At 37.9% G+C, this 72,089-nt stretch overlaps 3 protein-coding genes across 3 annotated transcripts in view; all 3 read right to left on the reverse strand.

Annotated features, from left to right (window-relative positions):
* Positions 1-5,833: 5,833 nt before the first annotated feature.
* Positions 5,834-19,526, reverse strand: LOC100887929 (2-phosphoxylose phosphatase 1). The gene is made up of 5 exons (XM_030979564.1): positions 19,450-19,526; positions 11,503-11,730; positions 10,851-11,081; positions 8,561-8,731; positions 5,834-7,582 (listed from the first exon to the last, which is right to left on the reverse strand). The coding sequence occupies exons 2-5, from the start codon at positions 11,612-11,614 to the stop codon at positions 6,354-6,356; spliced, it is 1,743 nt and encodes a 580-aa protein (XP_030835424.1). The 5' UTR covers positions 11,615-11,730; positions 19,450-19,526; the 3' UTR covers positions 5,834-6,353.
* A 914-nt stretch (positions 19,527-20,440) lies between these two features.
* Positions 20,441-36,314, reverse strand: LOC100893731 (solute carrier family 25 member 36). Its single transcript, XM_003726387.3, has 7 exons — positions 36,042-36,314; positions 34,009-34,191; positions 33,341-33,418; positions 26,346-26,446; positions 25,860-25,926; positions 24,859-25,127; positions 20,441-24,436 (listed from the first exon to the last, which is right to left on the reverse strand). The coding sequence occupies exons 1-7, from the start codon at positions 36,107-36,109 to the stop codon at positions 24,240-24,242; spliced, it is 963 nt and encodes a 320-aa protein (XP_003726435.1). The 5' UTR covers positions 36,110-36,314; the 3' UTR covers positions 20,441-24,239.
* Positions 36,315-44,622: 8,308 nt separating this feature from the next.
* The window catches only part of LOC115921684 (EF-hand domain-containing protein D2-like), a 30,286-nt gene continuing 2,819 nt past the window's right edge, over positions 44,623-72,089 (reverse strand). Inside the window, exons 2-4 of the mRNA XM_030979579.1 lie at positions 46,992-47,139; positions 46,291-46,425; positions 44,623-45,169 (exon numbers count right to left, since the gene is read on the reverse strand). Coding sequence (XP_030835439.1) covers positions 45,032-45,169; positions 46,291-46,425; positions 46,992-47,139 — 421 coding nt within the window. The 3' untranslated portion in view covers positions 44,623-45,031. The remainder of the gene's footprint in view (positions 45,170-46,290; positions 46,426-46,991; positions 47,140-72,089) is intronic.

Consider the following 72,089-nt stretch of genomic DNA (forward strand, 5'->3'; position numbering starts at 1 on the left):
GAATTGTCAGAATACAAATTGCAAAGATAAGTTGTTGCTAAGTTATACAAATATTATGGCTTGTCTGACCTCGCAACACATGAATGCAATCTGCACTGTGACTGAAATACATAGCAGGCTCATAACAGGTGAGTGAAATAGTTTGTCATTAGATACTTGACAAAGAGGTATGCGTTTAACTCATCACGGAAAAGGCCTTTTCGATGGCACCCCTTTAAGCCCTCTTTTTTTAGTGACCCTTCATTTGATTAAATCAGTCACAAAATATACGGAAATGATTACTAGACCAGGGAGGTGAAAGAAAGGAGTGGAAACTCTTTATTCAAACGCATTCGTGAGATTCTAAAGCATAACAATGGGATGTGTAACATTCCTCTTGGCTTTGAAATTCCATGCTCCGAGCCGCGCTTCCACTGCAATTTTTCAAATTGAGTACTCCGCCCTTCCAATAATTTGTGTGCCAGAGTTGGTAAAAGAAAAGAAAAATTAGATCCTGACAAAACCCAATATTTTAGGATAATGCGCTAAATTATGCACGTTTTAATGTCCCTTTATTTAATCCATGATTTACAATCTTCGATAACTTTAAGTTTGCTATTGTATTTTTGCAGTTGGAAAAAAAGGATGAAATTACACAAGTTTGTGTTCGCTTGTTCTACTCATTACACATTCAACAATTGATAAGAAATCATTGAAAGGAACACCGAACAGTTGCTGGGATACCATTTTCTGATGTAGGAATTCTAAATCCTGAAATTTCATGCGCTCTTTTATCTCACCACCTGGTCAACAGTTGCAGATTAGCGCATAACTTTTCGGCGGCTTGGAGCATGGGGTCAAAGGAAAGCGGCTTGATTCCCTTCTTTCTTTCACCTCCCTGACTAGACCTAGTATTTTCTGGCTCTGAATCGAGAACATTCTCCTTCTTCTTCTCCTCCTCCCCCCCCCCCTCCCCCTCCTCCTTCTTCTTCTCCTCCCCCTCCTCCTCCTCCTTCTTCTTCTCCTTCCCCTCCTCCTCCTTCTTCTTCTCCTCCTTCTTCTTCATTTTCTCCTCTTCTCCTTCCCCTCCTCCTCCTTCTTCTTCTTCTCCTCCTTCTTCTTCATTTTCTCCTCTTCTTCATTTCTCCTCCTTCTTCCTCTTCTCCTTCTTTCCCACTTTCATTTCCTTCTTTTTCTTCTCCTTTTTCTCTCCCTCTCTATCAACATCATTACCATCATTTCCTTTGAAATATGCTATATGATTTTAACAAAAATGTTAACAAAAAAGAGTTTACATATCAGTTTAACTTATGAACAAAACGAAATACGAAGTACAATTGAATTGCAATTAAAATATATTTTGATTGACAGTGCAAGTAACATTATGCAAACATATATAATACCGGTAGTGGTAATAATTTTAGCATTTCATAAGCATCATAAATGCAATGCCCGTGTACAGTACAACATTGTACATAACACATTAAAGTACTTACTGAACTTATAAACAGTATTGATAAGTGATAGAAAGATTAATTACTGAACAAATAAATTAAGCTAAAACGAAATAACATCATAAACGATGATGAACTTTCTTCTAACAACTAAAAATCACTATCTCCATATATTTATTTCTTGTTTTTAAGGAATGTTCACTGTTTTGTATCAAAATTAAACATAAATGTGTGGTCTTACACAAAATCCTAAATATGGCATAAAATATATCATGCAATTAAAAGAAAATTAGGAGGGACAAAAAAATAATTACTGGCTTACTGCATTTTTTCAGTGAAGACGCTATTGTTGAGACAATGCTGTATTAGTCAAAATCCTCTTTTGGCCCCAACAACATTGTTTGGCATTTATCGTCAATGCTGTGATCCCCCAAATAAAATCCCTAAGATTTGATCAAAATGCAATCTGAAGTGCAATCCCCCCTAAAATGAGATCTTCGAAATAAGATTCCCAGAATGCAATCCGGAATGCCATCCCCAAAATGTGATCTAAAATGCCACCCTCTAAATGCAATCAAAATGCAATCTAAAATGCAATCAAAATGTGATCTAAAATCCTATCAAAATGTGATCTAAAATGCAATCTGAAGTTCCATCCCCAAAATGATATCCCTGAAATACCATCCCCAAAATGCCATCCTAAAAATGTGATCCCCAACTCTAGATGGACAAAAAGGCAAGATTTTATAGTATTCATAGGAGTATCAATAAAATATATACACGTATTGATGCAATACAATGCATGACTAATCCCTACAAGGACCTTAAAATACATCTGAGTCAATCATTTATACATTTGAAGTGATGTTTTCATTGTATACCTAGTACCTTTAGAATGCAGGTTAAATGATGACAGCAATATACAGCAACAAATTTTGATCATTGAAGCAATGCTTTCAATACATTGCACTTTGTAAATATGGATTATTCTGATAAAAATGGCATTTTTAAGGCTAAGAAATCAAAATAGTGTGATGACAGGAATAAAAATAATAATAATAATAATAATAATATTTCTGCTTAAACAGTGTTTAATACATCTGCAATGTACAAGTTTTTAAGCTCTTTACAGATACCCCGGTCATCGGATTCTGGCTTGCCCGCACACAATGTATGCACTTGCTCCACTCCATGGGGAGCATTCCAGCACAAGCTACTAGGCTCCAATTGCTATTGGCTTTTGCATCCTACGGGGTACCCATTCAACACCTGGGTGGAGAGTGGCAAATGTAGATCAATGTCTTGCCAAAGGACATTAGTGCTGCAGTGGGATTCTAACCGCAGACCTTGTGATCGACAGTTCAGTGATGTATCCACCCGACCATGACACCTCTACAAAATACATGGTGTGGGAACAAATTCGTCACATGACCTAAAACATATTGATTGTTAATATCACAATTATGAGCAAGAATGTAAATATTGCATGGTGGCATAAATAATCGCAAGAACTTTTAATGCAAGTTTTAAAACAAGCATTCTTTTTTCCAAAAGGGCAAGTGCTATTTTAACATGAAGATGAAGACGACTTTGATACAAATGGAAATGAAAATGGTTACAGCAGTCACCCAAAGAAAGTTCACAACAACTGATAATCATGGACAAATTATATATGGATGGAAAGATTTTCTCTTAAAAACACAAATAATTTGCTGAAACTACAGATATCATGGAAAGGCATAAAATGCAATTTTGAGGCTAGCTGTGTCTCGCATGTGACTTCACGAATCTTGACGCTCTACAGAGGACCGCTGAAGGCAGAAAATCTGGATCTCAAAATTAACATTTTTGAGAGATGATTACTGCGGGCCCCAAACATATTTTGAAGAGGGAAGTTCTTACATTTGATCAGTAAGGCTTGCCCTTCGCAATGATATGAATTTTGCATCAATTCAAAACCCTTTTGATACTTTGGGTGACTACTTTTACATGACAAAACAGGGTGACAAAATCAGAGGGTACAGACACTTCATGTGTCATTGATAAATAATAGCACAACAATATAATTCATGAGTACTGTACACTTACATAGGTGAAGTAATGATTTTAAAAACATATATACATATCCTTACAAAGTGTCATCTACGTCAATATCTTTTAATAGCAAGTCAGATTGCTAAATTTCACGAGTAGAAAAGAAAAAAGGAAATCGAAAATACTGATAAAACAGTATTCTTATTTCTTTAATTCTACAATTGAGAGTAGAAAAGAATATCAATATATCTACAGATGTTCAAGTAATTAAAACAACATTTCAGTGATTATTACAAACAATGCAAATTTGTAACGATAAATTCTAACCTAGACCACGTATATTGAAGTCTATGATTTGCGACAATACACAATGAAGTGAACCTTAAATTAACCATACAGCTAAAATAAGGTGTAAAATTATTTTTTTTAGATTTTCACTAATGAGCTGTAATTAGGGCATACAATAGACACTTTATGTAGAGAATGCAACAAAAGTGATTTCCTTTACGAAACACATTACATATTCCAGCCTCCTTAGCTAGTAACGCCCAAATGAAGAACATGCAGATGAAAAAAAGAAAAATTAATTTGTTAGTATACAACAAACCATGGAAGAGTTGACAGTAAATATGCCACTATCCAGTGCCTACCAGTACATTGCCAATTTGAGATTAGGATTAGTGATTTCATGTTTTGACAATTCAGACGTAGCTATTTATTTGTTAAATTTATTTCAGACTTATGCCAATTTTTTCTCTTTTTTTTCCAGCTTACAAACATATTAACTTATTACAGAGGATAGATTGTCCAATTTTGGCAAGTAAAATGCTGAGATAATGCAGTTACAATGTTGAGCAAGTAAAAAATGAGCAAGTAAAATAATGAGGATTCTGGTGAGTCCTAAAAAAGACCTAGTTTTGGCAAGTATTAAAATAATGTAACAATAGTTTTCCTCCTCTCACACAAAACATTTTCATGTTGCTTACATATTCATGAGACGTTTTAATGTGCACCGTGCGGATATCAATTTCTAAAACTGTATCCCTTCTGTATACAGTGGAAACTCTATAAAGAACTCTAATATATAAACAAGCTACCTGATACAGGTATCTTTTGCTGGTCCCATCTCTTTGCATTTTTTAATTTGTAAACCCGAAAAAAGAAGGCAATTTTTAACCATGCCCCTAAGACCCCGTTCTCATTCACTTCGTTGGAGCGGTCTAACTAAGACCCGTTCCTCAGGAGCAGTTCTTAGGTGAGTGAGAACGGTCAAAGTGGTCCAGGAAGTGGACTTCCGGACCGCTCCAGAAGACCACCTCGGGAGGTGGTCTTGAGGAACGGGTCTTATTAAGAGCGGTTTGGACCGCTCTAACGTGCAATGTGAACGGAAGCGTACTTTGACAGGAAGTGAGCTAGTGACGTTCCGTGCGAAACATGTAATACGGTACATACGGTTTGTATTCCGCGCGCGAAAAAATTGACCTGCTGACCTGAGCTGCCATAGCAACAAGACCACTTTGACACGTGGAGCGGTTTGAGCCATAAAAAACTGCTCGGAATGTGAACGCTCGCAAACCGTTCCTCAAGACCCGTTCCTCTGGAGCGGTCTAACTAAGACCACTTTCAAAGTGAGTGAGAACGGGGTCTTAAAGAGATCCGGTAACTTTGTTTCAGATTCTGAAACAAAAGTCTGGATTTAGCCCATGCTGCAATGATAATTATAAACCTTAGGTCAGTCAGGAACCCCATGACTTTTACAAGCCGATCGCCTGTCTGATTATCAAGATATTTATGATTGGAATTACAAATTTTGAAAACCGTTTACCAAACGGTTTTCATAACACTACAGTCTATTGTGGAAAACGAGTATGGTAAAACCGGTCACTCAAAGATATTTATTTTTTTGAGGCACTTCTTGATCATTTTGAAGCGCACTTTTTTTTAGGGCTTCAATATTACATCATAAGACATATCACAAACACTGATAACACGTAGAGCCACGTATCTCAGATTTAACATTGTTAAACGATCCCTTTAAAGAGAAGGTTGAGTTCTAGGAAGAGGTGAAAAAATAATTTTGAGCATTATCATTGTATTATGCAAGTGTGGAAGAACATCAGATAAAAAATGTTCCCTGAAAAGCATGGCTCTTCAAATGCTTTAATATTCTAAATATGGCATGTAACATCATAAAATTTGGGACAAATTTCTTATCATTTTGATGAATCTTGGGAACAAATATTGATTGTAAGTCGATCCTCTAAGTTTGACTTAAATATTATGGAGACCCATTTGTAGCCTAAAATGAAATATATTCAAAAGCGGAAATTCAAGTATTTTAGACTTTTTATAAATTCCACATTAAGAGCATGAAATCTCCTTGATAATAGAAAATATGAATGATTAGAATCAACATTTTATGTCTTTCAAAATAACTTTTACAAAATAGTTTCAAAGATGCGGCTATCAGCTTCGTAATTTTTTTAGTCCAACTTAGAGTTAAGTTTGACTTAGGATCTTTGTCAAACACCCCCCAGGACTCTGTCCTCAGGTAAGAAGGTTTGTAAGTTTGAGTACTATTTCTTGAAATGACTATGAATCAAAATACTCTGATGTTCTCTGTCTCTCCAATTAAAAATGGACCATAAAGTTTTTTTTATTGCTGGTTTGGTCAAAAAGTTCTAGTACATGTTTCTCCAAAGCATTCTAGAAATAGAAATACATGTATGCCATGTTCTTTATCCGGTAAATTGAAACAGGGGCTGAGAAGTTGATTTTATGGTCACTTTGGTCAGTAACTTCTCATACAAGCATCTTGAAATGATTCTGAAAAGAAATAGTCTGTGACATAAAGGGTTGTACCGTTGGTTCCTTTCGCTAGTTTGGTCAGTAAGTTCTGGTACAAGCATCTCGATAAGATTCTGAATAGAAATATTCCATGTTCTCTTTCTCTACGAAGGACACAAGCGCTGAGAAAGGACAAAGGCCATCTGCCGTCATTTTACCCTTACAGAATTGAACCTGGTCTGTTTGATCCTTGCCGTACGCCAAGACGCGAAGGAAATGTTCCTTCGACGTTGCTCTCCCCCACAGCTCAAAGACGACCCGGGATGCGTAGTGTGGCCATCCAGGACTGGAGAGCTTGAGACCATCGACGATAGGTCGTATCGTGATGTCGTGACCCGAGTTGAAGACGAATCGGGGCTTGCTGACACCTTGGGTGATCTTGTACATGGTTCGGAGCATGTCGGTGAGCAGCGGTTGGATGAACATGCGCCCGACCTTCTCGTACGTGCCATCCTTGACATGGGACTGTGAAACCCATGTTTCCTCCAGGAGTTTATGGTAGACGGCATGCTGTATGGGAGTAATGGTACCCGATGATCCGTAAGGATATGGCATGTTATGGCAGACCAGTGTCGTAAGAATCTCCGCTACCTGGTTGATCCCGGGCAGTGTCGTTATCTGCGTCGTCCCATACAGGGTTTGCGCTACGCTTCTCATCACATTCATGAACTTGGGGTTGCCTCGCATCAACTTGGCATGCTGCGCTTCCTTGTCCTTGATCAAGTGGTCCAAAGCCGGACAGGCGCACATATCCAACGGGCAGAAGTTGACGTTCGGTACCGTCTTAATCCGTATCGTATCATTCAAGGTGGCTTTCTCAAAGAAACCATACATGAACGCAAACGCGCTCTGCTGCGTCCGCAGGTTCATGGTGCTTTGAAAATTACTGACATCCCGAAGCAACTCCTGGTTCTGGACCAAAGTTCTCCCGTAGGCCTTCCTGAAGAACGTCCCCAGCTCCAAGTGCTGTAGCCATCCGATTGGCGTGAGTTGTGATTTCTTACATATGCCGTTATGATTGACCGGCAAGTTCTTGAAGGTACCTAATGCCCCTGTCATATCACCTCTGATGATTTCAGCCTGCATTTGATCGACAAATCGCTTGAGAGTATCGGAGGTGATCGTCTTGGAGGCCTGTTTAAGATCACAGTTCCACTGTGGATGCCAGTTGCTGTTGGGAATGTCTGCAAACTCCTGCATCGGTGTCCTGTCGCCATGGCGAGCTACCACGTAAGCAGCTTTCAAGTTGAACCCTGGCTTGAATTTACCTACAAGGACAAAAAACATTAAGATAAGTACATAACGTCTCTGGTTTTCTTCTAGTTTACAACAGTGGCAGTCGCATAGGTCAGACATTCAGGATTTTGTTCACCCAATATCTAAAGTTAGGGCCATACTGCATAGCAACATCCCAAGTGGTCAGACAAACACTTTGGCTTTCCCTACCTAACAACATGTAACATGTGCATTTTGCGATACAACTATTGAAATAAAATTAATTTGTGACAGGTGAATAAAGTCAATTGTATCAAGGCAAAAAAAAATTCCATTTTCGGTTTAACTTCATAAAATTTGGAGTGGACTTTAAAAGATTATTATTATTATTATTACTTTACAAAGATGTCATGCATTCAATTTTATTACATTACGGAAACCGCCCGTTACCAGAACTCTGCGAATACTTCGTTGGTGGGGAAAGGACTAAACTTTGATCATCGTCAGGAACTGAAATATATAAATAAAAGTACTGCCTTTATATAATTAGCAGGCTCTCTTTTGTAATATACTTTAATGTCGTTTAAAATGTTGCTTGAGTTGACTTGATGTCAAACCTCCACATTATATAATAATAATAATAATCTGTTTTTTTTTATATAGTGCTCAATACACCGATCCAACGATGTGCCTAAGCGCTTTACAGATATATATATAAACAGGGGTGCCAGTTAGAATTGATCAGAGGGTCTGAAAATCACCTAGAATGAGCTATTTTGTACACAAAAAAGTCTAAACTATGGTCTGAAAATAACTTGCCAGAGCCTTAATTCAGGCTATTGCCTGAAAACTGGCATCCCTGTATAAAGACATTGCATTTAGTCATATATTTCAGTTCCTGACGATGATCATGAAATAAAATGATAAAAAATTTGAGAACTCGCAAACATGACTCTTTACAGAGTTGACTGTTTATTCCTGTATCTACGCATCATCAGTTGAAATATTAGATTGGGGGACAGTTTTCTAACCTTCTTCTCCAGTTATCTCTCTATCTGGTGGATTACAATATCCTGTTTTGATATTCTCCTTGATCCATCGCTCCGCTTCCTCCTCTTTCATTCCGAGATCATTTAGCTCTACCTCCTCGTATTTTGCTTTTTCTTTGTTCTTCTTCTTCGACTTATTAGGCTTGGAATCACCTGAGGGGAATTTAAATGAAAGAAGTATTAAAAATATGAAATATTCAAATATGAAGTCTGAATCATATACCCTTATTCTAGTTCCACAATAAAAGTTAATAAAAATATAATACAGGGGAGATAGTGAGCATTATATACCTCACTTAAGAAATCCAGCCATCTGATTGGTCGAATTGCATTCATAAACTTCAACTGTTCCTGTAAAATTCCCGGTAACCATGCTTAAAACATTTCAATATTTTTAATAACCATGGTTATTAAAAAAATAGGTCAGTCTCCATGGTTACCCCATAGGTTTACATGTTAAAAAATGGTTTGAGCGATGGAGGATACCATACGTGTGCGAAAAATTGGTCGGCAATTTCAATACAATTGAATCTCGATCGATCTTACCGACAATTTTATCTTGCATTGTTGACATGAAGACGAAAATTAACTCTCAAAAACAAAAAAACAACATCTGCCGATAGATCTTGATCTAAGTTCGTGCCAATATGCATTGCAAAAGTAAAAGAAGGGTCCGTTTCATGGAGCTTTTGCGAAGCATCCCTCACGCGGAGCCGTTTTCAATCCATTTTAATGTATATTGGAGAAAACTGCCAAGCATGTTAACGGCGCGCGATAGCCGAGTGGTCTAAGCGTTGGTTTTCGATACACCTCTTGTTGTACGCAAGAGTTCGAATCCCGTCTTCGACAAAAATGTAAATTATTTTTTATTTTTTATTTTTTAGTCTATTTTTTTTCGGCATATAAAAGTATTAATGACTGCTTTAATATTCGAGAAATAGTTGTTTTCATACGCTCTCGGGAAGGTTAGAATTGTGCTATTCCCCTCGGCAAGCCTCGGGGAATAGCACAATTCTAACCTTCCCTTGAGCGTAATAAAACAACTATTTCTCTCAAAGCAGTCATTAATACTATACTATTTCCCTCAACCATGCCGCCCTTGAGTAAAAAAAGAAAAAGAGGATTTGGGGGAAGAAAATGGCATCTAACAACATTACCCCCTTTTGAATAAGTAAATTTGGGGAAAATATGGAAAAATAGGGAAGAATAGAGAAAATAAGTGTAAAAATCAGGAAAAACGGTATAAAAAACAAAAAACAACAAAAACAAAATCGGGAAAAAAAAATTAAAAATCGGGGAACTAATTTAAATCAGGTTTTTATCAGGCCTGATAATGATATTAATAATTTTTTATTCTGGAGAGCCTCATTAGCTTCAGTACTGTTCTTCCTGAGGGCCTTGCAATTATTTTCAATTTTGATTTCAATTCCAACTATATCCCACAAACGCAAATCATATACATGCAAACCATAAGAAAACAAATTTATATTTGCAATAAAATGCGTACAAAAAAATATCTGGAGTGATAGAATTAAGTTTATTTAAATGTATTTAAAGAACACAAGCAATTGCCAGGTATTCGGTATCCATTTCACTTTCAGTTTGTTTTTAATTTTCATTTCCAACAGAACAGTAATTCTGACAAGAAATCAGATATACAATTCAACATTCAAGAATAAAATACATTTTACATGGTTTAAAGTTGTGAAATTGAAAGTCTACATAAATATCCAGTATAGTGGGTTTATACATTTTTTTTTAAAGATAAACCTGTGGAAATGGAGGGATCCACGGAACAGCAGAGCTTGTCAAATGTGGATCCCTCAAAATAATGACAAACATAATTTTTGTAACATGTAAATATGTCAGCTTAAAAAAAATAAATAAACATAGATTACCGAAAAGTGGCAGAATAATATTAATAACATTATAAATCCATAATTTGAAAACTTGTTACAATAAAGTATAGTGAGCACTGGAAAGGTCAAAAGAGACAATAACAACTATAAGATATAAAAAATAATTAAAAAAGAATATATAAGACAACAGAAAATAAAGCAAGGAAAGAGAGAAATGGAAGAAAAGAAAATGTTGCTGCATATGTGATGAGTAAAGAAAAAGAGAGGAGAGGTGGAGAAGAGAAGAACGGAGAGGGGGAGAGAGAGAGAGAGAGAGAGAGAGACAGAGAGACAGACAGACAGACAGGTGTCAGCCTACTAAGATGGAGCAATGAGCTCCTAATGCCTAAGAACTACGCTTTCATTCATCTTACCTGTTTTCTTTCCTCTTCCATCCCCTCCTCCCGCTCCGTGTCCAGGGTAGTGTTTCCCCTTCCCCTCCTCCTCTCCGTCCTGCATCACCAAGACCCCACCAGAGTGATGCTGAACTCCACCAGAGTGATGATGCTGAGCATTCGTCTCAACGTCGGGGATGATCTTGGCGTGGAACCATCTTGCCTCCGGATTCTCGTTGCTTGGAGTCCTGCCTTGTTCAAGGGTCAGCCCTTCATGGGTGAATTTGAAGGATATGGAGAAAAATAAAGGAATTAAACTGTTTAAAATGTTCAAAATTATTGAACTGTTTCCAGTGCAAGATTGATCTATACCGTTGTTAACGAGGTTGTCATGGATAAAACGGGTGATTCTATAAAAGTAAAAAACCATAGTGCTGCACAAAGCAATCCTTTTTTTTTTTGGCCAAGTTAGAACTGAAAATCCATAATTTCACCTTTTTAATCAATAGATGGCTACATGTACTTTTCTCTGAGTTCAAATCATATGATGCATTTTTTAACTCTTTGCCTCAATATAATGCAATAATGGTACAGGAGATATATAATTTACATAATCACTCTCAAAAAGTTTGACCCAAACACATTTCTTACCAATTTTCACCTAGCACTCCCCCCTTTTTTTGATACTCACACAGGATGATGGCGACACAACAGCACACCAGCACGAGGCAGACGCGTGTCCTTGGTAACGATCTCATCACACCGGAGGGCTGCCTTGATTGGCTACGATTCTGAGAAGGCATGTCACCTGACTGTGTCACCTGACCATGTCACCTGACCATCCTTTGTATATTGCTTGGCTTCTGCGTTTTTCTTCTAGGAGAGGTCTATCTTGACACGCTCTACCTCATTTCATGCCCTGCATGAACAAACAAATAGAACGTTACATTAAAGGGAAAAAATGCAATACATTGAGGAAACTATTGCTCGAGATAAAGGGGTTTGGTGCCCTCAAAAACTTTTTGTCACATTTCTTTGCATTTAGATGGTAAACACCCGGGCAGCGTCTCACGAAACCGCCATAAGTACAAGTTCACCGACATCCCATTGATACGCATGTATTAAGTTAAACACACGTTTCAATGGGATGTCAGTGAACTTGTACTTGAGACGGTTTCATGAAACCCTGCCCAAGGTACTAGCAACACTAACTAAGATGATGTGAAGTTTTTTTCTTTTTCAAATGAAATATTAAACAAGTGAGAGGCAAAAGACAATATAAACTTGGCCCAAAACATAAATCCCAACGTCAAGTTAAACTACACATGTGTGAAACCCATGAGGATTGTGTGGACATGTATGCAACATACCCCGAATCTCCCAATGAAGCTCTGACATTGTTGTGTGGGGACTGGGGAGCTTATAGGTTATTACGGTATATAGCTGTGCCAAGCCTATTTTTTCACATATTTACACTAAGATTCATCGGAAATCGTGGATGGAATATAAAATGATTCTTCACATTTATATTTTTTTACAAGGAGAACAATCATGTCAATTTTGTTCTGCTTCTACCAAAACTACGCATGAGCTGAATGATGCACACAGCACAAAATAAAGCCCTTTTAACTTTGCAGGCAAAAATTACGGGCATGGCATCATTTATTTCACATACTATTATTTTCGTGGTTATTGGATTGTTAGATTTAATTATGCTTCTCATTCAATTTTAAAACTTAAGATATAATATTGCTAGTGGCCAAAAGGTTTCAATGCATTTCAGTCACATAAATATGGACATATGGACACAAAAAGCAGGCCTATCATTTGCTCTTCCATTCTCATAAAGGATTGAAAAATCATGGTAGGGTCCAGTCCATACTACCTGAAACAAACTGAAATAAAACTTGAACTTGAACTTGAACAAACAACAGCATTGGGAAAGTTGCACATGATTGATCTAAACAGTCTTTTAAAGCATCACATGGTTGCTTTACTCTAATCAGAAAATCGACCACAAGAGAACAACCACAGGAAATGCTGTTTACAAGATTCTTTGAAATTATTAAGCTATTCATTATGAATTTAAGACTCAAAAGGATGACTAATACTGAACAATAACTATGTAAATGAAAAGGTGGTCTACACGTTCAAGAGATCCCGATCCTGAGCAGGGGAGGGGGGGGGGTATTTATTGTATTATGTTCCTTTGGATATGACGTTAAACCATACATCAAATTCTTGGTACCTACAAAACTTGCTTTATTACTACCACACACAAGATTGCCATAAGGCAGGGGGCAGCCACATTTTAGAGGAATTTGAATTTCTGCAATAATGCATTAATATTCCTTTTTATTACACCCAAAATTGTATTATGTTCCTTTGGATATGACGTTAAACCATACATCAAATTCTTGGTACCCTACAAAACTTGCTTTATACTACCACACACAAGATTGCCATAAGGCAGGGGGCAGCCACATTTTAGAGGGATTTGAATTTCTGCAATGCATTAATATTCCTTTTTATTACACCCAAATGTTTCAAGGTCCTTACAATCAGAGAGGAGCCAGCCAGCCCTCCCCCCCCCCCCCCCCCCCATCACCCTCATCATCCACCATCCATTTGTTTACTCAACTCCCTTGTGAAGTGCCCCTCATTTTTATGATTTGTCATTGTAAACACTTTTATATGATATATCGCATTTACAAGGTCGATAATTATAAAAACCAGTTTGATCATAAAAAGCTCTATTACAAGGGAAAACATATTCTAAGAGCAGTTACGTGTAATTTAAACATGAAATAGAACCACTTCATGAATGTCTTAGAAACCCTAGTGTGGACAAAATTCATCGTTAGGAACAAAAAGGCTTCAAAAAGAAGGAAACAAATTTTGACACAGAGAGGTGAAGAATCATAAGATGGGACAAAATTTCACATTTTTCATTAAATCAGGTCAATGGTAGTTTTTTAAAACTTTAAACACCAAAATTATAGTCTTACTTCAAATGAATATCCTGGATATAGTACAAACAGGACCATGAAATTCAACTTTTGACAAACATGCAATATCAATAAACATGTTTACGAGGTCAAACTTCACAAATTAGCAGCTTAGGTGATCGATACATAACAAAAAATGTGCCCCGTCCACATGAAGTATTTGTACTCCTTTACTAAATTGTAAATGTTAAAGGCACCTTAAAACTTTGATTTCCTTTCTTTCTTTCTTTCTTTTTAGGAGAAGGTGGGGGGGGGGGGCAGGTTTGCTTACACCCTTATTTGACCCAGAAATTATCTAAAATTTGTTCCACTCCATCCCCTCCCCCCCCCCCCCCCCCCCCAACTTTGATCAGAATCCTGCTTCCGCCCCTTGGTTGAAATAGGACATGAACGTCATGAAGCCACACAACAATTTAATTAAAGGTCAGTGCAAATGTACCAATTCCATTATCGTTTTTACTGACAGCATAAATGGGTTGGGCTAGTTTGCTTGATTGTTTGTCAGGGATTTTCAGGATTTGTCTGGAATTTTTCCCAATTTTGCTTCCAATCCCCCCCCCCCCTTTTTTTTCTTCTTCTTTCTTCTAGTATCCTGGATCTACCCCTGGGTGGCATTAGGACATGAAGCCACACACCTACTAGACAGAAGGTCAATGCAAACTGCGTCACTAGGCCTGTCTTCATCAGCTCAGGATTGCCAAATATCCTGATTGCAGAATATCCACTTAATTTGCGTCCTTATTAGCCCAAAGTTGCAATTAGCGGGATATTTGGTCAAGATAATTATCCCAAGATATCTTGGGCTAGTATCCCGCTATTTGTCCGATGGGTCTCCACCAGCCCGTAGACTTGCACTATGCGCGAACGCTGAGTAAAATATCTCTAGCTAATTTTCTGAGGTCGTGTTTCAAGTTGTGAGGTCAAGTCTCGAGCTAATGAAGACACATAATGTAACTTTGGGATTATTCCCCAAATCAGAAATAGCGGGCTATTCGGCAATCTCGAGCTGATGGAAACATGCATACTGTCATTATCATTTACGTCACATCGATCCTCCCACATTGACCGCATACCTATCAGTAATTAAGCTCACTCTAGCTCTCACGTGTCTCTGGACTCACATGGCAACATGGGTCATGTGACCATGTGCGCTAGTTGCTGCCAAGTTTTCCCAATGTAAATAAGACCTTACCCCTGCTGCCCTACATGTACTTGAACTATAATATTGCCTTAGACTAGTTGATTTGTTATGTACGCTTTATCTTGCTGACATTGCCATGTACTTTGGATTGAAGAGCAATTGAGAAATATTTTTTATCAAATACCAAGCAATTTCCAGGTTAAGTAAATGAGATTCATGTGTTTGTTAGTTTGTTTGATTTACCTGCCTGATAAGAAAGCATGTATGATGCTTGTAACTGTAAGTAAGCAACCAGAGGACGGGCGGCTTTAGTCCTCTCCGAGGGACTTGGTAATGAGGATTAATGCCTTATCTAAGGGCATGAGCACGTCGACTATGTTTCAAACCTGGAACCTCCCGTTTACGAGGCAACTGCTCTACCACTGAGCCATTGCGTGTTGGTAAAAGTCACAGGGGTGACAAATTGGTCTCTGCTAAATTTCTTGGTGCTACAGCTGAATCACTTAATTGGGAATATATCATGGATAGAACTCCTTCCATTAACTTACAATGATTCAAAAGTTTTTAAGTTCAAAGAAAGCTTATGATCAATTTGTAAAATTTGTATCTACGATGAACCCTGCATATAAGGACCACTCAAGGGAGACAAGAAAAGAGATCTTGTGTGAGGGTTCCTTTAATACATTTGTATGTATCTTTTAATAACAGAGACTCCCTCGACAGAACCTTACAGTTTTATTTGCAGTTTCCCCAATTCATTTCTATTGATTAACTTTGTATAATTCCAGTATATTTGTAGACATGTTTCCATTTTGTTTGTTCTCTGCTTTCTATATCGTATGTACTTTGTATTTTATACTCTCATAAAATATGTTTTTTATGGATTGAATTGAAATAAAACTTGAAACATGTTTCAATGTGTAACACTACCAGATATTCAAAGGAAACAAGAAATTTGTTCTTTTTAGACGGTTGGTAGGTAAATTAACTTTGACTATATACCGGTAAGTTTGACTGTGGAGAAATCAAGAAAAACACCTTTTCACACACACAAATTTGCTTGCAGTTGTAATAAGAAGGTAGTTGAAGATACTGGTATCACAGGAGATGACCTGGAGCTGCATATTAACCTTGCGGCCTATGCCTGTATTTGCAATTCAGAAACTCTGTAGAGGGTCCAAGATTCATACTACGGTAACCAACAGACAGAAAGGCCATGGACATTGTAGCATTTGGTACATGATCTGCTTGAATGTATAGAGGTGTAGTTTTCATAGGATGGAGCCTATACATTTACACTCTCCCGTTTGTTTCAACGCCTGATGGACTTTCAACAAAACACAAAATGTCCTTGATCATAATATTTTATTTCATTTATGACAAATAAATGCATTGCACCACGATTCTAAATTCAGAGGAGTGCACAATCAAATCAAGCATACCTTAAATACACAACAACAACAAAAATGCACAAGAGTTTTTATTTGCAGGCTCTTTTATTCTAACATTTTCAGTCATACCCCCCCCCCCCCCCCCCCCCCACATAAAAAAAGTTCTAGGTCCACCACTATCTGCACATGACTGAACCATCTGATCAGAGTATTACAAGTTTTTTTCTAATGACATCCATCTGAAAAAGACCAATATACACAAAAGTGTAGGGTCATACATGTAGGTCAATCTACGCATTGTTTGCAAACAGGCATTGTTCCATGAATACAGATTGTCAATGTCATTGTCAAATAGAGAACTTATTAACATGTGATGTGGAAAAAAAAGTGAAAACCAGGACAAAATATTGGTAACACCAAAGTGGTATATATTTACACCTGCTTGGGACCATAACAGCATTCGCTCTGTGTTGATGAATTTACCTTGTGGCTGCAGAGTTGCAGACCATATATGGAAGATAATTGATACAAGATCACATTGCAGAAATAGGCCTCACACAGAGAGATCATTCACACACATAGCTGCATCACTATCCTGGCTGTGTATTAAAAGCTGTGCTATTGATTCTCAACATTTCAAACACCACTGAAAAATACTCAACTGATTTCAATAAATATTGGTACTTTAGTGACAATTGATGACACCTAAAAAGCAGTGAAATACAGTTTGTTTTAGCTTACCGATGTAAGAAAGAATAATTTTAAAAATTCAAATCATGAGTCTACTGTCAAACTTGCCAATCAGCCACATCGTCTTTATTGCGTGCATTTGTGTATAATGTGTGTATGGACTATTTTTGTGAGCAATTCTGCCTATTAACACATAGTGCAGTGCTAGAGGTCAATGCGCATTAGCATAGACTCTCTATGCTTTGCTGGAGTGGATCATTCACAGGTTTATTCAAAATGCGGTTTTCAATCATAATAAGGCACGAGACCTGCAATATTTCTGGTCTGAGAGAATATATAGATTATGAAGATTATATTGCTACCAGTACAAAGAACAGAATTTATTTTAAAGAGCTTGTTGTGCTCAGATATTATAGGTGTTACAAGGTTTCAGTATGAGCGTAAGATGCTTTGCTTAAGCCCTCAACATCATAGTTCTTTCTAGGTACATGAACATTGTTTTAATCCCTTAATTAGTAATTAAATTAGATAGAAACATTGAAATTAAAAACTTGAACAGTAATATTGTACAGGTCATTAGCTTGACTTAAAATCAAGAGGTTGAAATTATAATATTTTTCCCATTTTAGTTGCATTGATCTCCTGGACCAAAGTGTATGGACCAAAGTAAAATGGCTACATGATAGATCAGATTCCTTGCATGTGCAATGCAATGCATATTGTTAACATTTTTACAAGATATGCCTCACAACAAAGCGAAATGTTATTATCAACAAAAGTTTAAGGAACTTTACCAAACAAAGGGGGGGGGGACTAAAACTACTAACTAACATTTGTACATGAAGATATTGATTGTTAATTTTATATAAAAGACATGCCTCAAAACAAAGCCAAATGTTATCATCTACAAAACTAAGAGTTTAAGGAACTTTACCAAACGGGGGATTATATCATGTGTATAGCTAATCTCTCATAGTCAAACAATGCATACATGTTCATTGATTCTGTTATCTTTAATATTTTTTGGACTTTTGATATGCAACGACATAGATAATAAATGATAGAACCCTTATCTAACTGAAGTAGCTCTAGTTCGTGATTGCCATGATGCAACAGCCACAACAACAAAATGAAGCAGAGACCTGTTTACTAACATATTTCAATTACGCATGTTTTTTGGCTTACTTCGAATGATCGGGCCCTCGCGTCCGGTTGGGTAATCGCGTTACACAACCTTTCATGGAACAAAAGTGGAAGATGATGCAATCTTTTGTAGATTTGCCATAAAATGTTCACAAAGTGTCAGGTAAATTGGACCAGACCATTTGTAGATGAGGTATTTTTTCACTAACATTACCCCCGACATTTGTAAATACAGGGGCATGTTTTCACAAAATATTAGGTAATACAACCATCTGATCCGACCCTGTATCACATGTACGTAGCACCTATTAATGCATTTGTATTCTATCATTTCTATCATAGATCAAAATATCCTGACCTACTCACACCACACCCTCTAGGGTTCTTCATCATTGGCCTATAGCTCTAGGGGATTACCACGCATTAGTTGCACTTTTAACCCTCAAATCCCCAAAGAAATTAACAAGGGAGCACTGCACTCACGCAGTATAGAGTTAAGCAGGTTTTCATTAATATCTTCCTCTAATGGGGAGCAAATTTAATGAATTTTGATAAGTAAGGCGATTGTAAGTTAAGATCTATGTTTTATCCTATATTCAGATGCAATATTTGGACATGAGATGACTCTTACGCAACTTATTATAAACAGTGAGCCAAGTAAATTAAGGAACAAGAATTAGTTTTCTTTCTTTGTTTAAATTTGTAACCCATTAAACACACCATTTGTAAACTAGATTCTGTATCTTATATAGGAGTGTGAAATAACGAGATCCTGAAACAACACAAATGAAAATGACCAAATAGTCAGCTTGTTGATTGCCATCATAGACTCTACTCATTCTTTCTCCCTTTTCTTTCCCTTTTTGGCATTTTTTTTGTTGGGGGGACCTTCTGTTTTGCGTATAAACTTAAAGCGCCCCCTTCAAAGTTTAGTCCCGCTCATGATACATTCCATTCTCCCCTAGTAGATACCTCACTGCTCTTTAGCTCTACATTGTAGCCACAATCAAACAGAAACACTCCCAATTCACGTCATATTAACTCATACATAGATTCATTCAGAACTTTTATTAAAGACTGCTTACATTACGTGATTATGAACACATGGGACTGCACTTTATCAAATAAATTTTTAAAAAATAGAATATTTAACAGTTATCCATTAAGGCTGTGGCTACTCTCTTCAGAAAATTACACACAAAAATTGTACTTTCATTATTCTTAGTTGCACAGCAAGGAAATTAGTTTACGATTTAATTACTCACTCTCAAATTGATGACAAAGCTTTTTATCGCTGAAAATAGAACAGTCTACACGTCAGCTTACAGTGTATGTATTATTAGCAGACAAAGAATGATTCCCCATTTCGGTTTGGTATAGCGCCATCTCTCATCATATCATATCGCTGTACTATGTTGTTCGTTTTCCATTCCCCCAATACATTCAAAGAGCTCTCCAAATTTGAAATGGGAAATGGCCAATATGAAAACAATTTTTAGAAGGAAATCCATCGTATTTTGTGTATCATATATAATCCAGACATTGTTTATGGTATATCAGATTATAACATGATAATTTTACGTAATTCACATCCTCATAAAAGTTAATTAATACCGAGAAAGAAGAGTGTCCTTGATGTCCTAAGTGTAAACAGATAAATGCCCTTTTACATTTTATTCCGTTCAGCAAAACTACAAGGGCTAAAAAGGCTGTAGCTCTCACTTAAAAATACCCTTTCCTCTGTGTTTACATCAAGTAAGATTTGAGGCCTTTAATTTCTTCTTTATAATTTTGTTTGAATAAGTCACTGTAAATGATTTGGCTAGTATGCTAATATTGTAAAAGTAGACTGCGCTTGCCAATGATTGCGAAAGGTATGTAACAAATTTTTGTGAAATGGGTCATATCTCAATTTCCCTTTCATACTTTTTATTGTTCTACCAATTTAAACCTTTGTGTTCAATGTCATTTCCTCTCTTTCTTCCTCTCTTCTCTATCTCTCTTTAAAGATATATATATATTACTCTCACTATAACCTCTCAGACTTCCCTCTCTCTTTCTCTCCCACTTCTCTCCCTCTCTCCATCACAACATCCTTTCATTCTCTGTACAGAATTAACATGTACATAATCCTTTCATTAAAATTAATTTCACCACAGTATATCGTCTCCTGCAAAGAACACCCCTGTACTACTGTAACCGAGACATGATGAGAAAGTGACTAAAATTTGATATATCAAAACGCAAAGACAAATATTTCAATTTTCACATGTTTTCCATTATTCCTTTATTGCCATAAAAACACATTCTCTTCTCCTGAAGAAATATTCTTCTTTCTTCATACTCTTCATACAATAGAACAAATGTACAACTTGTTATAATACAAACATGCATTGCATTGACAAGCAGAAGATCACTCACTGGGGCAACACCCGAGACAAAATGCTGATAATACAACCCCAGTTTGAAAGTTTTATCCACGAAACATCCAAGCACAATTTAATTTGTATTTCTTTCATAAAAACAGACAATTCCAGTATGTTTACTGGAACTATCTAATATGGAAGCTCAAACAGTAATCTTTTCTTGTCAAAAATAAACAAACGATAGTTGATAATCAGAAAAATATTTTTTCGCTTGATTTGGGAATTTCAATGATCATTATTTACTGTACATGTCGGGGGATCAAACATATGTTCTTATAGGGTAAACATGCAAGAAAAAGTTATTGTCTACTAAATGCTTTACAAAAGGTCTTACTATATCAACACATATGTACATATGTCTTTAAGTTATGTGGCTCTTACGATGTGTTTATTATGGGGTAAACAGTGTGAAATAAACAAATGGTACAGCTATGCCTTCCATATACCTAGACTTAAAATTTATCATCAGTAAAAATACGATTGCAAGGATATTTAAAGGTTAAAGCATGATACCCCGTCACCTTCATGAAGTGAATGCACCAAAATCATGAGGTATCACACGTTTGTAAAAAAAATGAAGATTTAACAAGAGTGAATAATTACATGCCTGTAAATATATAACCCGACATTCCCTATCTTTGAATACTGGAATACGAAATCATTGATATTTCCATGGTTCATTGAAAAACAATTAAGGAAAATCAAAAGGCACTTAGTATGGACATGTACTTTAACAAATTCTCATTTAAAACTTCCATTAGATTTATATTATCATCCCTCATTTACGTCCTGAAAATCTGAAATGGCATCGCTTAAAACTTGGCATGATCTTTCAAAACAATTGTTGTTGTAGCTTGACTAGTTGTAGCGTTTCAACCTTCAACCTAAAGATTTATGTCTTCCATCTAGACTCGTTTCTAAAATAAAAAGATCTGCAGTGATATCATAATTGGAGCAGAACAGTGAACGATCCTAAATATGTATTGCGGAGAAACAGGCCATAACAGCCCAAGGCAGTATAACAATGCAGACTGTTAAAATACCCAACACTACATGTATAGCCCTTCGACTGACCTTGCATTTTGGACACCCCCCCCCCCCCCCCTGAATGGTCACCATTTCCTTTTAACCACATCAGCTGATCAATTTCCTATGTGGTGATTAAAGGTTGTTTTGGCAGTAAGCAATTAGTCAGCCAGGTAGCCAAATTAATGCCAAAACAAGCAAGGCCGTTATTATAAATGATGGGCAGAGTATTGTGCAGAGTTTGTGATACCCTTTCACCGATACCCAAGTACATTGTAAACTGAATGTATGGAATATATACACTGTCATTGATGCTGAATACATGTATAATGATCTTACGTGCCAACTTTCATAATGCCACTTGTAAACTTCCACCAAAATGTACAAATACAGTATACTATGGACAATATTAAGTAAACAAACTGTTACATCTTAGCTTGCAACCAAATAATACATCTCTGTTCAATTTCATGCAAAGCCGTATGGCCATGCACAACAGCAAAATGTAGAAAAATAAACTTATTTCAGAAAAATTACAGATGCAATGTTATATACATGTAAAGGACCCAAGGAAAAAAGCTGATATGAAAGTTGAAACTCATTCATGTTATGTTACATTTGAAATTTTGAATGCACTTAATACTGACAATATTTGTAACCTCCAATGGTCTATTCATCTCACTTACAAGGGTACATGTTGGCCGTTTTCCTTACTCCTGTGGTTAAGTTTCTCCTAACAGTTTAGTTTTGCCAGGTTTCGAAAGTCAAAACTAAAGAGCTATCAACTCTACAGTACACTTTGTTTTCTTCCTCTCTCTCTTTCTCTCTTTCTTATTTCTTTCTTTTTTGCTACCTGAAGAGGTAGACATGTATAAAGAAAGAAAGCAGTCTTGGATTTCAATAATCTTTAGAAATAGGAAAGGGACGAAACTACATGACCCCAAATGATAAACATGGTGCAAATATATGTTGAAATGTTTGATAAAATCAACAATAATGATGCATGCATTGCACGCACATAAACGTGTATCTCATTCCAGCATAGTTTTCTGATAATGAACAAGCAGACGACACAGTTTGTTCCTTTGGATGTCACAAGCACTGATTCCCACCAGTTCTTACAAGAAACTGCCAGGAAAGAACGATTTCGAAATAAACAAACCCAGGACTTTCATAAAATATGAATGGGAGCAATTGAAAGAAATTTTGAAGAAAAAAACAACCATCAACAAAAACATACATCTTGTACGCTGTAGTTTGTCTAAAACTGGAGGAACGGACCGTTCTACGAACTTACAAAAATTGCCGGCATATATTTTCTGGCATTTACTACCTTTGGTATGAATAAATTTGTATAATTGTAAAGAGAGGAAAAGTAAAATCGGGCAACAAATGGAAATTTTGTTTAAACATTACAAAATTTCATTTATTAAAAAGTACACTCCTAACAGGATAGTTTCTTGGGAAGGGGGGAAAGCTGCATTGATTTCAATTCATAGTACTGATGGAAAATATCCCAAAGTCTGTGAAAAAACTATCAAGTTTGCTTTGAGGTGTGACACATTTCAAGCTGATGACATATTTCCTGTTTAGAATCCAACATTTTGAGAAAGATTTGCTAGTCCCAACATTGTAATCTCTTTGGATAAACAGCCAGATATCTGTCGGTTGTCAATGGCCGAGGTCAACGCTTAATTAAAAAGTGGAAAACAAACTGTCAAATACTGTTTTAATCATGTTTCTCCTTATCTGCAGCACTTGCATTATAATACACCGGTATACCCAACATATAAATGTGAATGGAAGGCTCAAATGAAGCAATGAGTTGCCTTTATATAACATGCTTATGCCCTATATATAAATTTGAAATAGAGTACAATAATGCCATGTTGGACGTAACCAGATAAGACTCCCTCACCAATCCATGTTTAGTCCATTTTGTATAATATTCACATCAAGGCATCGTATGAAAAGGATGATAAAATCTCTTCAAACTATAGTTCTTTCAAGTCTTATTTCATTGTTCTTTTCTCAGTTTCTGATGTTTGGGAAAGCTCTTATTCCACTCTTGAGCCAGCCATGGATCCGAAATGATAACTTGGTGGTGCAAGGGCATTCCTTGACTTCAAAGACACCAGATCTACATGTAAATCCAATCCATGCCCACTTGGGGGCACTTCTACATGTATGTATCTCTCCATGCTGTCCAAGATCTTTCAGTGTAGAGAGCGATACTCGAGAGCACATCTTGGATTTGAACAAAGGTCGACTGAACTCGGCCACGATAGTTACCAGGATGCTATTAGCTTGTAGCCAGATTGTTCGGCTGAATAGCTCTCCAATTCTCTACTCTCAACTTTCGCCGATTTATGCAGTCCGCCACTGTACGCGATGATATCCATGATGATCTCCATGATGATATCCACGAAGCAGCAGCGATCCTGCAATGTTCATCTTCCTTGCTCCATTCTTTCTTGCGGTTCCAGCCTTGTTCATTTCTGTCACTCAGAAAAATGCTGCAGAACCGGCAGAAACACGAGGAGAGATGCAGGGCCTCTATTGCACATGAATCCCTTGTTACGATGCTCGCGTCTGTTTTCCGCTCAACATCGGTTGAAAAGGTAGACGACGAACTCGTAAGTGGCCATGATGATGGCGGTGTTGGGGATCTGTCGGACGAGGTGCGTGCCGAGACCCCCGTAGAGCCCCCTGTACCTTTCTTCCTTGAAGATTGTGATTAAGGTCTGGAAGAATGTCCTGTACTTGTTCCCTTCTTGCCTTAACCTTGTCCTAGCGACCTCTGTGAGAAAACAAAACCAATACAAGAGAAGATGATAGTAATGACTTAAGAGAGAGAGAGAGAGAGCACCTATGTCTGTTGTAAACACTAAAAAAGAAGGTCGCAACTACACCATATCTGCTTTGTGACACAACAATTAAAGCACCAATGAAAATGTTGTTTACCTGGAGCCAAAAGAGCAATAATTCTTTAACAATATACATCGAGTTAATGCCTTTGTGGCTCCACACGATAAAAGGAAAGCATATTATTTTCAATAAGGTTCCAATACATAAAGTGTTGTATTTATAACCTATGAAATCGGAATCTATAGATCTTCCATCCCTTGAAACAATGACTTCATGACACTTCTACCCAATGGATATAACCCAACCTGCTAGATACCATCATAATCAAAGAGCCTCAAGACCTAAGGTGCTTACCGTGAGGATAGGCCAACGTTGAGGCAATCGTCTTGGACGTAGCTGCCGCCCCCATGAAGCAGACAAAGTCCCAGGGTCTGCGGTCGCTGGAAGTACTGTAGTTTTGGGCCTGGATGAGCTGCTTGATCTTCTCGTATATCACAAAGTGGATCATCGTTTCTGAAAGCCCGGCATAAGAGGCGGTGACACCCCGGTAGAATCCTCGCAGACCTTCCGTTTGGTAGACGTGCTTTGCGCACTTGAGCATGTTGTTGTAGGCAGGCCCCTTCCTGTTACATAGAAAAACAAAGGAATATTGATAAAACTAGAATGGAATACAGTATAATCCTGTTACTTTTTGTGTGGTTTCTTGACATATCTGCAATTCTGTAATATTCATAATCCTCAGGGTATATCATATTCAACAATGAGCAACTATTTTCAGGCATTTCTTTTAAAACCAATGACTTGTATGCCCTACTTGTATTAATCAACTACCAGTCATTGTGTGAACCGAATGTTCATCATTCTCAGACAATTTGATCAGCATCTCTTAATTGAAAAAAAAAAAAAACGCAATAGTGTGAGGATTAAGTCGATAAAATGACCTCAATCAGCTGATCAACAGAATAAATTTGACCTTAATCGGTTGATCGAGTGAATAAAATGTCAAGGAAGTAAATGATGCTTGCGAGTGCTCTCAACCACGTTAAAGCCTTAAATCGCCAGATGTTTTCCAGTATCACAACATATATTGCAATCATCCTCCATGCAGCTCTACCACCCTGCTATTTGCCCCCTCAAACCTAGAGTGCGTAAACAGACTCTTATTCTAACACTTAAAACTCTCCATTACATTTTAATACTGACAAGGGATTTTGGCTGCTGAAACCAACAACAGATTTAACAAAAATTACATTTCTACTAATGCCCAAGTTATCGTTTGGTTTGTAGTCAGTTTGGGGGCCACTTGGTCATTGCCCTGGTTGGGAGATCACAAAGACGATAAGTAATGTGCGTACCTTTCATCCAACTGCATCCTGGTTTTCACCATCCAGATGGGGTTTGTTAACGAACACGAGATGAAACCTGGAAGAGGAAAAAGAAAATATAAATATATTATAGTACTCTTCTCAATGATTGACTATTACAACAAAAAATAATCTGTTTAGAGCCAGAAGGGCATTTATGTGTAAACTGATCAGTTAACGTCCTCACTCCAAACAGGCAGCCTGTGTACCTAAAAATAATTCCATGTACAATCCCTATCCTCTAAGTTTCAAAAAGCTGGCCATCACTATAGACTATAGATACAAAGAATTATTGATTTTCTGCTCCCATTTAAGCTCTCCTTCTCATTAATGATTTTCAGTCATACACTTGATACAAGCCTTTGTAGATTCTAGTTTTATCATTCAACCATTGCCACAAACACAATGCTCCTAAGCCTTTCTGCTACTAAGAAGAGATTGAAGGGTATTGGTGGAAGAAAGACTTGATAGGCTTACCTGCTGAACCTGCAGATAAGAGATGTACCAGGGATGATTCTGGAGTCAAACGAGAGTTGAGGAAGCTCTTTGTGTTGGCGTAAGCACCAAAGTAGATGGCCCTGCATAAAGATACAACCAAAAGAACATGGATGATATTCAGTCTGTATTTTTTTTTAATTTGTATTATTATCAGGAAGTAGTTCCGTTATATTGACATCACTAGAGAGGGTAGAGATCTAGTTGATCAATAAAACTCATGTTATTTCAAAAGTGACTAATCCAAGATCAGAAAACATATGGTAAAATCTTACACATAAATCTAAAGGTCTTTAATTCATCACACTGTATTTGTTGTAATTATTGTTGCTGGTGTGTATGAAACATATATACTGATGCTTATGAATCTCAATTTAAAGGTTTTTTTAATCACATTTGGAATTCATTTCACAATGATTGAGAATGTGGAGTAAATCAATTCAACATTCTTTTTAATGTTTATGGAGCTGTTATACATGAACTTCATTCAATGCCTCATGAGAAAAAAGTTCATAGAGCAAGCTATAGGCCTTTAGTAATTTATTGCACCCCTTCATGTTGTAATGCAATTACAGAGTGTTTTGTTTTTAAAGCGATTATATAAGTCTTAAAGGGATCCGGTAACTTTGTCTCAGATTCTGAAACAAAATTCTGGATTCAGCTCATGATGCAATGATAATTATAAACCTTTAGGTCAGTCAGGAACCCAATGACTTTTACAAGCCGATCGCCTGTCTGATTATCAAGATATTTATGATTGGAATTACAAATTTTGAAAACCGTTCGCCTGACGGTTTTCATAACACTACAGTCTATTGGGGAAAACGAGTATGGTAAAACCGGTCACTCAAAGATTTTTACTTTTTTGAGGCACTTCTTGATCATTTTGAAGCGCAATTTTTTTAGGGCTTCAATATAACACCATATCACAGACACTGATAACCCGTAGGGTCGTGTATCTCAGATTTAACATTGTTAAACGATCCCTTTAATAGTTTATATATTTGTATACAAAGTTTTTTTATTGACCTACATTACTTCACATGACAGATTCTACAAGTTTGAAAAAGTTTGAAAAGTTCAATCTTTCCAAATCTAAGTTTGGAAAATTTCAAGGTATAACTATTGATAACAACAATGTAGGCCTACAGTGGACTCTCGCCTCTTATCTTATTTACACACAGCGTAAACACAACCCTGAATATTGAAGACAATCAAGTCAAAGATATCAAGGTAAAGTACATTTTAGTTTAATTAAAACTCTATAATTCTCTATCAGCGTGTATCTGAAAATAATACAGATAGCATCGAGTTGTTTGTTGACAATGTAGGTACATGTAGTTTGCAGGCACAAACCCTCTGTCACTAGCAGTGCATAAGTGTCTGCACTGTGTGACTATGCTGAGAGCATACTGATTTGGCTCTGTACTTTAGCTGACACAGTCAGAGACTGAGAGAGCTACATGTAGTCTAGAGAGAGTATGACCCTACTTTAGGCTTTGGATTGGTGGCAAGTATCAAATTAGAGTCTGTGCCACAGCAGACTACAGTAGTTCTCGGCTTTAGGAATCGTGGTCAAGCATCAAATTGGAGTCTGTGCCTTGAAGACTAGGCTATAGGCCTCCACCCACAGATACTCCCCAGTGCGTAATGGAAGAAAAGTCGCATGCCCGCCTGCACACTGGCAAGGTGATATTCATGCACGCTAGCAAACACACTGAAGGACAGAGCTAGCTCACACACACACCCCTCAGCACCCTCTCCATTGGATAACCTTGTCCATGCATAGCCTGCATGCCAGGGCTGGCTGTATAGATACCAGGGCCTTGCGCATGAGTGCACCGATTCAAAAACACTAATCAATAGCCAACTATTTATAAGAATTACATTGTGTGGGATGGCCGATGGAACGGAGGGTTATGTCACGTGGGCCTGCGTAGGGGGCCTCATGAATGGAATAATAAGCAATGAAATATGCAATGAGTCAAATGTACATATGAATTATACAGAGGATGCTTTCATGTGTAAGAGATTGCGCATAATTCCATGATCACTCATAGTAATGATTAGTCAATAACAATCATGGCAATCATGATGGAATATTACACTGTACTGCTGACATGTGTTGTGAATCATAGGAAGAGAAAGGAAAAGGATGCATAAAGATATATAGAGAGAATTAGAGAGAGAGAGATAGAGAGAGATAGAGAGAGAGAGAGTAGGAGAGAGATAGAGAGAGGGAGAGAGAGAGCGAAAGAGAGAGCAAAAGAGAGAGAGAGAGAGAAAGAGAGAGAGAGAGAGAAAGAGAGAGAGAGAAGGGGGAGGGGACAACAAGGACAGTAAGGGAAAGGGAAAGAGAAAGGGAGTGGAAGGGGGTGTGATGGAATATTACAGTGCACTGCTGCCAAAGGTGTTACAGATCCATGGAAGAAAGAAAGAGAAAGAGAAAGGATGGATACTGAGAGTGGAGAGAGAGGGAGAGAAAGAGACAGAGAGAAATGGAGAGTGATAGAATATTACATTGGACATGTTTGCTGTCATTGTATAAATCACAGCAAGCTTTCTCAGAATGATAAGAATGGAAAAGGATGGCGATAGATAAAGAGAGTGGGAGGTCAAACTAGAAGAATGGTGTCCACTCGCGAGAAGAAAAGAAAAAAACTTTCCAGGAAGACCTTTACAGTTGCCTAGTCAGAGTCGGATGTTATTCTTATAAACTAGAGCCTAATGGCTGAAAACAGTTGGGACCCTGATGCCTGGTAAATCTCTACACATTGGAAAACTATGATAACTTTGCATCAACTTTGTCCAAACCTAAAACTTGTATACATGTAGTCATATTTTTAAAAAAAAACATGTACATGTATGTAATGTATCTGTGCTTCCAAAGGACTATGAACAAAAAAACTTTGTTCAGGTAGATCAAAAATGGGGGCTAGTATTTCAAAAGAGTGAATTCTCAGTGGTTTTCTTCTCAAACATTTACTTTTTATGTTTACGAGATCGCCAACAGTCATTTTTTTCTTTCTCCAAAGAGTCCTCCTTTATCCACTATTTATATTTGTGCCTTAACTGCGCAGGTTTTGACACTGCAAAGAAACCAGAGGGATCCAGTTTGTCAGTTACAATACTCAAACAATAATAACACCACCAAAACTTCCCCTGCTAGTACGATTCAGCACAATATTCATTGTTAAAATATAGTCCTGTTGTAGCTGTATGTAGACCTTGATATTGTATTCACAATTGTGCTCTGACTCTGAACACACTGCCAGCACACTGTATTGTAGGCATACATGTAACATACTGCAAGGCAGCATCCAGTTACATGATATTTTAAGAGCCATAGAGTTATGGACCCGCATGGCTACACCAGGTATGCAAGATCAACTGCTTGCCAAGTTTTCCCTCCTTAAGTACTTGTACTGTGCACTTTGCACTTTACTAGTCTGTAAGTGCAAACTCAATATGGGATGCTTTATTGAAATAATTAGGTATAAGCCTAACCCAATCCCAATTGGTTATATCAGGGCCCTGTTTTACAAAGATTTGATATTAATCGCAACTTATTTTACGATTGATATCAATCGCAACTATGTACATAAGAGATGGTAGAATGCAAACTTGCGATTGATTTGAGGACTTGCAATTGATTTGGTTCTATCGCAACACTTTGTAAGACAGGGCCCAGAACTCCAGAACAGGGCATGGGAACTGCAGTCTCTGTCTTTGTAGTCTACGAGCTCGGACCTTCTGTAATGCATTACGACTGGCAAGAGTTTGTGCCTGCAAACTAGTGCGGTACACTGCACTGTAGTGATATCATGACATCATTAAGGTCAATGGCTAGTTCAGGTCAGCTTACAACAAGCAGCGGCCTGGAATCCTAGGCAAACAACTTCAGAAGTGGCATCTCTTTGTCAAGAAGTCAATGCTAAAAGGCTGTAACGAGAGCCTATTTCAATTTAAACAAGCAAGATAGGCTAAATACATGTGCTGTTTGAGTAACCTTCCCCTACTTCAGAAATTCACCCAACATAATCGGGTGTACACAAGCATCAACTCCATTACAGTGGTGTTAATCATCATTACCGCAATCATCAGGTGATTCTTGTAAGTCTAGGCCCCGGTGTAAAAGTCCAGGGCAGTAGCTGTTTGTTCTACTCTTTCGAGAGGAATAAAAGCCTAGAAAATCAATACTTTGATATGGGGCACAGAGTATCTGGGCTAAATGCCAATCCAATCCATAGAATTTAGCAGTATATGTTGTTTTGAAAATCGCTACCACAAGCCTTACAAATGAAGAGGTATAATCATGCAATTGCATAATTTAGGAATGCATTTAGCCTATCAATGCATGTATAATTAATTCATTAAAGTGATATATTATCTACTTCACCTGTTTTAAATTAGTTCATTTTCATTTTTATATCAATTGCTACTAATGAAATTTATGAAAAAAAAATATAAATAAGCCTCTGCATGCGTGCATCAATCATAAAATTTGACTCGAGCATAAGCTTCATGAGAGACAGGCAGGGGAAAATAGACAAAAACAAATATAGGAGATAGTGGGATACAAAGGTGGGGATGAAGAAAGAAAGATAGAGAGAGAGAGATAGAGAGACAGACAGAGAGACAGAAAGAGAGAGAGAGAGACAGAGGCAGAGAGAATGAGAGAGATGTCAGGGATAGATGGGAGGAGGAAAACAAGAAAGGGGAGAGGGGATGAAAAAAGAAAAGAGGGGAGAGGGAAAACGAGAGATAAAAGTTGTAGACAAGAGGAAACGGGGGGGGGGGGGGGGGGGGGGAGACAGAACGGAGAGGGAGCATTGGACAGGCGGGCACTCATTATTGGCAAGTTCCTGCCTTCAGAGGAGATATTGCTGTTAGAGATTCCGCCGATAATCCAATATATACAAAAAAGCTATTTCAGACTCGGCCTCATACGCAAGTGTAAGCTTCGCGCTTCCTTCATCATAAACTGGAGAATGACGAGGCTGTGATGCATGGACAACAACAAACATCTACGCCTATACCTAACGTTTATTATGTCTTTCTAGATCATTGATAATCAATCAGGACACTTAACCTTGGGACACATTGGATGTTATAATCTTATCCAGCTTGGAAGATAAACAGAGCTAAGAAATCATATCATGGTCAATTACTCAATTTGAAGATTAGCTTATGAACGATTGTTCAAAATGTTTGTATTTCTCAGAGGAAACATACAGTGCCCATGTAGCCTCAAAACATCTACATCTATACCTAATAATGTTTATTATGTCTTTCGAGATTACAGATAATCAATCTGGACACTTTACCTTGGGACACATTGGATGTTATAACCTTATCCAGCTAGAAAGATAAACAGAACTATTTAAGAAATCATATCATGGTCAATTTAAAGATTAGCTTATGAACGATTGTTCAAAATGTTTGTATTTCTCAGAGAAAATATACAATGCCCATATCGACTCATAACAGTTGCTCCTGCCGAGAAGATAATAAACAAATGTACTTTTTATCTACTTTGCAATCAAATTGGATCCAAAAGAAAATACAGGCAAGTTACAAGGTATTCCTATACAGTTCGACGTCCCTTGATTTCCCAGCAAGACAAAAAGTAAAACAATGGACTGCTGTTGACAAACTAAAGACACATACACTGGGACCTCTGCTCAATATAATACATGGCGCTATTCCAGTCTCCATGTTGTTGTGAGACAAAAACAAAAATAGACTGGAAGTACTCTTTGGAGGATTTAACAGGATGCTTCTACAAGTGGGAAATCGTGCAGGGTTAAGGGTCAAGGAGACTTGTTACTAGCGAGATCAGGATTAACAACCATCTCCTCCAATAACACACAAGACTGTACATGTACATGTCAATAATAGTTAAAGACACACCAGCAGGGGGTGGCATGAATGACCTCCCTTGACCCTCGCTGTGACTACAAAAATGGAGGGCCTACAAATGTATAGTACATGTACACTGTCAGCCTGCACAATGCAATGCTAGTATGTAGCCTACCATATGTTCACGAGTTGTCGCTAAATGCGAGAAGTAGGGTGGATTTTAACCTCACATCAGCTTGGTCCCTGGAAATCAGTTTGGACTGTGTCCAACTCTGGAATGGCGCATGCAGATTTGAGGGGAAAAGGAAAGAGGAAGTTGCGTTTCCACTGTAGTAGCCATTAGGCCAATATACCATTATCTACCAACGTGATTCACATTGTGATTCTTGGTCTATCTTTTTAAAACATGTGACAATAATACATGCAGTGAGGTCAGTTGAGCACTTCCTTCCATTGTACACGGTCTGAGGTATCTAAACTTTAAATTCACTTAAAAACATGCATGTACTTTCTCAGTGGTTCTTTTTCTCTTCACTTTGAAATTTCAACCACATAAGCTGATATTTTTAAAAGGCCAGTGGATTTCTTATAACAGCACATACTTCTTGTCACCACCAAGGTCCCAAACCGCTCTATTTTACATCATTCTGCCTGTGTCAAGTCGAGTCAATTCATCTGATCCCTCGATTGTTAACATCCATTTTGACATAACCCCAAGCTTCAAACGTTATCAGATTTTTGAAGGTAGGCAAGCAAATCTGCGCAATCAGAGAGGCCATACACACAAACACACAAAACAAAAAATTAATCATGCAATAGCAAATGGGTATCGCTGTTAATCGCTACAGTGGCCTTCAGCATTGTCATTTTGATCACAACATTGCAGTCATTGAAATGGTCACTATAGCAAATGCCAGTACGTAATCAGTGACCTCTACTGCTACATGTATGTATTCCATAGTAATTAGTAGCTCACAATCGTACTAAAATCAGATAAATCAAACAGCGATTAAAGGCCTGCAATGACGCAGTCCCACAGTATATTACGGCTTTAGTTTCTAACGATTATCAGAAGCCTTGAGCTTTGGCGTAATAATAATCTTAGACTTCCTTACCTGGATGGGGCGACTCCCACAAGAGTTGGTCCCAGACCTTTGAATAATGCCGTCGCTCCTTCCGCTTCGATGATTTGCCTGAAACAAAAAGTTGCAAGGGCAATTAATTCTCGGGTCAGTGTCAACAAATTACAATTCATTTCCAAAACTGGTTTAGTTATAGATTTACAAGGCATTTTTTTTTGCACATGTGAGTCTAATCTACCCTTGTATTGTATCGATAATAGTCATGGGTGTTATTTTTATTTGTATTCACATCTAATAGTTGAAAAGTTATCTTATTGTTTTCATTATTTTTTTTTCATTTTTCAACAGCTCTATTTCAGATGTGAAAAGCTAATTTATCGGAGGCCGCCGGATTTCTTGGGTGGGGTATATTTTCGCCCTCGTCACTTTTATAGCTACAGAAAATGATTTACCAATGCTTCAGTTGTTACCTTAAATTATTACAATGCACGGAAAATCCCAGGTCATAGACATCAAAGTAAATCTCAAACTAGATAAAAACTAGTACAGGATGTTAATACATCGACAAGGGTCCCATGTACACCCCTTTCCCTTCTGAACTTGTTGCATACTGCACACAGCCCCCAAATTGTCGCTTTCAACCCCAGAAAATTATAGTAAATATCATACTAATAGGAGCTCCAACTACTCTATTTACTTACTTGATACATTTTACTATGCTACCAGTTCTCCTTCCGCAGTCTTCGACATGGATGATGCTGCCCCCTGTTGACACGGAGATGCCACCGGCCGGAAGCGGTCTTAACGTGGTGGTGGACGACTGGAGCCGGGTCTTAACAATTTCTAGAGGACATGTTATGACAGCTCCGACAGTACCACCAACCCTGTAATGATAGAAAATAAGGAAGAACAAATTGTCATTAAGTATCAAGTCTTTGGTACCAATTTATTTGAGAAAAGGGGCATTGACAATCAAATAAATCTGGCAAGAGATAATAGGGTAGTGACTTTAGTAGTTATGTGTATAAAAATGCACTGCAAGTATCATCACCATCACCATTAACATTACAATTGCCATCATCGTCGTCGTCATCATCACCACCACCATCATCATTGTTATCATCTTCATTATTATCAATTTAAAACATTTTCAAATTGGACATGAAGGACAACATGTCTGCAAAGAGCAAGTACATGGAGTTTTGTATGTATTCGAGAAAGCAATTTCGATCGACACTAACAAAAAAGATCTTTGATGAAACCATAAAGCTCAAAAAGCCCTAAAGTCCTTCAAAAAGAATTTTCAAAATTGAATACAGGGAACAAAGGTAAGCAAATGGATGTACACATGTAGTTTGATTTTAGAGAAACCACACTTGATGTAAGAGCTTTGAATAAAACCATGAAATCATAAACTTTGGTTACAACATCTTTGCAGACTTCTAGCGCATTTACGTCACAATTAATCTAGGGCAAGTGTGATAAGACTTTATTGTATGTTAAGTGGTTCTAAAGTTCTAAACCTCATTTATCTCCCATGTCAGTTTTTATCTCAATTCTCATCTCACACTCAAAAGTCAACAGTTTATAAATTTACACAAATATTGACAAGACACTTGGTGGATTGGTCCTTCATTATGTAGGATAGGTATTTTTTTTCTTCCAGGGGTGGGTAAACTGGTGGGGCAATTTCAAACATAAGTTAAAAATCCAGCATGTTTGTATTAAAAAGACAATTACCAGTGAACACTGATATTTCATAAATATTTTTGGTTGAGCTTAAACATTGTCATCTTGACATTAGCCATTAACTTGTTGCTGAATGCTGATTTTCAAACTTGTAAGATCCAGATGATCCCCTAAATACAGTCAAAATTCAAACTTGTACATAGATTTTCTAGACATGATAGACAGTTGTACTCTGTACTAAATAACTAACCACTGTCCGTAGTCGTAGACTGTACTCCGTAGTCTGTACTACTGTAGCTGATTTTCAAATCCGTCTACAATTTACAAATACAATCAGATTCAAAATTTAAAACTGTCGCTATTAACCTTGATGATTGATCATGAAATGCATGTTTAAAGTTAAACACACTGTGTACCAAATGGTAACTAGTACTAGTAGACTGGAGTCTCGTATACTTTCATAAAATCATTACAGCTGTGAAATGAAATATCAATTTTGAAATTGTTGATTTTTTGCGATTTGTTACAATTTCCTTCAATTTTTTGTTATAGATCTACTTCCACCCAAAAAATCTGGGGTTATTGTGTTAGATGTGCACCATCACTCGGATCTTCTTCTTCTTCTTCCTCCGTTGTTCTCGGAGATCTGCAGTTGTATTCTGCAAGCGTCACTCACTTAGTCTCAGTTCCACATTTCATCACTAGAATCACACAGCAGACGACTAGCAAGAAACACCCACTTGCACTGCACTGCATCCATCCAGATCCAGTGATCCACACATGCGTCCACCACTCACTGATGATGTCGTGATGACATGCATCCACACATTCAACATCATGTTTTTAATCTCTCAACTAGTTCTAGATCTAGGCACTCCCCTTACTATCAATTTATTGCCTTAATCCTTTTTTATTTCTATAACTCTAGTACAAATCAAGCACATGGTTAAAGTAAACGTCAGCGACCAGCCTGGCCTACACGCGCCTGAGTTCCGGCGCGGCAAGCCAGGCCAGCGCGCTACCCTGGAATTATTCGAGCACTCACCCTCCTGCGACTACATGAGTCATGTGTGGGGAAATGGTTGGTCGATGCATCGTTTCAGTTTCAGGCATAAGATACAAATTTCCCAAAGGTTTCTTCCAATAATCTGTCAATCTGTTCTTGAGAAAAAGTAGTCCGATGTCAGTGCTGGTGTTCCTTCTAAATGGTGAAACTAAGAATGATATAACGAAATATGATCAATGTCGCAATAACACACACGATTTCCATCCAACGAGACTCGACTCGACTGGAACTTGTACACACAATTACAATGCATTGCAAATTCGTGTACGCTTCAATGGGAATGTTTTGATCATCACTGCACTGGCAAAGTTCACATAGCACATGGGAGAAATATTCCGTCGCGCTGATTGGACGATCGTCAGTAATGACGAACAGCATGCACAAGGTTGTCTGTGATCACGCGGTAACTTGCTTCTGATTGGTCAAGCCATTGCTTTAGATACGTAGGGGTAGTGATTCTCCGAGGCTCTTTGCATGTTTCGCGGGTTCCTCCTAACTGAATTATGTAGGACCATTCGTTCAAGGTTTGTTTACCAACATAATATGAATCAGTAAAAGTCGTTGAAGAAATTGCGCTGCGAAGATGGAAAAGTTATTTACGGAAAAAACATTCGTTGAACCGTTATTTCCATAGATAATGACGTTGAACGTTCTGATCGCGATTTGCATAACTGTCAAGTTGACTCATTTGTTTTGGTGATTGTGATTCATTTTTATATTAAGGTGTGAATGACGGCCATATGAATTGAGGAATAATTAGAAATAGATCTTGACCGCTATGCTAAAATATGTCTGGGAAATCTTCTATTTTTATAGTTTATTGGTGCTTTTAAGCATTACATGTTTAGGAATCATTCTTGGGATCGTTTCGCACTCGAAAATTTGAATTCAGGCTTCAGCGAGAGGAGCGAGAGTAGATTCCACTATTTTCTAATAGTTTGGGTTTCAACTCCAATTTTAAGTCCAAAACAAACTTATCCCTAAATATGAAATTAAACTAAAAGAGAAAATTGCCACTCCCAAGCAGACAATTAATTTTTTATCTCAAACTGTGCTTTGAGACTTCCGTTGGGATTCTCATGACTACCGCACATAACCGCAAGGGCCGTTGAGAATGAGACGGTGGATTATGTGCAAGTAAACGGACATGGATGTGACATGGGTGTGTAAGGGGTGTGTGAGGGGTGTGTCTTCTCGGGTGGGAGGGCCTGGGTGCGGGAGGGGGGGGGGGGGGGGCAAGTGAAGGCTGAGCGAGTAACGGGGGAGAAGGAATAGGAGGAGGAGGCATGGAGGGGAAAGTGAAAAGGAAGGAGTGAGGAAAGAGAAGCTTAGGGCAGAAGAACTTTGAGGATCAAGAGGAAGAAAAAAGAAGAAGTGAAGGAGGAGGACATTATGAGGAAGAAGAAGAAGAAGAAGAAGGAGAATGAGGAGCCGAAGGAAAATAGGAAGAAGATCAAGAAGAAAATAAGGAGGTTCGCAGGGGTTGAAGAACTTGAAGCAGAAGAAGAATTGAGATCAGAGGGAGGAGTTGGAAGAGAAAACAGTGGCTGGAAAAAGAAGGGGCAGAATGACTTACTTGAAAAGAGGGAGGAACTTGAAGGAGAAGTTGAAGAAGAAGAAGTAAAGGGCGGGAGGACATTATGTGGAAGAGATGAAAGAATAAGTAGAAGGAAGAAAAAGAAGAAGAAGCAGTAGCATGCAGGATGGAGATGAGGAGGAAGAAAAAGAGGAAGATGAACGCCCTTGAAGAAAAGGAAGAAGAAAGAGAAGAAGAAAGGAAGAAGAAAAGATGATGAAGGGTATGGGTATAACAACAGTTTAAATAACAGATTAGTACAATCATAGCGGATCCAGTGCGCTCAGGGGAGGTGGCTCGTCGTAAACAGCAAGTCCACACCCCCCCCCCCCCCCCCCCCCCCCCCCCCCTCTCTCTAAACTATATACAGTGCGTCCCAGAAAAGAACGAACCGGGAATTATCGATGTTATATAACTTAATCACAATTATATTTAGTAATTAATGACACATATTTGTAAAGATTAGATCCTCCTCTTTTATTAATGCAACTCATATGATGCATATTTTACGCATCAGAGGGATTAAAATCAATTTAAGAATGGGTACCAAAAAGTCATTTTGCGACCGGTATCCGAAATTCACATTTCCGGCCAGAGAGTTCATTTTTTGCCCTTTTCCCTTTCATATGACACTTCAGGAAAAATGAGCCAGGCATAACAAAATTCTTTTTTGTTTTTAAATTAATGCTTGTATTTCCATAATTTTCATTAAACGAATTTGTTTTCACTGGCTGCCTGCCGTAGCAACTTAATGTATGCATGGCTGATCGTCAACGAAACGGAGTGGTGAGTAAAAATGATAAAAGCTACTAATTGCTAGTCTTTCGTCTTCTTTGTTGTACCACTGAGTTGCATCAAGTGAAAAAGGAGGTAAGCTTTACAGGTATATAAATGATTGGTAGTTATGATAAAACATCGATATTTCTCGGTTTCGTTTTTCTCGTACGCACTGTATATAATAATTCTATAGTAAACAATAATAAATAAACGGGGAAAAGGAGGAAAGAATGAACTAATTAGGCTACCCTTTTTTCTCGCTTGCTTGTCACAAAATTTACGGATTTGTGCCCCCTTCTGCTTGGGTCCTACGGTACCACTTTTAACTTCACCATGAGAAACAAATTATAATACCAAACGAACAACAACAACATGTACAGAAAGATCCAGGGACTTTATTCACCAGCTGGCTGAACGTGGTGGGGGAAGATTATGGCCGAGAGATGGCGGTCTCTCAGTCACTGCAGAGCTAGTGAATTACTGCATTATTCATGTATTTTTTACCTTGTTATTTTACCGTTTTAAATTTGCATGTTTTTCTCTAGCTAGAACTTTTGGTTACAAACTATTCAATTCACCTGTTAAACTGGCATATTTATAGATGGAATCCACTTTGTAAACAATAGTTGTTGATTGTCTGGCAAGCCTCTGGAAAGCTTTTGAGACGTTGATCAGTGTTGTATATTCAACTGTGTGGTGTTTCACCGTCGAGGGCATTATCATGATTCAAAGTTTGTGCAAGGTCGTCACGCAAACCCCAGAAATTTTTTTATTTTTTTTTTTTTCCTTAGGGGGAGGGGGAAGGGGGAGGGGGTATGCGAATAGACCGGTTTACTAATTACATATTCAAATTGATGGATGTTTCTTTCCTGGGGGGGGGGGGGGGGGTTAGTGAGCACTAATTTTTTTTTGGCCCTTTAAAAATTTGAAAATTGCACCCCCTCCCCCTTGAGCGCCAGGGGAGGGGGCCCATCTAAAAAAAAAGGTAAAAGTAACATGTTTTTACACGTTTTTTTCCCCAGGGGAGAGGCCCTGGGCCCCCTGGATCTGCCACTGTCGATATTATAATTTTAATCATAATCATCACCACCACCACCGTCATCATCTACATCAATAATTAGTATTATAATCACCAATCTCCTTAATGATACAATGTAATAATAATAATTTAGTTAACCTAGGTAGAGAGTGGCAAATGTGGACCACTGTCTTGCTAAAGGACGTTAGTGCTGGGTTGGGATACGACATCTCAGCCCTTGGAATGAGAGTCAAGTGAATGAACCACTATATACCCCCGACACCTCCATACCATCAACATCGCCATCGTTGCCATCGATCATCAACATTATCACCTCCACGGTCATGCATCACCATCATCATCTACATTAATATATCCTCTTAATCATCATTTCCTTTTAATAATAGTTTTGTTCACCCAGCAGGAAGCCTCATCAGCTTCAATGTTCTTCCTGAGGACTGCTGGGCTGGGCTGGAATACTACGCCTCAGCCCTTGGAATGAGAGTCAAATGAATGAACCACTTTACCACAACAACTCCACATTATCGTTGACATGATCATCTTCATCATCACCACCACCGTCATCACCACCTTTACCATCATCTACATTAATATATCATCTTAATCATCATCACCGCCACCACTATCATCATCATATTTACTATTAGTATTATAATCTTTATCTTCTATTAATAATAATTTTGTTTACCGAGGAATCCTGATCAGCTTCAATACTGTTCTTCCCGAGGGCCCTGCAAGTATCTATACCCTAGCAGTTTCCAGGTTCCCATTTACACCCGGATAGAGAGTAGCAAATGTGAACTAATTGTGTCTTGCCAAAAAACATTGAGTGCCAGGCTGGGATAAGACTCCTCTGCCCTTGGAATGAAAGTCAAGTGAATGAATCCCTTTACAACACCACCATCATCATCATCATCATCATCATCATCATAATCATCACTATCATCACCACCATCATCATCATCATCATCATCATAATCATCACTATCATCATCATCATCATCATCACTATCATCACCACCATCATCATCATCATCATCATCATAATCATCACTATCATCACCACCATCATCATCATCATCATCATCATAATCATCACTATCATCACCACCATCATCATCATCACCGTCACCAAACTCTAATTTAATCACTTCTATCACCATCACTGACATCTTTGCAATGCATCTGTCGTTCGACGCCAAAATGTCACACCATGAATCACAGAATCAAGCAAAGTACAGTTTTATGGGTGAATTTTAATATGATAAAAGCCACAACCAATACAAACATATTACCATCTTGCATCTTACCATACCCTTAAATCAGAGTACTGTATTTAATTTCTAGCTTCATATTTTGCATGATTATTTCATTCCAACTGAGGACACAAATCCAACAAAACACTATCTTTTTTTTCATAAGATAAATCCAAGATAATAATGGCTATTGCTGTGTAGGGGGACATGTAATCTACTCCCTTTTTTTTAAGAAAGGAAAAAAAACCTTAGGTAACTGTATGAACAAATGAAGACAGTTACCAGAAGAAAAATTCCCAGAAGAAAAATTCCCTGAAGTATTGGAATACCTATGGCACTGTCATTCCACAAAATTATACGATATGCTCCAATATGAGATAAAGAGCACAGTACATGTATGCTACATGCATTAACACGTTTGTTCTTTACAAATTCAAAATGTTAAAAGTAGAAATGTCTGCATAAAAATATGGCAAGGAATAAGTATTTGGTCACAAATTTAGCAATGGAAACTTGCAAAGATACACAAACTTGGTCACGCAGGAGTCCCCATGTGCAATGCAACACAGACTGTTCACACCAAATTCAGGGGAATTCCAAAGTGATGGGAGATCATCACACTCAGGATAGCTCCAAGCATAACCTCTGAGAGAGCGGAGAACCCTCATTTTGGTTTGAGAAAAGCTTTGATTTTGAGAAATATCCCTCACAAAGGCAGATATTTTGGAGTAGTTGACTGGTTGTAAGTAAGACATATCAGTCTAAAACTAAACTGCACAGTGCACGGCCCAGATTCACAAAACTTGTCATCAGACAGTTTTTGTTATAAGCTAGTGAAATCCTAGCTTCTGGTTGGTCATCAGCAGATTTGTTAATAATTTGTATCATCTGTCGTTGAAAAAAGGCTTTGTGAAATGGGTCTCTGGACTGTTCATTTATCATACTCCACAGGTTTACAGGGAAAATCAGCAGACAACATGATTTTTTTTTCTCCCCATAACAACTCCCGCGAGACCATCTCTTCAGATCATATGAACAAATTTTGGATATCGTTCTTCAAGACTCAGAAAAACAGCGAGTATTTTAATGAATAATAATTTGATCCGAAGCATCTGAAAGCCCTATACATTTGAAAATGTACAATGGTCACTGTTGAAGAAAGATAATATCATTGGATTTTCTTAGGAATGTTGCAATGTAAAACGGGAAAAAAAACATATTTGTTACACACTGGCTACAGCCTTACAAGACCGACAGCCAACTAGACCGACAAAATCGGTCTCATGGTCCTTTTAGCCACTTTTGACAGAGTTCTGGAGACTGACGGCCGATGAGATTACTGTTCTTCAATCTTCCCTTATGTATTTCTTTGTTTTGTTTTTTGTCTCATTGGCTGACGGTCTCATTGGCCGAATGTCTCATTGGCCGACGCTCTCACGAACCTCCCTGGAAGTGAGAATCTGTTTATGGGCATTGACAGCAAATGAGCTCTTACCGTAATTGAAGTAGAATTAAGTCCTTAAGATATCTGAAACAGTGGAAGTCCCTTTTCACTGTTATACATGTATCATAACACTTCAATAGTAATGATCCATTACTTCGTGAAATATACCAATCAATATGAAATCAATTCAAACAAAACATAAATTGCAAACACACTGAAAAACATAAAACATATTTCTGTCGTTAAAAAATGATAAAATATAATATGGTTACATTCAAAGTGTAAAAATATAATACAAAATTATCCCTCAAAAATTGCCAAATGTGTCTTATAAAGGATAAAACAAGCCTAATATGTAATATCATTTGGGGTTTTTGCTTCTCAATTAAATGAATTATTCTAATACCCCATTCACAGTGGTTTTGAAATTTGTAGCGGCGTTGTAGCGGAGCGGCGACACCGCCATAACACCGCTACAAATGCATTCACAGTAGAAAAGTTATCCCGCTGCAGCAGCGGGATAAATATCATGTACCCATTCACGCTGCAGCGGGTGATTTTTATTACCTCCGTAACAAACACGTGTATGCATGGCTCATGACCCGCGAGTGACCCCGATATGACCGGAAATACTTGCTTGAAATTGCGCGGTAAACATGTCAAGTTGCTTTTTGTATCCTCGATCATATTACTTTTTAAAAAACTAGCATTTTTATTGCTTCCAGTCAGAATATTTTAATTTTTTGAAGTGTGAAATATTTTTATTTGGATAATTATAATACCTACATAATAATAAAATCAATTTGAATCCACTGGTTACTTTATTTCTATTTCACTTGATGTTCCCCATTGCTGTAGAAAAGAGGTCAGTGATAGGTAAGTAAACAAATCACACGTGTTTGTCGCGGTGTTATAGCGGAGAGCCTTCACACTGAGTAAACACCGCGACAGCAGCGGGACTGTCCCGCTGCTGTAGCTAGGCGTCCCTAGCGATAGTTTGTGTCGGCGTTATCGCTAGGCGGTGTTATCCCGCGATAGTTTATAACGGGTCCGAGCCTTCACACTGAAGACAACACCGCGACAGCAGCGGGACAGTCCCGCTGCTGTCGCGGTGTTTGAGGCCACTGTGAATGGGGTATAATAGTAATTTTCAAATGCAGCTATAGCAGCAAGCAGAAGTGGCTTTATCATGTAAATCTATCAGTCAAGCCTGCACAGTATATGTACGTGTATAAAAAGTTATCTAAACTACTCATTTATATATTTTTACAATATGTTCAAAAGCAACTACCGTACTCAAGCATAGTGTGATTATTCTACATAGCACATTTATATATGTTCAAAAAACAAATTTATACAACCGTAACACCAAACCCCTCTTCCAAATCATACCCAATTCTAATAATATCGACACAGATCATTCCAATACAATATACCATTATCTATAATTGACTAAAACAGTCATGAAATATTGTACAGGAAACTGAGAAATCCCACCACCTAAATGCTACTAATTTGACCAAATACCTCTACTCGTAGATAATTGGTTCGATTTGATTTTTGGTCACAGTAATTGTTTGTGTTCTACAGAATTAGCATGAATTCCATTTTTAGGTTCCATTTTTACTGAAATTTGAGAATGTCAAAGGTTCAATACCAGACTACAGTCAAACCTGCTTTTAAATAGTGACCACCTGTCTACAAAGACCACATTTTTTGTTTCCCTTGAAAATGGTTTCTCATTGAAACATGTACTAAAGGAACCTGTACATGAAGACCACCTGCCTATAAAGAGCACTTTTCTTGTCTCCCTTGGGTGGTCTTTATAGACAGGTTTCACTGTACCAGGCTATAGACTTTAAGTCTTTAAACACTAAACAGAGAAAGATATGTATAAAGACCGCTCGAGGGAGACAAGAAAATAGGGACTCTATAGACAGATGGTCTTTCTATACAGTGCGTCCCAGAAAAAACAAAACCGAGAATTATTGATGCTTTATCATATCGCCAACGAAATGGAGTCAAGTCTTTTGTCACCTGTTTGTTGCTATGGCAGTCAGCCAGTGAAAACGAATTCGTTTAATCAAATTATGGAAATGCAAGCATTACTTTAAATCAACAGAACTTTCTTATTCCTGGCTCATTTTTTCTGATTGAGGTGTCATATGAAAGGGCAGAAAATGAACTTTCTAGAAATGTGATTTTTCCTTTAAAATTCAGATACCGCCTGCCAAATGACTTTTGGGTACCCTCTTTTCAAATTGTTTTTAATCACTCATACATGGAATATGCATCATATGAGTCTCATCAAATGGAAGAGGAGGATCTAAGCTTTACAAATATGTGACATTTATTAATTATAAATGTGATTACCGGTAATGCTACGGTCACAAAAATGTTCGTACAAACGATAATTTCGTACAAATCTCCGTTTTTCCATTGTCTGCCCGAATTTCCATTGTCTGAAAAACGTTCGTATGGCGTTCGTAACAGTTCAAATTGGCATTTGTAACCAAGGCTTTAGTTATGCTAAAACATAGATAATTCTTGGTTTCGTTTTTTCTGGGATGTACTGTATAGAAGGTCACTAAAGCAGGATTAATTGTACTTTTTGATAAACGGTCCCCTTAAGGTATTGAAAATTTGCACAGGAGAGGCTGAATAGAAAACAAGGGTAAAGTAGGCAGTCCGGGGTGTGTATTTGTTTTTCTCTCTCCCTGATTCTTCAACGAAATATGGAAAGACAACCATAATAATTTCAAAAATTGCAGTTTCTAACAACCGAAAATTAGTACCCAGGTTCGATACAGTCTCCCATGTTAATATGGCTCTCTGCTTCTTGTATCCCTTGATTGTTTTCCGTCAGCCGGCATTATCTCATGACGAATTAAAGAGGGCGGCCTTTTCTCTGAACTGCTGTTGCCTGACCTTTTTCACTTCGGCTTCTTGCCTCCTCTCTTCTTGTTCATCCAGAATCTCTTGATGGAATTTGCCTTCTTGCGTCTGTACTGCGATCTGGAAAATGAACAATCAAATCAGATAATTTAAAATATCTACTTGCTTGATCTCTGGGAGAATAAATTACTTCATAGGAAAGAGAATTGTGGCATTCCATGGTCGCCCAACGTCTCAGGACATGGCATGTAAAGAGAGAGAGACTTACTTGCATTGCTTTTGTCGAATTCAATTTTCTTTGTCGGCATGGCGGATCAAATTTATGGCCGTTGTCAACAATTGCCTGCAAGACATGATTGGTTAATTTCATGTGCAAGGACATTGCCGATGAAATGGAGTATAACAATAATCTATAAACACTGAAACAGCTAAAAGCAATGTTACAAAAATAACAATCTGGAGTTTGCATAATGTCAAATTCTATTCCGTTAGATATTTAAAGAGGAAAATTGAAGTTAAATATCATAACTATGTCGCATGTTATCTACATCAGCTTCTATGTCGACACGTAATCTTCTGACTGAAATGGTGTTTTGTTGACAATATCGTCCACATCGTCAAACCGACACCACATCGACTCCAAACCCACCAATACTTGGCAAATCGGGGTAACATGAATTTCTGATCGGTCTGTTATAGATCAGTCTCGCTGGTGTGACTTTTAACGCCACAAGGTGGTACAGGATTTTACACCGTTTTGTAGTTGTCTGCGCCATCAACTGCTGTCACAACTCACTCACTCACTCACCCACCCACCCACTCACTCACTCATTTATCTTAGAATATTTACACAGGATGAAAACTTCAGCCAGAGCTGCTTTTCACATTGGTCCTATATATACATGGTAACATACAAAATAACAATGACATAAAACATAACATAAAACATATTATCCCATCTCAGTGTATCTTTGAAAAAGTTGCTTCAGGGATTATGATCTCTTCCAAGGTTCAGGATCCAAGACCAAACCTACCCAGGGTCCAAGACCAAACCTACTCAGGGTCCAAGACCAAACCTACCCAGGGTCCAAGACCAAACCTCCCCAGGGTCCAAGACCAAACCTACCCAGGGTCCAAGACCAAACCTACCTTGGGTCCAAGACCAAACCTACCCAGGGTCCAAGACCAAACCTACCCAGGGTCCAAGACCAAACCTACCCAGGGTCCAAGACCAAACCTACCTTGGCTTCAAAGAAGTTCTTGGCCCCACTGACACCTTCTTCGTCAACGTCGATCTCTGAGAGCTGGGCTAGTAGATTTAAACCGCTATCTTCCATCAATTCACCCGCTGCTGCCTTCCTGAAGATTAGTAGAAACTGAGAAGAAAGGAAGAAAAGTGATTAAATCCTATCTTCTTCAAATTGGCAACATTGGATTTCTTCCTTTATAGCTCTCTATCCTCCTCTCCTCTTTGCCTATCCCTTTCTTCCTTTCTCCCATTTATAATGTATAATTGTATTTGTTTATTCGGGCGTACCCATTACAAGCTATGCTTATCAGGTTTCGCGCCTTCTTCCTTGTAATACAAGTTCTTTAATTATATTTATGTTCCTACTTATAAATTGTATTGTTTGGAAGAAAATAAATGTTCATTTGAATAAAGAGGCATGTATGCCCTCCTGAAGATTAGTAGAAACTGAGAAAAAAGGAAGAAAAGTGAAGCAATCAGGGGGGTGTTTCACAAAGATCCTAAGCATTTGTAGCCTTAAAATAAAATATATTCAAATGCAAAAATTCAAGTATTTTAGACTTCTCATAAATTCCACATTAAGAACAAGAAATCTCCTTGATAATAAAATATGAATGATTTGAATCATCATTTAGTAATTTCAACTTAGGATCTTTGTGAAACACCCCCCTGAAGTGTTGAATGTGAACGAACCTCCCTGAAACTGATCATGTCATCCAAATCCTCGTCTGCTTCCTTCATCATTGCCTTGAGACCCAAGTGAGTCTGAGGAGCTTCCAGCTTCTCCATCATGTACTTCAACTCCATCATGTCGATGAAGTTATCGCCACCGGTGTCGTACCTAGAGGAAAATGTAGAAGAAAAATATGGAAGAAAAACGACAGAAATTTAGTTTTTATCTAATTAATCTTAATCTAATAACGTGATCAGTCTCGTATTTGGAGGAATAGGAGATAAGTAAGAGGAATAAAAGAAACCGGTATGTACCGTAATTAACGGTGTATTAACCGCACCTTTTTGCCCCCGAAAAAAATTCAAAATTTAAAGTTTCGATTTATGCCCCTTCACCTGGGGCTATGCCTGGCAACGTCTCCCAGCTCAGTAATCGGGGTGTTGACTCACCACTCGGAAACTAGAACAACACTCAAATTTGTCTGTCATCTTGGTTTGAAAGTAATCTTTCTGATAGATTTCAATATGTAGTTTATAATAATAATTCCTCCAATTTTTCTTCTATTACGTGGCGTACCACAAGGTTCTACCCTAGGTCCTCTACTGTTTTTTAAGTCGGGAAAAAAAAAGTCGGCAAAAAAAAAGTCAGGCAAAAAAAAAAAAAAAAAAAAAAAAATTGGGGGCGAAAAAGAGGGGTGCGGTTTATTCACGAGGGCGGTTTATACAACTTTAATTACGGTGATAGGAAAAAAATCATTTTAAGAAATCTTGACGAATGTTGTAGTTTCAGGAAAATATTAAATTAAAAGACACAACTTAGTTTCAATTGATCAATCTTAATCTTACTTTGGTCAACCATTGGATCAAACTGGGGGCTGCCAGTTGACTGATATCACACACACACATAGGACACATTTGATTTTTTTTAGATTTTTTTTTAAATCGCTGAGGTTATGCATTTTCATGTCTAATGTCTAATGTTCATTTCTAATGGACCAAATGTTCTGAGACTCTATTCCACACTGGTATAAATAAAAAAAAATGTAATGAAAAGAATCATCAAAACATGAAATACAAAAAAAAAATATTAATAACAATATACCCAAAACTCCATGCAAAGAAATTGAGATACATGTATGTGTCATTAGGGTACTTTGTTGCTGCATGTGTCTTTTAAAACCTCAGGCAAGCCTTCTCAATATCAATCTTTAGAGATATAAAATCCCCATGTTCATTTCTGGTATATTATTGAAAGTCAACAAATCCCTGATGACTCAAAAACATTAATTATACTGGGAATGCATGTACACATGAATGCTTCTCAAATCAAAAAATTGAACAGCGCCACCTTATGTCCTAAATCCTATATGAATCATAAATTTACGTGTAACATCATTCCGGTCTAGTGTCCTGTTTCAAAGCAAACAAATTGGATTTCTTTAGGGTTAAAGTCTTTGGTTATCTAGTGGTAACAAAATACAACATACACACAACCGACAATCTTAATTTGTTGATTAATTGTTTTTGGATGCTTAAAGATAAAGACAAGTTACGGTCATGCGATTGCATTGTGAAAGAAACGTTGTGGAATCAAACAGAAAAGGTTGATCATCTAGCATATAAGTATTGGTTTGTACTGCAAGGTTCTGGAATCATCTAAGTGATAAGAAATTTGGCCCAGTCTTTGTAAAGTTACAAGCACTGTACACAGAAAGATGTACGGTATATGGGACTACAGACACGTGCGTGACACGTGCGTTTATCTCTCACACACCAATAGATAAACTAATTTACCAAATATATCAATTAGTAGGCGGCTTCCCGGCAAATTTTTTATCACCATGTATTAGTCAAATCATATTCTTTCACATGATTGGTAATAAGAGCTTCCATTTCATTTTTTGAAATTAGGGCGTTTCCAATACTGGTCTTTACCTTTAAAACATTATTCTGAGGACCACTCCTGTATTGTGGCATTGTGGCTCAGTGGTTAGAGCGCCCGCCTCATGAATGGGAGGTCATGGGTTCGATCCCTGGCCGAGTCATACCAAAGACTTATAACAATGGGACCCCCTGCCTTCTAGCTAGGCGCTCAGCATATTAGATTGGAGAAGGGTAGTAATAACCAGTGCTCAAAATACACGGGGGCGGGGGGCGATTCGCCCCCGTGAGCTACATAATCGCTCCCGTCAGGTTGCTGACGGGGGCGATTGCAAAATTTAAAATCGCCCCCGTGGAATTATAAAATAAAGATTATCTTTTCTGTTATAGCTTTAACACAATATTGAGTTTCAATTTTCAAACCTTAAACCAATGAAATGGAACTTAGATTAGCGTGCAAGATTTCTCGTTTTATGAGTATAGGCCTATTATTACCGATTCAGCTCGCAGTGCAGTGCCGCCATCAGTAGTGGTTATAGGCCTACTGCGCCGCTAGTAGCGGTATGTGTGCACGCTGCCGCGCCATGTCTGCTGGAGCTGGAGGCGATCGTGCAAGGGCAGAAACATGGTCACGGAGAAGTTTTTTGTTGTGAAAGCGTTAACCGGCTGAAATCTGGTGATTTCAAATGACCAGCAAAATAATGAACCTCGACCAGTAAATCAATATTAGGGACTTTTAGATTTGCAAGATGAGAACGTGGACTGCAACGTGTGACCTCCTTTTAAGGCAGTGCCAGTGCTTAAAAGGACGTCACATGTGACTGCCAGTGCACGTCCACACAAATCTAAAAGTCCCTACTGAGAAGAAGAGGAAGACCAAGATGTCGTGGAATGATATGGTAACATGGGCACGGGGGGGGGGGGGGGGGGGGGGGTTAGGGGGTTTAACCCCCTCCTCCCACCCTTCGGCCCCCTTGGGCTGCCAAGTGAAAATGTGATATTAAAGCGGGGGGGGGGGGGGGGGGGAGTGAAGCGCCGTTTTAGCATGACTTTCTTTTTAACTCTTACTTTCACCTATCTCAGATAACCCTAAGTTTTTGGTTGCTGCTTTATATGTAGTTGATAATGCATGATTAAAATAAAGAGAGAGAGAGTGTAATGTACATTTGAAACCTTTTCTTAGCGTCTTAACCCTAAAAAAATAGCAAAACTATTTTTGAGGAAAAGCATTATACTGAATTTAATAAAGAATAATAGCTTTATATTGGATCATACTAATACTGATACGGGCTAAAGACAATGTGGTATTTGTATAGAGGTATTCCAAAATGATATTCTGATAAATCAACATTTGTTCTGGTATCATAAATGTATATACGCATAATACAACTGATCTTTATGATTTCTTAACGTGACATAGCTTCTTCTCCCCCTGCAAACAAAAAAGAAAACAAGGTTATTTAATAAAAGGATCATACAACAAATAATCATTGTGATTCAAATTGATGCAAGGATTTTTTTGAATAAGCAATGCTTTTCACCAGAATCTTCTTTGTAAAAACAACTTTTACAAATCTCAGCCATGCAAATCTGCCACTGTGTTGTAAGATCACTTTTAGATTAGGAGAAGTGCATTCTTTAATGAGTATTTTACATTGAATGGAACGTCTCAACTCAGTAAGCATGGCTGAGATTTGTAAAAGTTGTTTTTACAAAGAAGATTTGGGTGAATAGCAGTGCTTATTCAAACAAATATTCGCATCAATTTGAATCACAATCATTATTTGTCGCTTAATCCCTTTTAATGACCTTGTTTTCTTTCTCGTTTGCAAGGGGAGAAGCAGATATGTCACGTTAAAGACATCATAAAGATCAGTGTTGTATGCGTATATATTATATACACAGGCCAGTAACAGCTATGTAGCTTGTAAATTTGTAAGAGGGAAAATGCTGATTGAAATGATAATGATGAAATAGCAAATAATTGAGGAGTATCATAGGTACCAATTCAATGGATATTTGTATAAAAAAGAGCCCCCGTGAGAAGGCTCACGGGGGCTCTTTTTTTTTGGGGGGGGGGGGAGAAGAGCCCCGTGGACAAACAATTAATTTGAGCCCTGGTAATAACATTATGTTATGCAGGGCCCGCTGGAAGACCAGTTTCATAACTGAAGTGGCTACCCTGGGTAAATAAAACGTTATTATTATTATTATCGTCATAACCCATAGGGATAGGAATCATCCAAAAATTATCTTGTTCAGATAAATCCAACCCCAAACTAAGGCGTACATTCCCACTGCAATATCTCAATACGTATATATTTTCTTCGGGTTTTACAGGGTAACGCTTGATCGATACCATAACATTTGAAAGGACAGGGCCAGCATGAGTTTTTAACTGTGTGCTGATCGTGGTTTAAATTGAAATGTTATTCTATTTTATTACATCAAAATAGATAGACTATGACTGATTATTATATTAAAATGAGATTGGGAAGAAGTAATTTCACCAAGACATTTAAGAGAAAGAGAGGAAAATACAGATGTGATGAAACTGGTGACAATAGTGAAAGTTGACAAATTGCCATTATAGCACGGAAAGAAGAAGAGGAGGGGGAGGGGGAGGGGGAGGGGGAGGGGGAGGGGGAAGGGGAGGGGGAGGGGGAGGGGGAGGGGGAGGAGGAGGAGGAGGAGGAGGAGGAAGATTATAAGAATATAAAATCTCAAAAGCCATATGTAAACAAAGGTACATTTATAATTAGCCAGTGTTGCAATTTGTCATCAGAGCTATTCTAGAGCTTCCTAAAGCTAAACTGATCACATCTCCTGTTCATTTTCTTTGCTGGCCTGGTAGTGGCGCTCAAGGCGCTGGCCGTGCCGCAGAAGTATCGGTCATCACACTTTACCGACGGATGACGGTGTCACAGTGTGGCAATTTTCCAGCCGAATGACCATGAATGAGTCTTTGATAGGATGACTCACGCATCTTATACTCCGCTGATTGCTACAATTGGCATTGGAGCGGTCGGATATATATCTTCAAATACGATCAATAAACACACCAGATTGGATGCTGGTCAAGGATAGTTTGCAAGCAAGCACAATCCCCTGTCAGTTGTGAGTTTGTATTGGTATCATGCATGTATAACAAAGTTTCAGACCCATAAGACTGTTTACTAATACTAGGCTCAATGGGCACTGTGCTTTAATGGTCTGCAGGTACAGACTCTCATTTGACACTTAAACACAATACCATAATGTCTTGAGCAGAGACTAACTATTATTAACTGCTATTATTATTACAGGTTGATTTTTTTTAAAAGCCTTTGTGATTGCATTGAAAGGTACATTATTCTTTCACAATGTACAAGAAACTGGCAGAAATGAAGTTCATTAGTACCTTTAGTAGTAGTTAATGGTCTGCAGAATCCATTTCATACCTCATTGGTTGCAATATTATAGGGCAATTTTTCATATTAATCAAGGTCGACAAGCACAAGAAACCTGTAGAAAGTTGGGGGATCATTTTCTGTCTTCACTCAGGTCAAATCATTCAGTATTGCTATCACAACCAGAAAACTACAGCATTTGATGGAAAAGAATCCAAGTTCCGTACCGGTAGATCTAAACTTATTTGATTCAGGTGTGTATTTTGGCAATAGGTTGTGGAATTTTCCTCCTTTCATTCATAAGTAGACCATTGAATTGCATAGAGAGATTAATAACGGCATGGACACTGAAGTATTAAAGCCAACCTTTGACTACGAAAAAAATAAAATAAGAACAGTGAAAGGACTCTTATTTGTGTCCATGACCGCTCTACATTCCAGAAAAGTTCTAGTGCACATATATGGGGATTGCCTATTTAGGGACACTGATTTTCCGTTTCAAAAAATGGCCTTTTCCGTTTCAGAAAATCTTGAATTCCGTTTCAGATGGGCTGAAAAACAGAAATTCCGTTTTGCCATAGACTTTGTACACATGAAAAAACTAAAATTCCGTTTACATAAGATTTTCATTAAAACATGAACATGAACTTGAACTTGAACTTGAACTTGAACTTGAACTTGAACTTGAACATGAACTTGTACGGGCCCTAGAGTCTAGGCTAGACCTACAAAAAATTATCAAATGGTTAGATTTACCAACTTCAAATTCGAACTTAGACTAGCAGACTAAAGTCAGCTGAATGTATCAGAACACGACATATTCTTGACGAAAATGCTGAGTAGTACCGACGTCAACGAAAACATTTTCAGTCTTGGCTGTCATGTCCGCGATCGATCGATTTTAGGCGCACATGCCAGCCCCTTTTTCGAACTGTACAACTGCGTGTGTACAATCTCGCCGCACGTAGCGCCCGCTACTGGCGTGTGTGTGCCTAGTATTACGTCTACGTAATACTAGGCGCCTAGCTGGCATAATCGGATCGTTTCGCTGCTATTTGTACCAAGTTTTACGAAATGATCCCTTTCGGTCCAGCGAAACAAAATGGCAGCTCCCGGTCTCCTAAGAATCTGACGAATATCGCTAAATATTCGGAATTATTAACCATGATTTGAGGCCCAATATTTTTTAACTGCATAACGAGTCACAAATATAGTGTAAGTTTTACGATTTTCTTCTTAAAAAATGAAAAGTTTTGGGGTAAAAGGGGTTTTCCGCGATTTTCCGTTCGAAATTGCATTTTCCGTTTCAAATGGTCAATTCCGTGAATTCCGTCCGTTTTCCGTGATCGCGGAAAATCAGTGTCCCTACCTATTTACAGTAGACTATTGCATGAAAGGTTTGCACCTTATTGGAAACAAGAAAATTCACACATCCCAAAAATTCTGTGTTTGTTATTTGTGATGCAATTACTTCACAGCTGGAAACATATTTGGGATGCAAATCTGTTAACACATGAACACATCTTGCACATGAAGGTTTTTAGTTTTAATCTTTTACTGTGCAGGTGTACATGCACGTGGCAAAGAAGCAAATGGGCAGCAAGTTTATATGTTACAATTCCTACAATTTGGCTAAAGCTACATCACACCTCATACAGAACAGCTGGGACTTATTTTCTATCTGGAATATATAGATCTACCAAGGTTTTTCACACTTGGGAAAGTATAATCCCTTTAATAGCCTGATTCTGTGCAATATATACAGTAACACATAAGACTTTTTTCTTCAAATATGTTCATTTCCTTGATGGCTACAGTAGCCTACAAATATCAGAAGCATCAGGCTTATTTCCAGAAAAAAGCCACAATGTAATGTAGCTATAAAGGTAAACCGGTTTACTTTATTTAACATACTATGGCAGTATCTTTTCTTGGGATCTAGTGTTGAGTTATTCCATTAATCGGTTACGAACGAAAGTACTACAATACTTGGAATCAAGTCGTACTTTACTTGTTGCTATGTCAGGCAAGCCTCAAGCAAGCTTTTTGGTTGTCAAGAACAACCTTTGTTTAAAAAAAATATGCATACAATTTGAATATGTTAGTTCACCGGTCTATTTGCACCATTTGCATACAGTACCGTTCACATCAGGTAGGGTTAGGGTTAAGGTTGGGTTAGAGTTGGGTTAGGGTTGGGTTAGGGTTGGGTTAGGGTTGGGTTAGGGTTGGGTTAGGGTTGGGTTAGGGTTGGGTTAGGGTTGGGTTAGGGTTGGGTTAGGGTTGGGTTAGGGTTGGGTTAGGGTTGGGTTAGGGTTGGGTTAGGGTTGGGTTAGGGTTGGGTTAGGGTTGGGTTAGGGTTGGGTGAGAGTTTTGGCTATTTTGTAGAAACATGCCTCTACTTATAATGCCTACCAGACTGCAGGGCGAATACAGCTAATGGTATTGTTGCTATAAAAATAAAAACAAGAACTGGTGACGCTTTCCTTATGCATACCTATGGAAGAATCTCACTAATGCATCCACAACAAGCTTGCTAATGCCTTGGGACGACAGATGGGCATTTCAAAAGAATCTCTCATCATTATTAAAGTACTACATGTAGTATGTCCCATTTGCTGCCAACCTCAAATTCTGTAGAACTTTGTAGGAATTATGAATATGTCACGTATGTCCTATCTGTGAAAATAAGACGTTAGCAGTGTCCTAGTATTCAAATTATGCAAGGAAACCAGTTTTAATACTTTCTAGACTTCACGATCAGTATCAGACTCTTTCCGTGACTGACCGACTTCATTCCTTTCTTTGGTAATAACATGCATAAAATGAGCTGTAAAAGGGTAAAAGGGTACATGAGCATGTGCCTACATCAATAACCCACTTCTTTTAATGGCCAGAATTAAACCGATTGAATCTTTGCACAGCACAAAAACGTACAACATTCGGTACAAGGGTCTGAAAATAAGACTATTTACTAAAAGGATTGCAATACCTAAAGTCGGTTGTTATTTCCCCACAAAAAGACATTTTCAAGCCCTTTCGTTTTGAGGGAAGTTCTAAAATAGTATTATCATTCAAATGCCTGTGGAATTTAATCTGTTTAATTCTTTTGGCCTGCAAATGGGACATAGTACTATGCACAATGTTGGTAAAAAGTTCCTCCCATTTTTGGTTTGTTTGTTTTCTTGTCCGGAGAACTAATACAGCACGCTATTTTTTTCCTTAGATAATAAAATCAAAAGCATATTTCTTTGTTATGTGCCTCGTTTAGAAATGTTTCTGGCTCCAAACTAAAATATATTCCAATCTATACACCTTAATCTAGCGACAAGCTTCTACATTTGACTGTTACATATATTTACAGAAGCAGGGCCCTGGGAACGATTTTGTCACCGGGGGGGGGGGGGGGGGGGGGGGGGGGGGGGGGGGGGGAGGGGTAAGAGGACATATATATTTTTTTTTGGTCCCAAAAATTTCGCAACGACTCATATAGTGATATACATTAAATATATCATACCAGATTTTTTTTGAAGGGGGTGCTATGCTCCCCTGGAAAAATTCCAGAGGTGCTGCAGCACCCCCAGCACCCCCGCTTCCCAGGGCCATGTACAGAAGCAGTTGTATCTCAACTGACGGAATGCAAATTGCATATATTCTGTGTTGCTAGGTGGGGGAAATCATGTTTGTCCTACCTAGCAACAATTCTTATTCATGGCAGGTGAATGAAATTGTCCATATCAAGGCACTTCACACAGACATACATGTATGTAGGCTGTGTATCGAAATTAGCTTACATTACAAAAAAGGCCTATTGATTGGAGAACTTGTGATTAATTTGGATCAATCCCAACTCTTTCTTTATTAGACAGTGCCCTCGATACGAATGACTAGGCGTTGTGGCCTGCGCCTGTAATCCAGCTAAAAGTGGAAATTACAAACTGATTCAGCCGAGGACGCAGGTTCGAAACTGAATCACGTCTTTCGGATGGTGACGTTTAAAGGTCGGTCCCAGGCGTAAATAATCATATCTGATTGATACACGTCTGTAAAAACCCAACACACACACACACACACACACACACACACACGAACGAGTGCATTTATAGGTTCATGCTCAGTGTAACAATTTATACTCAGATTTTTTCAAAAGTTCCTGTGAAAGTTATTTGAAGGACTAAGGTTTTCCTTTTACGCCAAGAACTTTACAAAGGTCATTTACAAAAAAGGCCTATTGACTGGCGAACTTGTGATCAATTTGAACCAATCTCAACTCTTTCTTTATAAGACAGAGCCCCGGAATCTGGATACAAATGAGTGCATTATTATAGATGTGCGGTCAGTGAAACAATTTATACTCAAATTTATTCAAAATCTTCCTGTAAAAATAATTTGTTGGACTAAGGTTTTTCTTTTATCCTGAGATCTTACAAAGGTCATAATTAAAGTGATATTGATTCATATTTTTGTGTAGTTGTCGTTTTTGTTTCATTTTGTGTTTTTACAATGGTATTATACACCTCACTTTGTTGTACATGTAAATACAGTACTCTACTACTCAGTCTCCAAAGTGACAGCTTAAAGCTACAGTCCCATATACGTCCCGGACCGTCCCGGACCATCCCGGACCCCATCCGGGGTGATCCGGGATTCGGTCCGTGTTGACACCGTGTTGGCACCGGGGTGGTCCTGGATGGTCCTGGATGGTCCTGGATGGTCCTGGGCGGTCCGGGAGTCGACCCCGGATGTTTTTGACGGTCAAAAACTGCCGGGATGGTCCGGGACGGTCCGGGACAATAGTTTGATCCGTGTAGCCACCGTGCTGGGTCCGGGGTCATCCGTAGTGGCGCCGGGGCGGTCCGTGTTGATCCGTGGCAGTCCGGGAGTGAGTTATTGACCCCGGATCACCCCCGGCGCCCCTACGGATGATCCTGGACCAGCACCGGGGCGTTCCGGGATGATCCGTGTTGGCACCGGGATGGTCCGGTGTCATCCGTGTTGGCACCGTGTTGGCACCGGGGTGGTCCGGGACGGTCCGTGGCGGCTCCGTGCTGGGTCTGGAATGATCTATACTGCTGCCGGGGCTATGCCCGGACGGTCCGGGGCGGTCCGTAGTGGTACCGTGTTGGGTCCGGGGAGACGGTCGGCGGATGCGATTTTTTGAACAAAACATCCCGGACCATCCCGGATCACCCCAGACCATGGTCCGGGATGGTCCGGAGTGGTCCGTGCTCGTCCGTGCTGGTCCGGCTTTATATGGGACTGGGGCTTTACGTCCTCTCCGAGGGGATCGATGCTTTACCAAGGGTACTTGTGCAGTTGTTGCGCTTTACTTGGTTTTGAACCTGGGACCTCCCGTATAAAAGACCACTGCTCTACCACTGAGCCATTGCGTCTTCTTATTGTTATTCTTGTGTACATGTTAATTGGCATCTTTCATAGTTGATCTCCTGATCAAACACAAGTCATCTTGAAGATTGAGACCTGATAGACTCAATTTGAGTAAACAGAATTCAATCAATCTCAAGTTGTTGACAGCTGATTCAACATTATATCAATAGTAATACAAATTTGAAGTAGACAAAATCTGAGAGGTTATCTGAAATTAACATCTACACTGCAAAGAGTTACATTGGAAAATAATGATTGCATAACACATGAAGTCAACAAGAAAATAGTTGTAAAATGAGTCAGATCTGAAAAGATATTCTTACGCATAATTTGTAACAGTTAACTTCACAGGTAAGAAGAGTATACTGTGTAACTTGTATCTATCAAGGATAATACACTGAGTATTTAACTTTAAAATTTGAGCTCAGAAAATTTGTTATTTATAGTTAACCTTGCAGCATGACTTCAATACAGTATGTGTACTCATGCTGATATCATTAAGTGAGCATTGATGTTGTGTCATGATAAATATCTAACATCAAAGCTCAATTAAAAGAGTAATTGGGTTAGGTAGTACCAAAGTTTTGTAGACAAGCTTTTCAACTTTCATTTTCAAGACAAAGTTTACCAAGCTCTTCACAGTGCAATGTTGGTTGCCAATTCACAGTTGATGAATATAGGCCTACCATAAATAAATTTGTACTTCTCCAACTAGCAGGCCTAAAATAAATAAATGTATACTTCTCCAAACAGCTGGTAAGTCTGGTAATATTTGCACTGTCCCAATACAGAAGTTTACAGACCGACTTGTCAATGGACTGTAATATTCATGGTTTGAGTGATACAAACATCAAGCATGTGACAACTTGGTATTATGTATACTTTACATGCTGTCATAGCTATTTGGTACTTAGATGCTAGCTCATAAAATTAATGACCCTATTAATACCCTATTAAGAAGCCTGTAGGCGTGTCTGCACTATCTCGAGATTGCCAAATATCCAGCTATTTGAACTATCCCGATCGCAAACTATCCAGCTAATTTGCGTCTTCATTAGACCGAAGTAGCAAATTAGCTGGATAGTTGGTCGGGATAATATCCCAAGATATCTCGGTCTAGTTTGCGATTTTCCGTGTTTACTCGAGGTCAGTGGTTGTACTAGCGCGCTGAGCGGTATAGATCGCATGTGCGAACTGGAAATCGTTGTGCATGATGGGATCGGGATATTTGACTCTGTACTTCGGTCTAATGAAGACGGTCGCAAACTATCCCGCTAGTTGGGAAATAGTGGGATATTTTGCAAACTAGACCGAGATATCTTGGGATATTTTTCCGACCAACTATCCAGCTAATTTGCTACTTCGGTCTAATGAAGACGCAATTAGCTGGATAGTTTGCGATCGGGATAGTTCAAATAGCTGGATATTTGGCAATCTCGAGATAGTGAAGAGGGGCCTTGTATGTCTATTGTTTGTTTTTATGTTTGGCCAGAGGTTTGTGGGCTCATGGCTATTTAGAGCTAATTGCTTAATGGTCCAATGTATTTCTTTTATATAAATTATGCTTAGAATTTAAATGAATATGGGTATTTCAATGTCTTTAAACATTTTGTTATCTAAAATTCCTTTTATTCAATTGACAATTGTATTCATTCTAATCAGAAATAATATTACTGAGCTGTCATCAGTATGCTGATGCACCTTTCTTCTCCACTTCTTCAAACTCCTATCAACTCATTCAAATAATTCATGAAATGCAAATGGTCTCTAAGCTAACAGCAGCAACACACAATTTTTTTCTGCAGGCATTGTCTTTTAGAAGGAATATCTCCATGGATACATGAGCACTTAAGGATGCCTCACATATCTAGAGCGATGCTCCCGGGCATGGAAGCCGTACGCATCAGATCACAATTTATTGTCAACACGTCTAAGATAACGTGGATGCATCGGGATGACAACCGTCTTCTAAGGGATCAAGAGAGAGATTTGAGGAATCTTCTCTGAAGAGAGCCCTTCTTGTGTCTCATAGAGATTGATATCTGGTGAACCAAGATACCCACCACTCCCACTGGTTTCAAGGGGAGAGATAGCAGAGAAGGGGAGAGAGAAGGGGAGAGAGAGGGGGAGAGAGAGGGGGAGATGGGGGAGATGGGGAGGTGGAGAGATGGGGAGATGGGGGAGATGGGGGAGATGGGGGAGATAGGAGAGAGGGAGAGAGAGAATGAGAATAAGAGGGAGGAAGATCGAGAGAGAGAGAGAAAGAGAATGAGAGGGAGTGAGAGAGAGAGAGCGTGAGTGAGTGAGATAAAGAGAATGACAGGGAAGAAGAGAGAAAGAGAGAGAGAGAGAAAGAAGAGAGAGAAAGAAGAGAGAGAGACAGAGAGAGAGAGAGATAAAGAGAATGAGAGGGAGAGAGAGAGAGAGAGAGGGGGGGGTGTCATATATGAACTGTGAGATAAAAAATCATGATGTATCAGAGGAATCTCCCTCTGATACAAGATGCAGAGAGGGAGTAGGAGAGTAAACCAAAAAAGAACATGGAAAAGGAGCAAGAATAATAGAAAAAGATAGAAACAAGAGAAAAGAAAAGAGAAGAAATTGATATGAGATTATATGAAGTTGGGGCTCCTAAAGAGAAAGGGGCAATGAGAGAGAAAGAGAGAGAGAGAAACCAATGAAATGTACATGTAGTCATGTACATTACAATGAAAAAGAACAGCATTATTTTCTTCCTGGTACCAACCAGATGCACAGGAAAATAAAACATACTTCAAAATAGATCTACCAGCCAAAATGAGTAAAGATCATAGATGAGTGACTACTTGACGAGGTATTCATTTCACGAGAGTCTGTCACACTTCTCGCTAGACTCTACCACCCCATGCTAATGTTTTTATTACATTAGTTTAATGAATTGATGTGCAGTGATACACGGTATCTGGGCCGAGATAAGCATGCAGCATGAATACATGATGATATCATAAACCGATTATTAGTCATATGGTGCTGAACTGCTGATTCTGACTCATCTAAGACACCGGCAGCATCACACAAGGCCGCTCAATGACATTACATGTACTGTCATAGGAGAATATGATTTTTAAAGATGGATGATCTGCTCAATCACTTGTTTTTTTGCAGATTTTTCCTCATTTTCCCATTATTTCTCATCGGAAACACCTGCAGCATCGCCGATGCTCAATTACACTATGTACATTACATTTGTATGTATCATCATGCAAATACAATGTAGATTACATCTTCTTCTTTTTTGGTTCATGTATATTTCAAATATTAGAAGGCAAAGTAGTAATTTCTGAAGCCCTGGTAATATACAACTAAATACTGACCAACTCAAAAATAAAAAATAAATAAAACAAAGTGCTTGAACAAACGATATCCTTATGTGTCAAGTATCCAGTTCTGCTTAGCTACATTGCAATTTTTTCTCAGTAGACAAACAGTCTATATTACAATTTTTTTTCCCACTTCATGTGTTGTTATAATATATTCTTATTAATGATTTTCAATGTTACAATGTAATTGTAATAACACTTATCTTGAATGAGCCCTTATCGAGAAATTCCATCTTTGCACTTTCTAAAATATAGTCAAATATTGCATGTTTCGTAAACATAAAGTTAATAAAAAAAATATTATTTGAGCAATTCCATCTACCGTAATACAGTAAAACAGTGCTTGTTTCACAAACATAAACTTCATAAAGTTATTAAAAAAAACGGATTGTATTTCTAATTTGAGCGATTCCATTGAAGCACTTTCTAAAAGTTAGCCAGATAACGCCTTTAAAAATATATAATACATATACACTAAAAAGACTTTACACAGGTGAGAGTATGCCAGTCCATTTCTACAGATGCAGACTATCTCCATTTGAATGTGTACTCTTACTCACAGTGTACACCAACAGTTGTACACATACATGTATACACGGATGCATCGCAAATGACTAGATGCATATCAAACTAGGACGCGTTAACAACTGACACTTACAGGTTGGCTCAAAAAATCAGGACACTCAAAAGACGGGAAACGAACGCTCTTCGTCAGGCAACTTCAGCAGAATGAGGAAGGTGCGTGACCTTGGTTGTCAGGTCATCCCCCCGACCGACGCATGCATAATTTCCCTGGCGTTCTCGATTTGAATCTGTGACTCATGGTGCGTCTATAAATACTTTTAGAAAGAGAGAGAGAGTCTCTACTCTCTATTTGAAGTTTTCTGACTGGGCTTGAACGCTATGGCAGCTAGTAGGAAAAACAGGCTGGAGTGTGGATTTTGAGCATGACGTTTTCACTTTTAAGTTTCAGTATCAAACATGAACAAAATTCTCTTTTTTTATTTATGAGATGAGATTGTTGAATAATAGAGTACACATGTAATGCAGACCTGCCAACCTCTGGAGTTCAAAAACTATTTTCTTTAATCCCAGAAGTTGTATTTTTAAAAAAACACGGATCAATGCCTATTACAGTTCCTACATACAGGAAGAATTTTGTTGTAAGGATCATTGATTGAATACATGTATGCATGATTTCGCCATGACTGGTGTGTTCGATTGACCAACGAACATCCCCAAATTGCTGATGTGAGATGCTTGAAAATGGCACACACAAAGCAATACTTCCCCCCCCCCCAGGAAAATCGTACAGTCGTATTTACAGGTACTTCTAAAAATAGTACAAAATATGATTAAATCGTACTGGTTGGCAGCTCTGGTGGGCCTTCGGTCCTGAAATGCGCTATAAAAGAACGAACTATTATTATTATTATTACTGGTAAGAATGGGCAGTTCAAACATTCCATCAGTTGTTGCTATGTGAGGCAATCATTTGAAAGTTTTACCATGCATGACTGATATTAATGCATGCATTGTAACTCATACAGTTTGATAAATCTCATGACAAATGTAACTTTGACTGTACTCAGTACTAATACCATAACACTACTTAACAAATACTTTCCAATGTTAACGAGAGAAAGAATGTTGAGCATATCTCACTCTTCTTATGTTACTCTATCCTCCTTTCCTTTTTACTCTTTCTTACAGCGCATAGAGACATATTGTGATATTCACTATATAAGCACGGTCTATTATTATTTTTATCATTACAGCAGTGATAACACTTCACGATAACAATACTACACCAATGCATATTTACCTACAATGTAACCAAATTGCCTACCCCAGCCCCCCCCCCCTTCCAAAAAATCTAAACAATTCAAATAGGCATGAAAAGAATTGGCAATCATGAGACTAGAGAAAAGATATTTCCCAAAACATTGTCTTCTACAAACCTCAACTAATCCATCAATCTAATAAACAAGTCTTTATTTTTATCATGGCTCTCAAAACAAAGAAAGAAAATATTTTGACTGTAACTGCACCGCAACAAAAACATCAGACTGCAAAACACTTCTCACCATAGAGAGTAATTAACCCCTCAAAGTCAGTCGCACAAGGCCAAACTATTTCAAGCATTTGCTGGTGTAGGCCAACTAGTCCTATTCAGACTATCCTGATGGCTTCAGCACAAGGACAAGATCAGTCAGGGAAACTAAAAATAAAATCTATGTCACATTAAAGGTGGATATGTGCTGCATTTGAGAAGAAAACAAAAATCTTTTTCAAATTTTAGCACATTGGCTGAATCTGATATCTCTCTTTTTCATTAAATTGATATTTACAATTTAGTAATAATAAGAGTGTCAGTGTTTATTGCTACAAGTGAACAAAATGCAAGGAGTTAATATACAACCCACAAAAAAGTGTTTGAACTTTTATACACTAATTTCAACTTGTGTGTTATTTGACATTTAAGCCCTATATGTATTGCCAAATCTTGAATGAATTAAATATTGAAGGAGAATTCTATTTTGTAAATGTCAGTAATTATTTTGGAAAATAACAAAGTATGTTCAAGAGTGAAAATTCAAGAGAATATTTACATGAAGAAAAAAAAAAGATTTGAAGAAAGCCTCAAATTAACCGGATTTTTTGAAAGCTCTTTTTTGAGGACCTCTGTATAAAATGTTGTCTGCTGAGAGCATGAAGGGTGTTCCTGTTAACTCATAAATTTTACATAGAGTTACTGCCCTTTTGGCTTTGAAGAGTTCATATACATGTATGTATGTTTCTGGTATAAACAAGTTTTCTTTTGAAGATTTTCTTTTTCTTCGTTAAAAAACAAAAACATAAACTGATATCGTATGAACATATGTCTTTGGGCGTAACTCCATTGCCAGGCCCCGTAGGAGTGCATACATGTACATGTATGTATCGCTGGAAGCTGTTAGTTAAGCAAAATGAATGATGACATGTCTAGTGCGGTGTAGAAATTCAATACCCCATTGTCTTTATTGTGAATCGTGTCATGTTGTGGAGCCTCAGAAGCTTGAGGTAAGTGCCCTTTGACCCCATGTGACCTGTGAAATGTCTCAGTACTACAGTCAACATGTGTGCTGCTGTAAATTTAGTTTACAAGAGGCATCTGGATGCTGTTTTTTTAAAAACTTGTTATCAATAATAACTGCCACAGATCTATGACAAATCTGCTCAAAGCCAATCAAATGCAAGGATTTCAGTAGCGTACAACATTAATCGTATCTTGTTTAATATTGATAACAAGTTTTATGAAACAGGGACCTGAAGTACTTTCTACAGCACCCTAGCATTCTCTGACAGGCAAAAATAAAAGGAAGGTTCTAAACTTTGGGAGGCATCTTATCAATTCAAAAGATCTGAAGTTACTTGCACTCCACAGATAATGTAAGCAATGGATACCAATAATATTCTCGACACACACAACTATATAAAACAAACAAAATAAAGACACATAAACAACAAGAAAACGACAACAACAACAACAACAAATACAAAAAAAAAAAAATACAGTGTATTTTATTATAGGCTATAATATGTGGTCACAGTTATAGAAGGGATTACTTGTAGCAGTTTAGCAACCTTGTAAGAAGAGTGTAAAATTTAAATACATAAATGAAATAGAGATGACTAAAATAAAAAAAAAAAAAAAAAAAAAAAAAAAAAAAAAAAAAAAAAAAAAACATACCAAAAACATACAAGCATAAACTGTAGGCTATAATATAAAATGTGGTCACAGTAATGGAAGGGGAGAGAGGATTACCCTTGAACTTAGAGCGACCTTGTAAGAGGAAAGCTAAATAAGAATGCTCTTCTGGAGGTAGGGTTTATAATGTATGGTTTCTATGGTAACTACAAACAGGTGCATGCTGGGCAGCCTATAAAGCAGGCTAAGTGATAGGGGTATGTACATGTATGGTGACATTGTGACCCTGGATGACTCTTGTGGTCACTATAGAATCAACAGTTTTGAGCAAAATCATTCTTCTGGAGGTTTGTTCTATTCAAGTTCTATGCAGTGTACACTGTGTACTGAATATCAGCATCACGTCTTGTAGCTAAAAATTCAGCTAGAAAAAAGGGTTTACTTTATCCCCAATAATATCAGATGCTATGTCGAAATGTGAATACTGGTTTACACATAATGAGAGACCATTATGAGAGAAACAGAAACAGAGCACAAAAGGCGACAAGCAAAAGACTATTAAATTTATCATACCTAATGGTACAGCTAATTAATTGTTTATAAGTCTGAATGTTGTTGCCTGGTAATCATATGATTGCTTGGCCCTCAGCTTCAGGGAGAACAGTATTATTACTGGTGAGGCTTCCCTGGGTAAACGAGGCATATTATTATTGTTGTTATTATGATTAATATTATCATTATCGTTAAATAGAAACTCTGGCATCACTTCAAACATAAACTTGATTAAAGGTAATACAAAGTTTTGGTATGGTGTCATGAATTCGGTTCAAATGAACATAGTAGAAGCATATGCGATCATACAATATTCAGTGATCGTTGTTGCGGTTGAAATCGAGTCTTAAGTTATGAGATTATAAATAATAAACTCTTTATGTTGTATAGCTCCCTCACAAGGTCAAGATATTATTTAAGCTATAAAACAATGTTTCTTGACTAAAATCAACCGATTAGCTATTCCCGTTTGGTAATTATATATCATAACTACATATTCTGAAATCTTCAGGGTCACAGCTACCATTATACGGTCGTAGGCGCTATTTGATATTTACCAAAATTTACCGGGAGCACCCGTAAATATTTATATTCAATTTTTCTCAAAAGCAGAAGTGCTTTAGGGGCTAATTTTTTTTTAGTGCTTATAATACATTCACAGAGGCAGCCAAATATATCAAAATTGTAAAGAATCACTATCCACCCAATTTTCAAAATTTCCCAAAACTTTGTATTACCTTTAAGAACCAGTCTCCAGACTCCATTGTCCATATCAATTCAGAATGAATCTCCTCTCATGCGAATACCCTTAGACTACTAATTAGCCTGAATGACTAATTAGTAGTGAAAGGAACATTTCGACTAGAAAACAACATTGTATAAAGAAAGGTCGTATAAAAATAGACTACTTTTGACAAGGACAGCTGTCTAATCATTAGTGCATGTTCTCGATAAGCCTTGCCCGGTTATAAGATTTTGGTACAATACAACGTTTAGACTAGAGTGGGACCCTGATTATTTATTGAGTTTTTGTTTGAAACGATACTCAAACAGGTGTTTTATAATACAACGTTTCTTTAAAAGGCATTATTTTATAAAACGTTTCATTTTAAGACATTTCTTACTTTCTTTATACTACGTTCAGACTAGAAAAAATGTAGTGCCTTTATTATATAGCTAAACAAAGAGAGCTGGTAGTTTGAAAGCAGGGTACGGACATAATCACAGAGGGATACGTTAGACAAAGGGAAAAGGGGGGGGGGGCAGAGATGTCATCGTGAGAAAGAAACGTGACGAAAAGGAGAGTTGAGTCCAGTACGAGAAAGCTTGAGGCATGAGGATGACAAGGCCTGTCTTCATCAGCTCGAGTTTGCCAAATAACCCGAAATTTTAACTATCCCGATCGCAAATTATTCAGCTAATTTGCGTCTTCATCAGCCCACAGTTGCAATTAGCGGGATATTTGGTCAAGAAAATATTCCGAGAAATCTTGGTCTTGTTTCCAAAATATCCCACTATTATTATTGTTGTTTGTAATTAATTATTTTCATGTATCAGGCATAAATGTTAATTTCTATTCCGCCCTATCTCTATTTCCTTCTTTTCTAAGCGCATAGGGGCTTTCTTTGTGTTAGTGATATGCGCTATACAAATAACATTCATTATTATTATTATTATTATTTGGGAAATATCGGGCTTATTTGATCCCGTTCGAGCTAGTTTGTGATGAGCGTATCGGTCTGGAGAAGACGCAATTTTGGGCTCCGGGATAATATCCTGAGTCTGAAAATAGCGGGTTATTTGGCAAACTCGAGCTGATGAAGACAGGCCTATAGAGGAGGATGATAGAGCTAGAAGCCATCACTAGATGAAGACATCTCTCACGCGAGACAAGCACCTGTATCCATCGTTAGCCGCTGTACAAGCTAATTTCCATAAGTACCCCCTGGTTACAATAACAAGAATTGGCAGCCTGCAAAAACAGTTATGTGTCTCCTGCACGCGTTTGTGCTGGCTTGCTTACATGTACATGTAGTACAGAATCCGGAGCGCATACATTACAGTATGTACAGTAGTCAATGTTGTGCGATAACTAAATAATTTATCATCTGTTTCGAGCCATAAAGGCATTACATGTACATGTATCTCACATGAACATGTTCAACGACTTGTACATATGTATGTTGAATGTTCAAGTATATTTGACCCTTGCTAAATTGATCACATATTGTTTTTTTCAAATTGGCAACAATGTTTTTTTTGTTCAATCGCTACCATGATACAATAAAATTCAATGTCTCTGAAAACAATATACATGTTCACAGGCAAGACTGTCGTTGAAAAGTTTACAAAAACTGCCAGTTTTGTTCGAAAATCAATCATTTTTTAATCTCTCAGACAATTAAAGTTAACACATACCACAGAACATGACAAATACCAGTAAATCCTGTGCATATTGTCAATGCAAAGATCATTCAATAAACCTACAGTATATATTCATGTACTGTTAGTTTAGTGTAGGAATAATGCATATTAAAGTCGGCTTTATACAAATTTAGATGCATGTGTATGATGATTATAATCAAAGTTATTTGACAAATTCAGGCAAAGACCAAATCCCCTATTTACTCAACAAAAAATTTTCACTGTGAAAGTAGTGTTGGAATACTGCATAGATTCAACTTTATACCAACTTAGATGTATAATTGTCAACTTACACAACTGTAGGTATATTTGTCAAATTCCTGAATAGGTAAATTCCCAATTTCCTCAACGGATTGATTTCACCTTGAAAGGTAAATAGATTTATCTTCAGTACAACATAACATCTATACAATTCCAAACAGAGATTCAAAACAAGATTGTTTTGGGGTGGAGGATAGGTAAACCCCCTCTAAAAGGGAAATTCCCTAAAATTGTGCCAGCTACTCGGCGTCGGCTGATTTGAACCAATTCAATCATAAGAAGATACATGTTTGGACAAGAACGACTGTTCTATACATGGTTCATTGCATTGTAAATATTTGAAAGCAGTCTACCACTGTTTAAACCACTTCATTGGGTTTATAGCGCTATTTACATTATATTGCATTGGAGTACGCACCTCTTTATTTAGCTTGATTTACTGTAGAAGAAGTACACTCTTAACACTCAAGTGTTTTAGTACGGATTTAAGGTCAAGTACAAATGATTCCTAGACTCTAATCCCCTATTCTTAAAGATAAAGTTGAGTTCTGGTCATGCGATTGCATTGTGAAAGAAACGGTGTAGAGTCGATCAGAAAAGGTTGATCATCTAGCATATAAGTATTTGTCTGTATTGCAAGGTTACTTCTGGAATCATCAGAATGATTTTAAAAAATTGGCCAAGTCTTGGTAAAGTTACAAGCATTGTACACAGAAAGATGTATATGGGACTAGACGAACACGTGGCAATTTTTACGATGTTACAGGCCATATTTAGAATATGAAGGCATTTGAAGAGCCACGCTTTTCAGGGAGCATGTCTTATCTGATGTTCTTCCACACTTGCATAATAAGAATGATAACGCTCACAAATTATTTTTCACCTTTCAACCTTCTCTTTAAAATGAGAAGGGTACCGTAAATCTCCGTATATAAGGCGCACTCCTATTTTGGGGGAAAAAAAGAAAAAAAAAAAAAAAAATCTGTACCTGTGTATACATGTAAGACGCACCCCCGACTTTCAATACTTTTTGGCGGCAAAAAAGTGTGCCTTATACACAGAGATTTACGGTATTCCATGTAATTTGATATTCAATATTTTCCACATACATTTTTATGTACCAGTACATATTGTGCAATTGTGAACAATAGCCACTTTAGCCAGTTCAGGTTTCAACAGATAACTGCTGACAGGAGAGCTCCAAACAGGGAAAAAAATTAATATTTATTTTTCGAGGGTTACTTTTCAAGCTTGCCTGCATGAAAATAGCATTCTAAAATTTGTTTTGCATTGAACTCTATGCAAATTTACGGGGGCTCTTTTCTGATTTTCTTGGGCTCTTTTGGGTATTTCAGGGGCTAATTTGCATGTGCAATTTCTTTCTGGCCCAAAATAGACCAATCACATTGGTTCGCTGCTGCTCAGATGTATACATTTTTGAGTCAATTCATTGTGGAAATAAACATTATAATAGCCTCATTATTTTTCCTTCGGGGGGGGGGGCAGTAGCTGAGACAAATTGAGAATTCTGCCATTTTCCTTCTTTTCATAACTATTATGTTTCACTTTCATATTCAATTGACTCGATTTAAATTCAATAATTTCATTATCAAACCGACTAGAAACATTTCCTCATGACATTGAAAAAAATGTCTTATTCTTAAAATGAAACTGAAAACACTGCATACAAACAGGATGTCACGGTCACGAGTAGGCCTACATACTGTACAAATGTAGTCTGAGTCTATATTGAGTGAGAAGAAGTATGAAGCTTCCTTTTCCTTTTGGATCGGACATATCTTTCACTGTAAAGGGAAGTTTGTTGAGATTAAATACCAATATCAACCAACTTGCCAATATGACAATGGTTCCTCTTTTTACCAGGATACACTGATATACAGTATTTGTACAGGTAATAGACTAATACAATAGCAGAGGAAATTCTACTGCTTGCAAGTTACAACATACAATGTACATGATGTGAGGAAAACTCAGCATTCTTCAAATTGGTAAAGAATTTATAGGGGAAGTCCACACTGGTATTAAGTTGGTTTTAACAACAGTTGAAAAGTTAGAAAACAGGGTAGTGAAAGTTTGAGGAACTTCTAAAAGAAAATAAGAATGTTACAAATTTGTAAAGTTGTAATCGATCACAAACAAATTGGCAACTCTGCGACATCCTTGATTGCACCTCTCCCATTCGCACTGTACCATTTTGCGCGTGCATGTTTACAAATCCTGTAATGTGAATGGATCTGTTCATTTATCAACACCCAGGAAAATGGGATTTTATCCACTTTAATGTAAAAAGCAAATAGGAGAGGAGGTTGAGGGTCGGTAAATTTCTTAAACTTTAAAACTGAAAAAGCTTTGTCTCATCACTTCCTTACCCTCAGGCTTAAAGTTAGTACAAGTACATTGTGTTTACAGATCTATTCCGAAATCATTAGAATACAGTGTAGTTGCACTTTGATCAGACAATTTGTAAAAGATTTGTAAATCTTAGCTTCCCTGGGATCAATGGGTCACATGTGTTGAATCGTAGTCTTGGTTATCAAACTATGTGTACAAATACAAATACATACAAAAATAAAAATCACTTAAGGCGAAACCGCAATGAAGATGTTAAGTGTAATGAGCTTCACTTTTCTGTAGCTTATTCAAATACAAGAGCTCAGTGAATTATATGCACAAGACCTATTTTTTGTGAGCAGTTGCCATTCATGTAAAAAAAAACCTGGTAGTGGCTCTTTTTTGGCGGTCTACAACTTTACAGCACCAAATCTGAAGTTCTGAACAAGCCTCCACTGTATATTAAAGTGACAGACATCTCAGTTAAGATATTTTTTTTTATTAAAAAGTTTATATTTTGTTTGGAGGGTACCAGTGAGGAGGGAGGGGTGCAAGAGTGACAGGAATATTGTGTTTTAAAAGTTAAATATCAGGAAAAAAATTAAAGTACCGGTAAAGATTTTAAAAAATAAAATCAAAATCAAAATCAAATTCAGAGGAGTTTCAGCATCTATTGTGTATCCCATAGAAAATATTAAAAATCTATACTGTACTACTACATGTACAATACAAACTACAATGTAATACTGAATTGTAAACCAAATGGGAATACAGTCTCTATGGCAAATGCCTAAATGTATTGATCAGTATCATAACAATGACCCCTCCCCCCCCCCCCCCCCCCCCCCCCCCAAACAAAAAACAAACAAAAAAATCCTCACCAACTGCTGGTAAACCCTGTAATATTGTGAACTACTGTACTGTACATGTACATTGTACTCTGAAACCACCCTGGAAACCACCCTGGAAACCGCAGACTAAAAGTGAACATACAATAAACAGCAGTGGGCGAGAGCCAGGTCTTTTGTATTTCCTTCCTTCACCGTGAGGCCATACTGTACTACCATTCTAGGAGGAAGTTCCTCTCCAAAATTCAACCCAAAGCGAGGTCCCCAAACAAAACACAAATATGTAAGCCTAGATACTAGGAATCTTAGTTTCTTTAAAACAATGGCTTCAGCTACCAGAAGTTAGGTTTCAGGAACTTTAAATTAATTTTGATCTAAGGAGTAAGGAGACACGAACGAACGAGCTACCAGAATTCATGGTACAGATACGTGTACATGATCTAGCTAAATGGATTTTCATAGTCTGAGCATCGCATACGGAAACGATTTATGGCGAAAAGTTGTATAGCGAGCATCATTTCGAACGAAAACTATTAAAATAATAATAATAATAATAATAGTTCAGTTCTTGTTTAGCGCATAATACGTTATGAAATAACATCTCTATGCGCTTCCAAAGAGCTTTGGACTTCATTACCCTAGCTTTAGCTCTGGCAGCCTCATCAGCGCACAGTGCATTTCAAGGAATACTCCTACTAGGTACCCCTTTCCCTCACCTGGGTTGAGTGTGGCAAATGTAGATCAATGTCTTGCCAAAGGACATTAGTGCCGTGGCGGGACTCGTAGTCTGAAAGCTGTCTCGTAAGACAATCATACAACTGGATGGGGCTTATTATGAGAGCGCTGATCATCTGATGATTGGCTCTACAAAATCTGTTTCTTTAAACGATGTTTCTTTATATGGCTCTCAACAAAGTTTTGTATAAATTTCTGTATGTCTGAACAGGCCATAATTCAAGGAATACACCAGTTTACGG

Source organism: Strongylocentrotus purpuratus, unplaced genomic scaffold (assembly GCF_000002235.5).
Source record: "Strongylocentrotus purpuratus isolate Spur 01 unplaced genomic scaffold, Spur_5.0 spur5_contig_816, whole genome shotgun sequence".
In the NCBI taxonomy this organism is placed as follows: domain Eukaryota; kingdom Metazoa; phylum Echinodermata; class Echinoidea; order Camarodonta; family Strongylocentrotidae; genus Strongylocentrotus; species Strongylocentrotus purpuratus.

What these genes read in the sequence shown, in the direction of transcription:
- LOC100887929 (XM_030979564.1), bottom strand. Translation starts at nt 11,614, where the DNA reads ATGCCTTCTCAGAATCGTAGCCAATCAAGGCAGCCCTCCGGTGTGATG. An exon ending in TGGAAGAGGAAAGAAAACAG is followed by an intron (nt 8,732 to 10,850) that starts GTAAGATGAATG and finishes AATTCCCCTCAG; the next exon opens with GTGATTCCAAGCCTAATAAG. An exon ending in AGAGATAACTGGAGAAGAAG is followed by an intron (nt 7,583 to 8,560) that starts GTTAGAAAACTG and finishes TTGTCCTTGTAG; the next exon opens with GTAAATTCAAGCCAGGGTTC.
- LOC100893731 (XM_003726387.3), bottom strand. Translation starts at nt 36,109, where the DNA reads ATGCCTGAAACTGAAACGATGCATCGACCAACCATTTCCCCACACATG. An exon ending in GTGGGAGTCGCCCCATCCAG is followed by an intron (nt 26,447 to 33,340) that starts GTAAGGAAGTCT and finishes ATCTTTATGCAG; the next exon opens with GGCCATCTACTTTGGTGCTT. An exon ending in AGGATGCAGTTGGATGAAAG is followed by an intron (nt 25,128 to 25,859) that starts GTACGCACATTA and finishes TCTATGTAACAG; the next exon opens with GAAGGGGCCTGCCTACAACA.